The sequence below is a fragment of the Hordeum vulgare genome, chromosome 7H (assembly GCF_904849725.1).
Source record: "Hordeum vulgare subsp. vulgare chromosome 7H, MorexV3_pseudomolecules_assembly, whole genome shotgun sequence".
Lineage (NCBI taxonomy): Eukaryota > Viridiplantae > Streptophyta > Magnoliopsida > Poales > Poaceae > Hordeum > Hordeum vulgare.
The window spans coordinates 500,918,996-500,991,084 of record NC_058524.1 but is presented as its reverse complement, the minus strand read 5'-3'; the positions used below and the strand labels follow the sequence as shown (position 1 = coordinate 500,991,084).

The following is a 72,089-nucleotide window of genomic DNA, read 5'->3' as shown; positions in this document are numbered from 1 at the left end:
TGCATTGTTGTATGAGGGGTGCTGTCGTCCGTTTCGTATATGCCATGTTAGCTGCACGTTGTTTCCCTTTTGTCGTGCCCCCGACACATGGGAACCCGGTAACCGGGGTCGCCCCATTATCCCTTGGCATGACACGCACACGCTCCCAACTCCTTGGCACTGGTATCTTGTCGAGTTATCGGGACCAGAAGGTTGCCGTGTCATCGTTTCCATTTTGCTTCCATGGTTCCCTTTCTTTTGGCCAAGGCGACACATGCTTCATATCCTTCTTGCTGTGTCTTCAGATTTGGCCCAGTTCTTCTTTTTATCTACGCTAAGAATTTTGTTATTTCAGGATATAGGTATATTTTCAAACGCCCGTATATTCTATTCCGTGCGTTGGATTTCGACGAGTTAGATATGTAACTTGGCTAGAATTTTGCGTAGATTAATAATTTCCTACTTTCATGCATGATAAAATTACATAAACGTGTTGTTTTCTTTGGTTTGCGAGTCGATATGTTAGAAGCGGTTTAGGTCGTAGTTATTTAACCGTAGCTCCGTTGGAGATGTGCCATATATGTAAATGGGCCAGAACGACGAGTAGAATCACGTGAACCACTTTGTTTTGCCGTTTAACAAACATAAAATGTGATTTGGACAAATCTGGACAGAATTAGAATTTAACGCGTGGGGTCATTTCGGAGATGATGTAAGTTGTTTCCAGCCTCATTTAAAATGCCTAGATAGGTAGTTATATTTGTGCTTCACCCCTTGCCATGTTAACAACATTTTAATATTGCCGTGTTCCTAAACGGGAGTGAACTAAACAATTAAACGTGGAGTTTCGTCGATATGCAGCTCATTGCATATCGAGATTCACTTAATGTGTAGTGTTTGCGTGAGGTGAATTGCCATGCCATGCCTTGCATTATTGAACCGTTCATGCATCGTATGTGTTGTGCATCGTGTGGTGAATATCGTGTGTTGATTCTTGTTTCCTGTTTCCTTCGTCTCGAAAGAGTTCAGCAAGCGTGTCGGAAAGTGAGGACCGTTCGACTACGTCGGTTCTTCTGCTTCACGGCGTCATTCTTCTTCTCAGCGGGATCGCAGGCAAGATGACCATTTCCCCAGATACCATTACTATCATTGCCATGCTCGTATTATCGTTTCTGTTGCTATGTCTCGTTGCCTACCACATGTTAAATATCAGCCTCTCAACAATGCCATGAAAACCTTCAACCTGTTCACAACCTAGCAAACCACTGATTGGCTATGTTACCGCTTTCTTAACCATGTGTTAGAGTTGCTAGTTGCAGGTGCAGTTGCTTCCATTTGATAACATGGGTTCCTTGTTGTATCACCCTATTAAATGTTATTTATTTTAATGGACCTATATACTTGGTAAAAGGTGGAAGGCTCGGCCTTTCTAGCCTGGTGTTTTGTTCCACCTGTGCCCCCTTAGTTTCGGCTATCGGTGTTATGTTCCATATTTGAGCGCTCCTAACACGATCGGGGTTGTTACGAGGACCCCCTTGATAATTTGTTTTAGATTAAAGCTGGTGTGGCAAGGCCCAACTTTGGTACTACATTTGCCTAATAACTAAATAAATGCATAGGGACCCGTCGGCACCCGCAGAGTAATTAATCAACCCCGGGCCAGTGCTCCTCATGAGTGTTGGTCCAACCTAGAGCACTGTGCGGGGCCAACCCAGGGCAACTTGGGTGATTTCTATCAGGCCACCGTACGCGTGCTTATCCGTCGTGTCCTGAGAACGAGATACGCGGCTCCTATCGGGATCATCGACACGTCGAGCGGCCTTGCTGGATTAGTTTTACCTTTGACGAGATATCTTGTGCATCGGGATTCCGGTGATGCTTTGTCTAATCTCGGAGTTGAGGTTTTCCACTAAGGAGTCCGACGAGATCGCGAGCTTCGTGATCAAGTATTTCTATGCGGCTTGTGGTAATTTGTGATGGACTAGTTGGAGCACCCCTGCAGGGTTAAATCTTTCGGAAAGTCGTGCCCGCGGTTATGTGGCAACGTGGAAACTTTGTTTAACACTGGTTCTAGATAACTTGAAGTTAACTTATTTAAAACTTGCCAACTATGTGCGTAACCGTGATTGTCTCTTTCGTGAGTTCCTTCTTCGATCGAGGACACGGTGGGTTTATGTTTGACGTAAGTAGGTGTTCAGGATCATTCATTTGATCATCAGTAGTTCACGTCCGCTATGCGTAGATCTTCCCTCTCTTATTTCTTGTACTCGTAAGTTTAGCCACCAAATATATGCTTAGTCGCTGCTGCAAGCTCACCACTTAACCTTACCTCACCCATTAAGCTTTGCTAGTCTTGATACCTTTGGAAATGAGATTGCTGAGTCCCCTGTGGCTCACAGATTACTACAACACCAGTTGTAGGTACATGTAAAGGTTATTTGACACGAGCGCATTGATTGTTCATTTGGAGTTGCCTCTTCTTCCTCTTCATCGATCTAGGATGTGTTCCAGGCCGGCAGCCTGGGATAGCAAGGATGGACGTCGTTCTTCTTTTCTCGTTTGTTTTCGTCCGTAGTCGGACCCTGCTCTTCTTCATGATGATTATGTATTGTACCGATATGACTCTGATGTAGCTTGTGGCGAGTGTAAGCCAATTCTCTATATCTCTTCTTTTCAGTACATGTACTTGTAACGATATCCATTCTTGCGAAACGACGAGATGCGCTTCTATCCCTAACGAGGCCCCCGTGCCAAATTAAGGATAGGGTCGCATCTTGGGCGTTACAGTCTCATAGGAGAGTGGAATGAACTCCATTGTTCGCAGATGTGCCATTGTTCTATTGTGCAATTATGTCCGTTCTTGCTATATTCATGTGTAAGGAAATGTATTCATGAGATGAGTTATTGTGTTATGTAAACCTAAGAGATGTATTATGTGATGTTATATGATGGATGATTTTAAATCAACTTGGAGTATTCTTGATTTGAATATGAAATAGTGTTTGATTTAATATTGGACAAATAATTCGGTTGAAAAGGCCCAACAAATAGAAATGAAACCAAGTTCTGAAACAAAAAGGTGTTGAATTCAAAAATGAAAAAAGGCCAAAACTAAAACTGGACCAAATGTATTTGGGCACTAAAAGACCAGGGCCCAAATTATAATGATACAAAAAATTTGAAAAAAATAAATTAGAAGTGGCTGTAAATAGGCTAAGGCCCAAAAAGAAGCCCAATAAGAAAAATCCCAAAAAAATAAAACCAACCCATGTGATCAATTGAAATGGGTTGGGATGATTTCAACCATGACGTTTTGATTTCGTCCTAATTTTGCCACATAGGACTGCCATATAGGACTGGGTTAGATTGTCAATGACGATTTAGGATCGTCGTAAAGGTTACGATGATCCAAGAATCGTCGTAAAAGTTATGACGATTTCGATCAAAACATCGTTGCTGTCAGTTTTTTACGCTCCGATTTTTATGCTTGGTTTTTCGTCATAAGATCGTTGTAAATTAAAAACCGTAACGATGTAGCAACGAAAATATAGCGTCGTGTATTAGCATATTTCTTGTAGTGAATTAATCTCTCGACAGAAGGTTCGCGACCATGGATATTGTACGCAAACATTTGCCAGAAAGCTTCACATGCAGAAAGATACCTACCAGATATAAAATATAATTTAATTAATAAAATGAAAGAATGACACATACCAACACCACATACTTTTCGTGCTGATTCGTTTTAATTAGATGTATTAATTATACATACCTGCACCTAATATAATCATCAATTTCATTTCTGCCGGTAGGAAAAAGAACTGTAAAAATACTACGTGTCCTATTATCAACATCGATACGCATTCGAACTACATCATGACCCTTCATAAGATATTTAAATAAATACTTCAATGAGTTGGTCTTGTTGCACGACTCGACATTTATGTGAGCATCAAACTTCTTCAATAGCATCATATTATATGGGACAACCCATTGGTTTCCCAAACGAAGGGAATCTTTTTGCCTAAGCACATAACGTCCGTTGTCACGCCTTCGATAAAGTGGAAACCCAATGTGATCGACCACTATCTTAGCGTTGAATTCCTTAGGGAAACGCTTGGAACAATAATTGTTCTTCATGAAAGGACACTTATCATTATACACCCCACATGGCCCATGTACCATGAACTCATCAACAAGAGCATAACCCAAGGGATCAACCAAAGGATCTGGTAACTCTACGCAAATAAGGCTATCTATAAATGAAAGCGAAGGATCTTTAGTGTCAGCCTTCAACCACACCAATGTGTGTGTATGTGGAAGTCCTCTCTTGTGAAACTCCACAACATACAAATCTCTAAGAGGGAAATGTCTTAATTTAAAATCTGATGCATTAAGTTATATGAAAATATTAATTTATGATTAGAATAGAAGTCACCAAAACACACATGCTTGAATAGGACCAAAAAAGAACCATATTTCACCCCATCTAAAAATTCATCGTACTTCATACTAAACACCCGTGTAGTAATGTCTGGTCGATCAGCAACAGTTTGTCCAGGCTCAGCAACAAGAGCATTGCCATTTAGGGTTGCAAGTAAATGTAACAAATAAATCGGGTGCACCTTATTCACGACATATGGCCATTCCATCGTGGTAATTCAACAACATGTAGTGTCGACCACCAGTGAAACTGCCATGCAATATAAACTGGACACCAATATTCTTTCCCGTAGAATTACCTCCGCCCATCGCATCAGATATGCCCTGATAAGTCTCTAAACGTAGTTTATCTTGTTTCCGAAAATGGTACTCCAAACGATCAGATTCAATACACGAATATGCATTGACGACCACTGATAACCCACAAGTATAGGGGATCACAACAGTTTTTGAGGGTAGAGTATTCAACCCAAATTTGTTGATTCGACACAAGGGGAAGCGAAAGAATATTCTCGAGTATTAGCAGTTGAGTTTTCAATTCAACGACACCAGAAAGACTTAGTATCTGTAGCAAAGTTTAAGTAGCAAAGTAGTGTGATAGTAACGATAGCAGTAGTGACAGCAGTAGCGGTGATAGCAGCAGAGGTAAAGTAACTTAGCAAGGACCAGTAGGAAAAGCTTGTAGGCATTGGATCGGTGATGGATAATTATGCCGGATGACATTCATCATGTATCAGTTATAACATAGGGTGATATATAACTAGCTCAAGTTCGTCAATGTAATGTAGGCATGTATTCCATATTTAGTCATACGTGCTTATGGAAAAGAACTTGCATGACATCTATTGTCCATCCCTCCCGTGGCAGAGGGGTCCTAATGGAAACTAAGGGATATTAAGGTCTCCTTTTAATAGAGAACCGCAAGAAAGCATTAACACATAGTGAATACATGAACTCCTCATACTATGGTCATCTCCGGGAGTGGTTCCGGTTATTGTCACTCCGGGGTTGCCGGGTCATAACACATAGTAGGTGACTACAACTTGCAAGATAGGATCAAGAACACACATATATTGATGAAAACATAATAAGTTCAGATCTGAAATCATGGCACTCGGGCCCTAGTGACAATCATTAAGCATAGCAAAGTAGTAGCAACATCAATCTCAGAACATAGTGGATACTAGGGATCAAACCCCATCAAAACTAATTCGATTACATGATAGATCTCATCCAACCCATCACCGTCCAGCAAGCCTACGATGAGATTACTCATCAACGATGAAGAGCATCATGGAATTAGCGATGAAGGATGGTTGGTGATGACGACGGCGTCGATTTCCCCTCTCCGGAGCCCAGAACGGACTCCAGATCTGCCCTCCAGAGGAAGAACATGTGGTGGCGGCGGCTCCGTTTCGTGAAACACAATGAACTCTTCTCTCTTAATTTTTTCTTGGTGAAAGAGACTATATAGAGCTGGAGTTGGAGGCGGCGGAGCCACGAGGGCCTCACAAGCCTCCTAGACGCGGCCGGGGGGGGGGGGGGGCTCCTGGGCTTGTAGGCTCCTAGCTCCACGTCTCCAGGTGATTCTTGCGCCAGTATTTTTTATATATTCCACAAAAAATCATCGTAAATTTCCAGGTCATTCCGAGAACTTTTATTTCTGCGCAAAAACAACACCATGGCAATTCTGCTGAAAACAGCGTCAGTCCAGGTTAGTTCCATTCAAATCATGCAAATTAGAGTCCAAAACAAGGGCAAAAGAGTTAGGAAAAGTAGATACGATGGAGACGTATCAACTCCCCAATCTTAAAGCCTTGCTTGTCCTCAAGCAATTCAGTTGACAAACTGAAAGAGACAAAAGAAAAACTTTTACGAACTCTGTTTGATCTTGTTGTTGTAATTATGTCTAACTCATATTCGGATTTTCAGCAAGATCAAAAGATAACCACATAAGCAATAACATTTAGGTCTCATGGTGTACTTATATCAATGGCATAATCAACTAGCGAGCAATAATGATAAGTTTCAAACGTCAACACTTCAATCAAAACAAACATGAAGACAATATGAACACATGGTATCTCGCTAGCCTTTTCTGAGACCGCAAAACATAAATGCAGAGCACCTTCAAAGACCAAGGGTTGACTGAACATTGTAATTCATGGCAAAGAAGATCCAGTCATAGTCATACTCAATATCAATTAGTAGCAAAGCATAAAAATGACGGAGGTGCTCTCTAACTTGTGCCTTTTATAAGAATAGGATGACTCAACAGAAACGTAAATAGATAGGCCCTTTGCAGAGGGAAGCATTGATTTGCAGAGGTGCCAGAGCTCAAGCTTTTAAAACAGAGATAAATAATTTTGGGTGGTATGCTTTCATTGTCAACGCGATGACCAAGAGTTTTCACCATCTTCCATGCTACACAAATTATAGGCGGTTCCCAAACAGAAAAGTAAAGTTTTGACTCCCCCACCACCAATCAATCACACTCCACGACTAGCCGAATCCTTGGGTGCCGTCCATACCAACAACAATCCAGGGGGAGTTTTGTTTGCAATTATATTTTCGATTTGAGCATGGAACCGGGCATTCCGATTACCGGCACCTTCCTCGTGAGTGATAGTGAATAAACACATATTGAGGATAACATACCTAGCATGGAAGATACTGACCGCCCCTTGTCACCACATGAGCGGTTCGGGCATACAAAACAGATTTTTTCTTCAAGATTTAGAGAGTGGCACATGCAAATTTATTTGGAACGGCGGGTAGATACCGCATATAGGTAGGTATGGTGGACTCATATGGAACAACTTTGGGTTTATGGAAGTGGATGCACAAGCAGTATTCCCGCTTAGTACAAGTGAAGGCTAGCAAAAGACTGGGAGGCGACCAACTAGAGAACGACAACAGTCATCAATATGCATTGAAATTAACCAACATTGAGTGCAAGCATGAGTAGGATATAAATCACCATAAACATGAATATCATGGAGGCTATGTTGATTTTGTTTCAACTACATGTGTGAACATGTGCCAAGTCAAGCCACTTGAATCATTCAAAGGGAGATACCATCCTATCATACTACACCATAATCATCTTGAAATTCATGTTGGCATCCAAGGCAAACCATTATAAGGTCCTAGCTAATTAAGCATGGCATCAGAAACTATGATCTCTAAGTTGTCATTGCAAACATGTTTCTCTCATAACAATGCTGAATTAGGAACGATGAGCTATTCATATTTACAAAAACAAAATAGGTCGAGTTCATACCAGCCTTTACAGGTTCAGTCACTTCATCATATATCGTCATTATTGCCTTTCACTTGCACGACCGAATGATGTGAATAATAATGAGAGTGTTCGTGCATTGGACTAAGCTGGAATCTGCAAGCAAACTCAGAGGAGAAGACAAAGTAATATGGCTCTTTGACGGATAAACAATAATGCATACGAGAGCCACTAAACATTTTAACCATGGTCTTCTACCTCGACCCAAAGAAAAAGAAAACTATTTACACGGGAAAGCTCCCAACGAGCAAAAGAAGAACGGGAAATATTTTTGGGATTTCTTTTTAAAAACCACTAGACAAGATGTAAAGTAAACTTACAACTATTATTTTTTGTGTTTCTCAAATTTAAACAAACACACAAGAAGAAAGCGAGAAAAAGAAATAAACTAGCATGGATGATACAATGGCAAGGTGTGAACACCAACTATCAAAGTGAAAGTGTGAGCAAGAATGTAAAGTCGGTGAGAAACACGTACTCCCCCAAGCTTAGGCTTTTGGCCTAAGTTGGTCTACTCCCAACGAGCGAAGTAACCATCTCCGGGGTACTCCGGAGTGTACTGAGGGTGCCACTGCTGGGTGAGCTCCTCTGGCTCCCACTGATAAACTGGCGTCTGGTACTCGACTGGTAGCTCGGGCACGGGCGCCTGTGGTGGCGCTATGCCCCAATATGTGTAGATGTCTGAGGGCATAATAATGTACCTGCCTAGATGAAGATTGAACAAAGAAGGAGCAGGCAAAGTAATATCTTTGTCAAGAAAGTCATGGTGAACCATGCTATCATAATATAAATATCTCTCAGGAAGAATCATCTCTTCTTCCTCGTACAGTCTTATAGGTATCTCAAAATGTTTAGCAAGACGGGTAGCATAGATACCTCCATAAACAACGCCTTTAGTACGGTTCATGTTCAACTGTTGAGCCACTATAGCGCCCAAGCTATAAGTTTTATCATTATAAAGAGCTTCGCGCAAAACCGCAAGATCTGGGGAGCTAAGAACCCCAGCTTTCCCACGGCCAATCAAACATTTTCCCACAAATAATGAGAAATGCCGAAGCACGGGAAAATGTACGCTAGCAACTCTAGCGCAAGATACTCCTCTCTCCTCTCCTACAACAATAGTATCAATGAAAGCCTCCAAGTCCCATGGACGAGGTTCATGAATATCACCAACATAAGCTAAATTGCAAACATTGCAGAAATCCTGAAGTGACATGCGCTGGGGGATATCATATAACTTGAACTCAACCATAGGAGGACTCTTCCTTGGATAGAAATTAAAGCTTTCGACGAAAATATTAGTGAGGAGGAGGTATTGTGGACACTTATCTTCAATAAATGCGGTAAGGCCTGCGTTCTCCACCAAGTAATAAAAATCCTCATAAAGACCGGCGGCACGTAAGAACACATCGCTTGGCCACTCGCACGCCCGAACTTCTGCAACTCGGGGGACCGGATACTTGGGTTTCTTCTTCTCATTTTCATCTTCCTTGGGGTCACGGCTTGAAGAGCCTCTTAGGAACCTCCTCATCTTTTCCTTTTTCTTTCTCTAAAAATTTCTGAAATTTTTAGTGACTCAAAAGAAAAGTGAACAAGGCTCAACAAAACTCATATCAACTACTCCTACAAGTGCCTGGAGGCCATATCATGCATCAACACTACTTGGGACCAACTAAAATTAACATGCAAAGCTCAAGAACATGGTCACCAAGACAACAAAAATACGCAACGAATAAAGCACTAGAGCAAAAACTAATTGGACCAATGGAGGAGTCACATACCAAGGAACCATCCCCCAAAACAGTTTGGTGAATGGGGCTTTGCACAAGGAGATCGAAAAATGCAGCAAGAAGAGCAAGAACACGAGTTTGAGCTGTGGAATGATTATTTCTGGAGGTAGGAGAAGGAGATGGGACCTGGAATAAGTGGAGGGGGGCCACGTGGGGCCCACAAACCTGCCAGGCGCGGCTAGGGGGGTGCCCGCGCCTCCTGGGCTTGTGGCCCACTAGTGCATCCCCCTGACTAGCTCTCTATCTCAGAATTTTTCAAAAATTCCAGAAAAAATCATACTTGAATCTTAGGGCATTTGGAGAACTTTTATTTTTGGGACACTTTTCTAAGGGACGGAAAAAGCAGAAAACAGGAAAAACTAAAGCTAACTTTATCATTTTCTTCTAAACAACAGAAAGTAAAAGAATGGCAACAGAAGGTTGTGACTCCTAGGTTCATCCATCTCATGGTCATCAAAAGAAATCCATCAATGAGGTTGATCAAGTCTCCTTGACAAACCTTTTTTGAATCACATAAAATCGGAGAACTTCCGAATAATCACTAGGTTACCTCAATGGGGATGTGCATATCCCCAACAAGTAAATCATACTTCATCTTGACAGTAGGTATAGGGCATTCAAAGCTTCCAATAAGAATTGATGAAGTTTTTTCAATAGCATTGATACAATGAACTCGATATTGTTTCTTCGGAAAGTGCACCGTATGCTCATTACCATTAACATGGAAAGTGACATTGCCTTTGTTGCAATCAATAACAGCTCCTGCAGTGTTTAAAAAGGGTCTTCCAAGGATGACCGCCATGACATCATCCTCGGGAATATCCAGAATAACAAAGTCCGTTAAGATAGTAACGTTAGCAACTACAACAGGCACATCCTCACAAATGCCGATAGGAAAAGCAGTTGATTTGTTGGCCATTTGCAAAGACATTTCAGTAGGTGTCAACTTATCCAATTCAAGTCTATGGTATAAAGAGAGAGGCATAACACTAACACCAGCTCCAAGATCGCATATAGCAGTTCTAACGTAGTTTCCTTTAATGGAGCAAGGTATAGTGGGCACTCCGGGATCACCTAGTTTCTTAGGAGTTCCACCCTTGAAGGTGTAATTAGCGAGCATGGTGGAAATCTCAACCTCAGGTATCCTCCTTTTATTAGTCACAATATCTTTCATGTACTTAGCATAAGGAGACATTTTGATCATATCTGTCAAACACATTTGAAAAAAGATAGGTCTAATCATTTCAACAAAGCGCTCAAAATCCTCATCATCCTTTTTCTTGGATGATTTGGGAGGAAAGGGCATAGGTTTCTGAACCCATGGTTCTCTTTCTTTACCATGCTTCCTAGCAATAAAGTTGTTCTTATCATATCTCCTATTCTTAGGTTGTGGGTTATCAAGATTAACAGGTTCAATCTCCACATCCTTATCATTGCTAGGTTGAGCATCAACATGAACACCACTATCAATATTATCACTAGGATCATGTTCATCACCAGATTGTGTTTCGGCATCAGAAACAGAGACATCGTTTGGATTCTCGGGTGTAACAGCAACAGGTTTGCTAGCATGCAAGTGCCTATCATCTTTCTTTTTCTTCCTAACACCAGGATGACCAGGTGCATCAGTGCTAACTCCTTGAGAATCTTGTTTAATTCTCTTAGGATGGCCCTCAGGATACAAAGGTTCCTGAGTCATTCTACCACCTCTAGTGACAACTTTAACAGACTTGTCATTCAACTCATTGAGCAAGTCATTTCGAGCCTTAAGTACTTGTTCTACTTGAGTAGTGACCATAGAGGCATGTTTACTCAAAAGCTTAAGATCATTGACATTTCTATCCACACAAGTACTTATATGATCAATCATACGATCATTCTGCCTCAATTGTCTGCTAACATAATCATTGAAACTTTGTTGTTTGGCAACAAAGTTATCAAATTCATCTAAGCATAAGCTAGCAGGTTTATCATAAGGAATATCACTCTCATTGAATCTAATAAGAGAATTTACCTCTACTACCTGTGTCGGGTTATCAAGACCATGTATTTCTTCGATAGGTGGTGAATTCTTAACATCTTCAGATTTAATACCTTTCTCTTGCATAGATTTCTTGGCTTCTTGCATATCTTCAGGACTGAGGAATAGAATATCTCTTTTCTACGGAATTGATTTCAGAGGTGGTTCGGGAATAGTCCAAGCATTATCATTGCTCAAGATATTATTCAAATGAATTTCAGCTTTTTCCACAGTTCGTTCCCTGAAAAGACAACTATCACAACTATCCAGGTGGTCCCTAGAAGCATCGGTTAGTCCATTATAAAAGATATAAAGTATTTCATTCTTCTCAAGAGGGTGATCAGGCAAAGCATTCAGTAACTGGACAAGCCTCCCCCAAGGTTGTGGGAGACTCTCTTCTTCAACTTGCACAAAGTTATATATATCCTGCAAGGCAGCTTGTTTCTTATGGTCAGGAAAATATTTCTCAAAGAAGTAATCAATCATATCCTGGGGTCTACGCACACAACCAGGAGCAAGAGCAGTGAACCAAGTCTTAGCATCACCCTTCAGTGAGAAAGGAAACAACTTAAGGATATAGTAATGGCGGATCTTTTCCTCATTCGTGAATAGGGTGGCTATATCATGCAACTTAGTAAGATGTGCTACAACCATTTCAGACTCATAACCATGAAAAGGATCAAATTCGACCAAAGTGATTAACTCAGGGTCGACAGAGAATTCATAATCCTTATCAATAACAAAGATAGGCGAAGTAGCAAACTTAAGATCGTATTTCATTCTAGCGTTCACAGATTTTTCTTTCCACTGGCGCAATAAATTCTCAAGATCATAGCTATCCTTACAGGCAAGAAAGTCTTCAGCTACCTCTCCCTCCATAACATAACCCTTAGGTATATCAGACAATTCATATCTAGGAGAGCTAGGTCTAACAGGTGTAACAGCAGGTTCTACTTCAATAATTTCATCAATTTCAGAAGTATCATCACATTCAGCAGTAACTCTAGCAATTTGTGCATCGAGAAAAGCACCGAGTGGAAAATCATTATCAAGCAAAGCATCATCATAAGCATCATGGATAGCAGAAGTAGCATCATCAAGCACACGTGACAAATCAGAATTACCAATAGGTGGTGGTGTCGCAAATTTACTCATAACTGAAGGTGAATCAAGCGCAGAGCTAGATGACAGTTCCTTACCTGTCCTCGTAGTTGAGGGCAAGACTTTAGTTTTTGAATCTCTCGGATTCCTCGTAGTGATCAACAGACGTAAATCCCAAGTGACTCAGAGACTAGAGCTATGCTTCCCCGGCAACGACGCCAGAAAAAGGTCTTGATAACCCATAAGTATAGGGGATCGCAATAGTTTTCGAGGGTAGAGTATTCAATCCAAATTTGTTGATTAGACACAAGGGGAAGCCAAAGAATATTCTCAAGTATTAGCAGTTGAGTTGTCAATTCGACCAAACCTGAAAGACTTAGTATCTGCAGCAAAGTTTAAGGAACAAAGTAGTGTGATAGTAACGTAGCAGTAGTGACAGCAGTAGCGGTGACAGCAGCATCGGTAAATATCTTAGCAAGGACCAGTAGGAAAAGCTCGTAGGCATTGGATCGGTGATGGATAATTATGCCTGATGACATTCATCATGTATCAGTTATAACATAGGGTGATATGTAACTAGCTCCTGTTCGTCAATGTAATGTAGGCATGTATTCCGTATTTAGTCATACATGCTTATGAAAAAGAACTTGCATGACATCTATTGTCCATCCCTCCTGTGGCAGCGGGGTCCTAATGGAAACTAAGGGATATTAAGGTCTCATTTTAATAGAGAACCGGAACAAAGCATTAGCACATAATGAATACATGAACTCCTCATACTATGGTCATCTCCGGGAGTGGTTCTGGTTATTGTCACTCCGGGGTTGCCGGGTCATAACACATAGTAGGTGACTATAACTTGCAAGATAGAATCAAGAACACACATATATTGATGAAAACATAATAGGTTCAGATCTGAAATCATGGCACTCGGGCCCTTGTGACAAGCATTAAGCATAGCAAAGTAGTAGCAACATCAATCTAAGAACATAGTGGATACTAGGGATCAAACCCCATCAAAACTAACTAGATTACATGATAGATCTCATCCAACCCATCACCGTCCAGCAAGCCTACGATGAGATTACTCACGAACGATGAAGAGCATCATGGAATTGGCGATGAAGGATGGTTGGTGATGACGACGACGTCGATTTCCTCTCTCCGGAGCCCAGAACGGACTCCATATCTGCCCTCCAGAGGAAGAACAGGTGGTGGCGGCGGCTCCGTATCATGAAACGCGATGAACTCTTCTCTCTTAATTTTTTCTGGTCGAAAGATACTATATAGAGCTGGAGTTGGAGGCGGCGGAGCCACGAGGGCCTCACAAGCCTGCCAGGCGTGGTCGGGGGGGAGGGGGGCGCCTCCTGGGCTTGTGGGCTCCTGGCTCCACGTCTCCAGGTGATTCTTGTGCCAGTATTTTTTATATATTCCTCAAAAAATCCTCGTATATTTCCAGGTCATTCCGAGAACTTCTATTTCTGCGCAAAAACAACACCATGGCAATTCTGCTGAAAACAGCGTTAGTCCGGGTTAGTTACATTCAAATCATGCAAATTAGAGTCCAAAACAAGGGCAAAAGAGTTTGGAAAAGTAGATACGATGGAGACGTATGAACCACTTGCTGGCTTAGACGACCACAACTTGTATAAGGGTTCACCTCACCTTCACGATAGTGACAATAATAACGGTAGTATTCCAGCAAAGAAACTTTACCATGAGGAACACTCACCTCCTCACAATCAGCAATATTATTAGCTTCATCATCAACATCATCCAATGGATCACTAAATGGCGCACTTGGACCATCCATGGTACTATGACTATTAACATCAACATATTTAATCCCCAAATGATAGCTCTTATCACCATATGGAAAAAGAAAAGGATATTGGAGAGCCATGAGATTGCAGTTAAGAGAAGATATATGCTTCAAGACAACAAAACGTGTTTCGGCCACAACATCAAATTTTCTACACCGAGGAGTTCGCTCGCCCACTATAATTGCAGCAACCTCCAAAATTGTGGGACCAGAATATCGTGTGCCATGAACACCACCATCATCTCCCAAAAAATGTATAGACACCTTTGAAATGCCAGGACTGCACAAATTTTGCCGAGCAATTCTAAATTTACGAACCAAAGGATGATGTGTGTCCAACATTTGAATAAGAACAGAAACAATCTCAGGATTAGGCTCAAGAGAGCCATTTTCTTCTCTGTCAAATACATTAATTCTACTCCTAACCTCATCGGCAGAATCCACCATGTATAATTGTGCAAATTTTGGAGTAGAATCTTGTGACGCCCTCGGCTTAGTCGTACGCTAATCATACACGCAAATGCGTACGATCAAACCCAAGGACTCACGGGGAGATATCACAGCACAACTCTAGACACAAATAAAATAACATCAGCTTCATATTACAAGCCAGGGGCCTCGAGGGCTAGAATACGAAAGCTCGATAAGCACACGAGTCAGCGGAAGCAACAAATATCTGAGTACAGACATAAAACAACATGGGGTGCCTTAGAGAAGGCTAGCACAAAAGATACAACGATCAAACGAGGCGAGGCCTCCTGCCTGGGAACCTCCTAACTACTCCTGATCATCAGCGGCCTCCACGTAGTAGTAGGCACCGTCGGGGTAGCAGTCGTCGGCGGCGGGGACCTCCATCTCCTGGGCTCCATCATCTGGTCGCAGCAAACGGATCAAGGGAACAAGGGGGGAGCAAAGCAGCGGTGAGTACTCATCCAAAGTACTCGCAAGTCTTACATCAGAACTGTTCTAATTATGCACCAGTATCAAAGAAGGGGGTTATATGTGGACTGACTGCAGCAATGCGAGAATAGAGAGAGAAGGCCTAGTCCTATCGAAGACTAGCATCTTCAGGGTCTTGCAGCAATAGACGAGAGTAGAACAGGGGGTAAAACATTAATAGTCATATTGTTGCAGCAAAATTAAAGTGAGGTCACGCCTAAGGATCCTCCCTCGACTCCCTGCGAAGAAGCAATCCCGAGGCAAACTAAATCCAGTTAAGTAACAATTGTAGTTGTATAAGATCGGGGCACAACTCCAAGTCGTCCTGTAACCGTGGACACGGCTATCCGAATAGTTAATTTTCATCCCTGCAGGGGTGCACCACATGTCCCGTCACGCTCGATAACACTCTGGCCGGACATACTTTTCTGGGTCCTGCCCGGCCTCGGAATATCGACACGTCGCAGCCCCACCTAAGACTAATCAGAGAGGCCAGCCCGCCGGTCTAAATCCTAAGCACAAAGGGTTCGTGGGCCCAGTTCCCCTTCACGCTCCTGCACGTGGCGTGGGCGGCCGACGTCAGTCCTAGCATCCCTTAATCACAAGCGCGATGCATCTCGGGACCACTCGGGCGCGCGCCGCTACACTGCTGGCATCTGAAAAGCTTCGGCTGATACCGCGACGCCGAGTACCCATAATTCTTCCCGCGTAGCCGGTTAGTGCGAAAAGGTCTCCGACCAACCCAGATCAAATACCCAAATCCATTAACATTTTAATTAGGCCAGCAACACAGTCTCGCGGGAATCCACCCGTCTTACAACTAATCACCGAAGATCCCAGTAACATGGTCGAGTAACTGTGTGGTCGTAACATCGGGGGGAATCCGAGGTATCACCCTCGTTGGATTCCGAACGATGTACCCGTCAAGGTGGGCTTAGAGGAATCACCCTCGAGGGTCCCACACTTGAGGGGTTGCACGACAGGGGCATCGTCGGGAATGGTGAAAGAGGAATCACCCTCGATAACCACGACCGACTAGCTATACTACAGAGATATCATCAGGAGTACTTAGCGAGGTGTCACCCTCGGTACCCGATAGTATCTCTGTAGCGTCGTACAACAAGGGGGGGTGAATGTGCTGTGTCGGGTCTGGCTCGTCGATCAGAGATCGAGATTTGAAAACAAGCGGGGCAACTGATCTACGGGGTCAGAGGGGATGACTGCTCCACCTATACTATGCATATTAAAAGTACAGGACTGAAAGTAGCAGTTCATCAAAAACAGGCTATGCATCAGATATAGGAGCTAACTACAACAGTAGCAAAATACTAATGCAAGCAGTAGAAAGAAAGACATAGGCGATATAGGAATGATCAAGGGGAATTTGCTTGCCTTGCTGCTCTGCGGCAAAGGACTGATCGGCAGGGTCGTAGATGTACCCGGCAGCAGCGTCAGTCTCGGGGTCTACCGGTAAGAAGAGGGGGAAGAAACAATAAATAATAACACCGATGCAACACAAAGCATGACATGAAAAGATGCAGGCTAGACATGAGCTAACGCAGCAACATCCGTCATAGACGGGTCGGAAGAATATCTGACGATATTTTCCGGGTCTCGGGCTACTACCGGTTATACTGGAAACGATGGAAAAGTTCCATGTTTGCTATGCTAGGGACGTGTGACAGACGAACGGGCCGTGTATCCGGGTTCGTCTCGCTCTGCTGATCAACTTTCATGTTGAAATTATTTTGATCTGACTTACGGATTATTTAATATTAATTTTCAAAGTTTTATTAATTATTTAGGAATTAAAAAAAGATTTAAAAGATTTAATAAAATCCCATTACGACATCATCGCGATGTCAGGCTGACATCAACATTTGACCGGTCAACTGACCTGCGGGTCCCGAACGTCATAGGCACAAGTTTTTATTAAGATTAATTATTTATTAATCAGATTAATTTAGTGGGGGACCCGCGTGTCATACTCTAATTATTCTAATTACTTAATTTAACTAATATATCTATTTATTTATTTATTTTAAGAAAAACATTATTTTTATAATTTATATTAACTCTCGCGTGGGGCCTCCCTGTCATAGACAGCGGGTGCATTGGCCCCACCGGTAAGTGACCCTAGGCCATTTACTCATCTATTTTATTAGATACCTAACCGTGCAAATACCGTATTCCTCTAAATATCCATATACGCAAATACATACATCTCATCTCATACATACATACATACATACGCATCTAATACATCATTTGTTATTATTTCTTTTTTCTTTTCTCTCACAACACTCATCTCTCTCTCTCTGTTAACAGACACAGAACTCTCTCTCTGCTAACTCAACCTAGAGGAACCAAATATTGAAAACCTCCTACTGGAGTCTACCGTCGACGGATCGAGGCTCCGTTTGCCGGAACGGAACCGGGACGGCGAGAAGATTGACACGGTGGGAGGAGCCCGAGGAGGGGCTCACCGACGGTGACGTGACGGCCCGGTGAAGCCGGAGTTCGCACGAAGGTGATGGTGGAGACGGCGTGGTTCCGGTGGTGGAGGGAACGGTGATGATGGTGGTGACGCGCCGACGAGGGGGAACCGGCCGGATCCGGCGTGGTGGAGGTGTCTCCCTGCCCGGTCCCTCCTGGACCGAGCGGGAGGAGGGGGGGCGCGACGGGGAGGGGGGGCCCCCTCGGTGAGGAGAGGCGGGGGGGTTCGCCGGCGTGGTGAGGTGGCGCGCCGGCCGGGGAGGGGGCTCGCCGGGGGAGGAGGAGGCCGTGAGGTGGGGGGCCGCCGGGGGAGGAGGGTCGGTGGAGGGAGGAGGCCGGCGGGGGAGCTCGCCGGCGGGAGGCAGGGGAGGCCGTCGGCCGAGGTGGGATCTGGGGCGACGGGAAGAGAGGGCTCGGTCCCTGGGGGAGGCGAGCCAAGAGGAAGGGGGCGATGCGGGGAGGGATCTGGGGGGAGGAGGGGTCGTGGGGATGGGGCGGTCTCGTGGGGGGTAAGGGTGGGGGCTCTCGGTTGGTGGGGGGCCGAGAGAGAGAGTCACGGGATGGGGAGGGAGTGTCGGTGGGGGGTGGGGCCCCCCACGAGGGGGGTGGCTGGCGGCGGCGCTCAGGGGGGGAGGGAGCTGGCGTGGGAAGGGGCTGCTCGCCAGGGGGGATTAGGGTTTGGCCGGTTGGGCCGGTGGGTGGCCCAGCTGGGCCGGGGGAGTGGGGTTGCTTTCTTTTTTTTCCCTTTTTTTTGTTTGATTTGTTTTGTTTTGTTTTACCTTTTCCCTTTTCTTTTTATTTTTTCTTTCTTCCTAATTTCTTTTCACTAACTGATTTTTTCTTTTTAAATACTTTCTTTTAATATACTTTCTTTTACAATTTATTATACATACTTTTAATTCTCTCTTTCATATACATATTCTTTTAATACTTGTAATGAACCGATAAAGTACTTTCCTTTTGTTTCCAAATTTTGAATCCGGACAAAACTCGAATCAACGCGGGTCTGAGATGGGAATCCGATGACGTGGCATCATTAGCGGTTGATCACTGTAGCTTAATTACAATAATCACTGTAGCAAAAGTCGAGGATGTCACAATTCTCCCCTACTAACAAGAATTCTCGTCCCGAGAATTAAGAGGTAGAGGGAAAGAGCCCGGGGTATTCATCACGAAGATGATCCTCGCGTTCCCAAGTGGCTTCATCTTGAGAGTGATTTGACCACTTCACCTTAAGGAACTTAGTGACCTTGCGACGAGTCTTACGTTCAGCTTGGTCGAGAATGCGGACCGGATGCTCTTTATAAGAGAGGTCTTGTTGTAGCTCAAGCATATCGTGATCCACTGCTCGAATAGGGTCCTTGAAGCAGCGACGGAGCTGAGAAACATGGAAGACATTGTGAACCTGAGAAAGGTTCGCCGACAATTCCAATTGATAAGCCACTCTTCCACGCCTTTCGAGAACAGTGAAAGGACCAATATAACGAGGAGCTAACTTGCCCTTGATTCCGAAACGGTGTGCACCTCTCATTGGTGTGACACGAAGATAAGCCTTTTCGCTAGGTTGATAGACCATATCTTGATGATGACGGTCATACTGACTCTTCTGACGAGACTGAGCAGCCTTCAGATTCTCATGAATAATGCGGACTTGATCTTCGGCATGTTGAATAGTATCCGGACCGAAGAGTGATCATTCCCCAGTTTCTGACCAATTCAGAGGAGTTCGACATCTTCTCCCATACAATACTTCAAAAGGGGCCATCTTCAGACTAGCTTGATAGCTATTGTTGTAAGAGAACTCAGCATACGGGAGAGATTCCTCCCATTTCTTACCGAAAGAAATGACACAAGCTCGAAGCATGTCCTCGAGAATTTGGTTGACTCGTTCAACTTGTCCCTGGGATTGAGGATGAAAAGCCGTGCTGAAGGACAGATGAGTCCCCATAGCCTTCTGAAAACTTTCCCAGAATTTTGAAGTGAACAAGCTGCCACGGTCCGAACTGATTACCAACGGAATACCGTGAAGTGAAACAACTCTTGACATATAAAGATCTGCCAGCTGACTAGCATTAATCGTTTCTTTGACGGCCAGGAAATGTGCAACTTTGGACAGTCGATCAATGACGACAAGAATAGCATCATTACCTTTCTGAGATCTGGGAAAACCAGTGACAAAGTCCATTTCAACATGGTCCCATTTCCACTCAGGAATAGAGATAGGCTGCAGAGTTCCAGCAGGCTTTTGGTGTTCTGCTTTGATACGCCGGCATATATCACATTCTGCCACATAGCGTGCAATGTCTTGTTTCATATTGGGCCACCAGAATCTTTGCCGGATGTCTTGGTACATCTTGGTACTACCCGGGTGAATAGACAATGGTGTGTCATGAGCTTCTTCCATCACCTTCCCAGTCATCCTGAGATTTTCCTTCTTATTTGGGACGAATAGGCGACCCTTGAAATACAAGGCGCCACCTTTATCAACAGTGAAAAAGGAGAGTTTACCCTTTGCAATATAGCTCTTAATCCTGTCGACATCATCGTCAAAGTTCTGTATATTCTTTATGGAGCTTACAAGATCTGGTTCAACCACTAGGTTACTGAGGGAACCCTGATTAACAACACGGAGGTTCATCTTTTGATACTCTTCAGGAGGGGGAACAAGGTAACCCTGAGGAACAATGTGGAGGTTCAGCTTACGGAATTCCTCTTGCAAACGATCGTGAACCTGATGAACCTGGAGGTGGTTGCAGTATGACTTGCGACTTAAGGCATCAGCCATTACGTTAGCCTTGCCAGGGGTATATGATATACTACAGTCAAAATCTGCTATACGCTCCATCCATCTTTGTTGGCGCAGGTTCAACTCCGGTTGAGTGAACAAGTACTTCAGACTTTGATGGTCGGTGTAGATTTCACAGCGATTACCGACAAGGCATTGTCGCCATTCCTTCAATGCATGAATGACTGCGGCAAGCTCGAGATCATGAACTGGGTAGTTCTCTTCATGAGCACGCAGTTGACGTGAAGCATAAGCGATCACCTTGCGATCCTGCATTAGGACACAACCTATTCCTTGACGAGAAGCATCACAGTATATGACGAAATCCCTTTTCGTATATGGAGGAGCAAGTACTGGAGTGGACGTCAGTTTGTCCTTGAGCGCCTGGAAACTTTCCTGGCATTTATCAGTCCATTCATACTTAACACCTTTGTGAAGCAGGTTGGTTAAGGGCTTCGCAATCTTGGAGAAGTTCTCGACGAATCGACGGCAATAGCTGGCGAGTCCGAGAAAACTTCTGACTTGCTTGACATTCTTCGGGGGAGTCCAGTCAAGAATAGCTTGAATTCGTTCGGGGTTGACCGCAATACCATCCTTGGAAATCACATGACCAAGGTAAGTCACTTCGTCTAGCCAGAACTCACATTTGGAATACTTCGCATAGAGTTTATGCTCCCGAAGCTTATCCAGTACAAGACGAAGATGTTCAGCATGCTCTTCTTTGTTCTTTGAAAACACCAGAATATCATCCAGATATACCACGACAAATTTGTCGAGGTAGTCCATGAATATATAATTCATCAATCGAGAGAAAGTTGCCGGTGCATTGGTTAAGCCGAAGGACATGACGGTGTACTCGTATGATCCATATCGAGTAACAAAGGCGGTCTTTGGAATATCCTCCTTGCGAACACGGATCTGGTGGTACCCCAATCTCAGGTCGAGCTTAGAGAAAACGGTGGAACCAGCAAGTTGATCATACAAATCATTTATCCGCGGGAGAGGATATTTGTTCTGAATAGTGGCCTGGTTGATAGGACGATAGTCTTGAACCAATCGATTTGTCCCATCCTTCTTCTTAACAAAGAGAGAAGGTGCTCCCCAAGCAGAGGAACTCGGACGGATGAAACCCAAACGGAGCGAGTTGTCAATTTCTTGCTTAAGTTCAAGGAGTTCATGTGGAGGCATTTTATAAGGACGCTTGGCAATAGGAGTGGTACCGGGTACCAAGTCAATGACAAACTAGACAGCTCGAGCAGGGGGAATTCCTGGAAGTTCTTCTGGAAAGACATCTTGGAATTCTCGGACCACTGGTATGTTTTCAATCCCTTCAAGAGGCGACGCATTTAATGCATTCAAAGCATACAGCCGTGCCTCAGCATTACGGACGAGATGAGCATGGTAGCTTACTAGTTCATCTGAAGGGTGTAGGAGGTGGACGGTTTTGGTGGCACAAACGATCGATGCCGTATGAGCTTTCAACCAGTCCATCCCCAATATGAGATCAATGTTGGATGACTTTAGTAGGATGGGGTTGCAAGGAGTTCTAATCCTTCAATTTCAACTGGAACATGGGGGCAAACCACAGAGGTTCGGCATTCGCCCCAGGGGTGTTTACCACTATCGGGATATTCATCTCTTCGCTCTTAATGTCATGCATGTATGCAAAATTTTCCGACATAAAGGAATGCGATGCTCCTGTATCAAACAATACAGAAGCAGGTACTGAGTTAACGAGAAGTGTACCCATCACGGTAGCAGGCTGGTCTTGAGCTTGACCCATATCAATGTTGTTGGCCTGACCACGAACATAAGCAGGCTTAGCGTTGAAGTTGCGGTTCTGGTTGTTGCCACGGCCAGTTGCGGGAAGTGCCAGCTGATTCGGATTCTGCCTGCAGTCTCTAGCACGGTGACCTGGACGGCCACACTTGAAGCACAGCCCGTCCTCAGGACGAGAAGGAGGAACTCGAGGTGGTGGGGCTGGAAGCCTCGGCTGCCTAGGTGGTGGAGGAGGCAGGCGAGGTGCAGCATAGGACGGCCTCGGAGTAGGAGCAGGTGCATGGTACATGTTGTTGGGAATCCAGATCTTCCGCTTCTGTGCAGATGAGCCCGAAGATGAGCCCATGTCACGGTTGCGCTTGCTGCTATCCTTGTATTCCTGCAGACCAGTCTCAACCTGAATAGCCTTGTTCACGAGGGTGGCGAAATCAGCATAGTCCTGAACGAGGAGTGTCAGCTTGATATCAGGGTGGAGGCCTTCACGGAACTTCTCCTGCCTGCGTGCATCAGTCGCAATGTCTTCTTCAGCATAGCGAGATAATTCCAGAAATTCCCGCTGATAAGCATCCACAGTCTTGTTGCCCTGGACCAAGTTGCGGAACTCACGCTTCTTCCGGTCCATGATTCCCTGGGGAATGTATCGAGCACGGAAAGCAGCCTTGAACTCTGCCCAAGTGATGATAGTTCCATCGGGCTGAGAGCGCCTGTGGCTGTCCCACCATTGAGCAGCGGGACCCTTCAGAAAGTAGGTGGCAAAGTTGACATAGCTTGCCAGGGGCACATTGGCAGACTCTAGCTCATAGGAAATGTCACGGAGCCAGTCATCAGCATCTAGAGGCTGAGTTGAGCTGCGGTAGATCGCAGGGTTGAGACGGCAGAAGTCTTGCAGTGTCACGCCTTGTGGTTGGTTCATGTTCGGCCTTTGGAACTGATCCATGAGCCCTTGCATAAACTGGCGGTTCAGCTCAAACGGTTGGATCATCCCCGCCATATACTCAGGAGGCGGGGGTGGTGCATCGTTGGCAGGGCCACGCGGGCGGCCAACTGGTCTAACCATCCTGTTAAATATTTAGCAGGGGTAGTTTAGCTTAAAGTAATTGAAAGGCATCGCACGCATTCATGACGTAATCAAGCATAATGAAAGGGAAATGCGATAGATACTCCATAGTAGTTGAGTTCGACATACAGACCCATACATAAGTTCGATTACAGACTAACGATTAAAAACTCGAAATTTGGCGATAGCCCGGACGCATTTGACGATACCCTGGACTCACTAGGCGGCGCGCAGGCACGCGGTGGAAGAGTACCACAACGAGATGTAGCGATAAGGCTACATCAACGTCGGAGAGGACGATCGAATCCTGGTAGCTGGCGGTGATAGAAGGTAGGGACATGACCCTGTGTCCCGTTGTGACTCTGGTGAGGGTACCGCATCCAGTCGAGCAGCTGAGGTCCAAGTGCAGGGGTTCTACCCCCAACATCAGTCCACTCGAGAGCTGATGGTAGCTCTGTCCTGCTCGGCTCGCGGATGCGCATAGGTGGAACCCTCGGACAGTGTGATGGCTGCAGCTCTATCAACGCGTCGTAAAGACGAGCGCGCGTAGCATACAACTCCACAGTCAGAGCTCGGAAAGCACGATCCATTGCCTCAGTGTACTGCACCAGAATCCGCGCGTCGTAGCGACGCGTCACGTAGGGGGCGCAGACAGCGACGTAGGAACGGTCGCTGCGCTCCCGAACGTCAGAAGCGTAGGCAGTGAGATCAGACCCAGTCTCATCCCCAGCAGGAGCATGCGGGATGTATCTGAAAGGGCTCTCCTCCAGGTGAGGGTACGCTCCACGGAGACGGGTGATGGCGATGTAGGCCGCATCATGGACGGCCATCTCGACCGACACTCCAATACCATAGAACACGTGGCGCTCGAGCGTCTCGCCGCCCCTGTGGTCGAAGATGCGAACCTCATCCTGGTACTGGTACTGGTTGTACTCGCGGAAATCCTCGAACACAGTGTACTCGGGGTACCAGCGATATCCCAGCCTGGTCAGAAGATCGACCAAAATGGCCGGGAACCCAGTCGTCTCGGTGGCCTGTGTCAGGCGCACGTGCTGTCTTGCGGGACGCATCTGAAAATAAGATTTGACGGATGTCAATGACAGTGTGTGTAATACATATTCAGGAGAAAAAAAGTAGATAGTCCAGCGCTCCGGATCGATGTGATTCGAGAACCTAATGTTAGAGTTAGTAAAATCTTTGACCCGAAAGAGAAGAGAAGGTAGAGCCCAGAGTATAGGAAAGGAGTAAAAGATACTAATACCACCCAATTGAGATGTGGGCCCGTAAGCCACAACATCAGTGTTAGTAAAGTTTTTCCAAACACTAGACTCAACTTCGGCCAAGGAGTTGGAAAGGGGGCTACCTACAGGCAGTTGGCTCTGATACCAACTTGTGACGCCCTCGGCTTAATCGTACGCTAATCATACACGCAAATGCGTACGATCAAACCCAAGGACTCACGGGGAGATATCACAACACAACTCTAGACACAAATAAAATAACATCAGCTTCATATTACAAGCCAGGGGCCTCGAGGGCTAGAATACGAAAGCTCGATAAGCACACGAGTCAGCGGAAGCAACAAATATCTGAGTACAGACATAAAACAACATGGGGTGCCTTAGAGAAGGCTAGCACAAAAGATACAACGATCGAACGAGGCGAGGCCTCCTGCCTGGGAACCTCCTAACTACTCCTGATCATCAGCGGCCTCCACGTAGTAGTAGGCACCGTCGGGGTAGCAGTCGTCGGCGGCGGGGACCTCCATCTCCTGGGCTCCATCATCTGGTCGCAGCAAACGGATCAAGGGAACAAGGGGGGAGCAAAGCAGCGGTGAGTACTCATCCAAAGTACTCGCAAGTCTTACATCAGAACTGTTCTAATTATGCACCAGTATCAAAGAAGGGGGTTATATGTGGACTGACTGCAGCAATGCGAGAATAGAGAGAGAAGGCCTAGTCCTATCGAAGACTAGCATCTTCAGGGTCTTGCAGCAATAGACGAGAGTAGAACAGAGGGTAAAACATTAATAGTCATATTGTTGCAGCAAAATTAAAGTGAGGTCACGCCTAAGGATCCTCCCTCGACTCCCTGCGAAGAAGCAATCCCGAGGCAAACTAAATCCAGTTAAGTAACAATTGTAGTTGTATAAGATCGGGGCACAACTCCAAGTCGTCCTGTAACCGTGGACACGGCTATCCGAATAGTTAATTTTCATCCCTGCAGGGGTGCACCACATGTCCCGTCACGCTCGATAACACTCTGGCCGGACATACTTTTCTGGGTCCTGTCCGGCCTCGGAATATCGACACGTCGCAGCCCCACCTAAGACTAATTAGAGAGGCCAGCCCGCCGGTCTAAATCCTAAGCACAAAGGGTTCGTGGGCCCAGTTCCCCTTCACGCTCCTGCACGTGGCGTGGGCGGCCGACGTCAGTCCTAGCATCCCTTAATCACAAGCGCGATGCATCTCGGGACCACTCGGGCGCGCGCCGCTACACTGCTGGCATCTGAAAAGCTTCGGCTGATACCGCGACGCCGAGTACCCATAATTCTTCCCGCGTAGCCGGTTAGTGCGAAAAGGTCTCCGACCAACCCAGATCAAATACCCAAATCCATTAACATTTTAATTAGGCCAGCAACACAGTCTCGCGGGAATCCACCCGTCTTACAACTAATCACCGAAGATCCCAGTAACATGGTCGAGTAACTGTGTGGTCGTAACATCGGGGGGAATCCGAGGTATCACCCTCGTTGGATTCCGAACGATGTACCCGTCAAGGTGGGCTTAGAGGAATCACCCTCGAGGGTCCCACACTTGAGGGGTTGCACGACAGGGGCATCGTCGGGAATGGTGAAAGAGGAATCACCCTCGATAACCACGACCGACTAGCTATACTACAGAGATATCATCAGGAGTACTTAGCGAGGTGTCACCCTCGGTACCCGATAGTATCTCTGTAGCGTCGTACAACAAGGGGGGGTGAATGTGCTGTGTCGGGTCTGGCTCGTCGATCAGAGATCGAGATTTGAAAACAAGCGGGGCAACTGATCTACGGGGTCAGAGGGGATGACTGCTCCACCTATACTATGCATATTAAAAGTACAGGACTGAAAGTAGCAGTTCATCAAAAACAGGCTATGCATCAGATATAGGAGCTAACTACAACAGTAGCAAAATACTAATGCAAGCAGTAGAAAGAAAGACATAGGCGATATAGGAATGATCAAGGGGAATTTGCTTGCCTTGCTGCTCTGCGGCAAAGGACTGATCGGCAGGGTCGTAGATGTACCCGGCAGCAGCGTCAGTCTCGGGGTCTACCGGTAAGAAGAGGGGGAAGAAACAATAAATAATAACACCGATGCAACACAAAGCATGACATGAAAAGATGCAGGCTAGACATGAGCTAACGCAGCAACATCCGTCATAGACGGGTCGGAAGAATATCTGACGATATTTTCCGGGTCTCGGGCTACTACCGGTTATACTGGAAACGATGGAAAAGTTCCATGTTTGCTATGCTAGGGACGCGTGACAGACGAACGGGCCGTGTATCCGGGTTCGTCTCACTCTGCTGATCAACTTTCATGTTGAAATTATTTTGATCTGACTTACGGATTATTTAATATTAATTTTCAAAGTTTTATTAATTATTTAGGAATTAAAAAAAGATTTAAAAGATTTAATAAAATCCCATTACGACATCATCGCGATGTCAGGCTGACATCAACATTTGACCGGTCAACTGACCTCCGGGCCCCGAACGTCATAGGCACAAGTTTTTATTAAGATTAATTATTTATTAATCAGATTAATTTAGTGGGGGACCCGCGTGTCATACTCTAATTATTCTAATTACTTAATTTAACTAATATATCTATTTATTTATTTATTTTAAGAAAAACATTATTTTTATAATTTATATTAACTCTCGCGTGGGGCCTCCCTGTCATAGACAGCGGGTGCATTGGCCCCACCGGTAAGTGACCCTAGGCCATTTACTCATCTATTTTATTAGATACCTAACCGTGCAAATACCGTATTCCTCTAAATATCCATATACGCAAATACATACATCTCATCTCATACATACATACATACATACGCATCTAATACATCATTTGTTATTATTTCTTTTTTCTTTTCTCTCACAACACTCATCTCTCTCTCTCTGTTAACAGACACAGAACTCTCTCTCTGCTAACTCAACCTAGAGGAACCAAATATTCAAAACCTCCTACTGGAGTCTACCGTCGACGGATCAAGGCCCCGTTTGCCGGAACGGAACCGGGACGGCGAGAAGATCGACACGGTGGGAGGAGCCCGAGGAGGGGCTCACCGACGGTGACGTGACGGCCCGGTGAAGCCGGAGTTCGCACGAAGGTGATGGTGGAGACGGCGTGGTTCCGGTGGTGGAGGGAACGGTGATGATGGTGGTGACACGCCGGCGAGGGGGAACCGGCCGGATCCGGCGTGGTGGAGGTGTCTCCCTGCCCGGTCCCTCCTGGACCGAGCGGGAGGAGGGGGGGCGCGACGGGGAGGGGGGCCCCTCGGTGAGGAGAGGCGGGGGGGGGGGGGGGGGGGGGGTTCGCCGACGTGGTGAGGTGGCGCGCCGGCGGGGGAGGGGGCTCGCCGGGGGAGGAGGAGGCCGTGAGGTGGGGGGGCGCCGGGGGAGGAGGGTCGGTGGAGGGAGGAGGCCGGCGGGAGGCAGGGGAGGCCGCCGGCCGAGGTGGGATCTGGGGTGACGGGAAGAGAGGGCTCGGTCCCTGGGGGAGGCGAGCCAAGAGGAAGGGGGCGATGCGGGGAGGGATCTGGGGGGAGGAGGGGTCGTGGGGATGGGGCGGTCTCGTGGGGGGTAAGGGTGGGGGCTCTCGGTTGGTGGGGGGGCCGAGAGAGAGAGTCACGGGATGGGGAGGGAGTGTCGGTGGGGGGTGGGGCCCCCCACGAGGGGGGTGGCTGGCGGCGGCGCTCAGGGGGGGGAGGGAGCTGGCGTGGGAAGGGGCTGCTCGCCAGGGGGGATTAGGGTTTGGCCGGTTGGGCCGGTGGGTGACCCAGCTGGGCCGGGGGAGTGGGGTTGCTTTCTTTTTTTCCCTTTTTTTGTTTGATTTGTTTTGTTTTGTTTTACCTTTTCCCTTTTCTTTTTATTATTTCTTTCTTCCTAATTTCTTTTCACTAACTGATTTTTTCTTTTTAAATACTTTCTTTTAATATACTTTCTTTTACAATTTATTATACATACTTTTAATTCTCTCTTTCATATACATATTCTTTTAATACTTGTAATGAACCGATAAAGTACTTTCCTTTTGTTTCCAAATTTTGAATCCGGACAAAACTCGAATCAACGCGGGTCTGAGATGGGAATCCGATGACGTGGCATCATTAGCGGTTGATCACTGTAGCTTAATTACAATAATTACTGTAGCAAAAGTCGAGGATGTCACAAATCTTCAGCTGGCAAAATTGAACCAATACGATGGTACACTACTCCATTCATTTTGAACACCGTAGGGAGCACCGCCAGTATTGATACCATGGTCAATCTAAGCACCCCATGATGTAAAACAAAACATAGAATTATACTGCCCGATTAATTGCATGAACCGACTTGAAGTTGCATGTCCATCAAATCGCATTAAGCTATCTAATGGAGATGGCGTTACTTTGGACTTTGACAATTTGCCACTATTTAGATTGTAATTGATTTTATGCTACTCTTTAGTTTGCCATTCGTTCTTTGGGAAACTCTTTGCTTCCACCGGCTGATACATGTCAGGAATCCATCACATGCTCTACCGTTTGATCAAACGAGATTGCACAGTACTAGCTCAATTATTTTTTCATGGAATCACCTAGCACGACTGATCTCACATGTCTCAGCCATCCTTATCCTCACCTAGTCAGTCCCACCGCATCGCTCGATCCCATTCCCCAATCAACCATGGCTCTCTCTCCCTCTCTCTCTCAACTCCCGCAGCAGCCGGCTTCCTCACCATGAGACGAGGAGTCCTTCCCGAGGCAATGGCGTCCGCTGCTTCCTCGTCTCCTGCTGTGACATGCGCCTCCTCGTCGCTCCTCCCCCACGATCCCATTCCCCAGTCAGCCATGGCTCTCTCTCCCTCTCTCTCTCTCAACTCCTGCAGCAGCCGGCTTCCCCACCATGAGACGAGGAGTCCTTCCCAAGGCAATGGCTTCCGCTGCTTCCTCGTCTCCTGCTGTGACATGCGCCTCCTCGTTGCTCCTCCCCCACGCTGAGTCGTCGGTGGAAGGAGTTCGAGTGTACCTTTGGATTTTTGGATCCTGTCTCCTATCTCTCCCTCTCCATCTATTCCTTTTCAGTTTTCTACAACGCGGTCGTTGTTTCTGCAACCCATCCGTTGTTTCAGGTGTACCGGTTGGATTTTTGGATCTCGTCTCCTCCCTCTCCCTCTCCATTTATCCCTCTTCAGCTTTTCGCAACGCGGTCGTTCTTTCTGCAACGCATCCGTTGTTTTAGGAGCTGCATAAATTATTTTTGCAATGCGATCGTTGTTTCAGGAATTATTTTTGCAATATGGATGTTGTTTCTATAACATGGCCGTTGTTTCTGCAACTCGACCTTTGTTTCAGGAATTATTGGGTGCGGGGAGACGACCGAGCCGCGTAGATAGGAATGCTACACACGTACATCGAACGGTCCTCGAAGTGACGGATGTTTATTAAACATCCGCCCGTGGATGCGTAGCAGCTATCTATTCACACAAAAACAATACTTATAAATGATATATATAGTAATGCATAATACAGTGGACAAGTATACCCTGTTTGCCACGGACAGGACGAACTCGATCCCCATCTCTCGTCGCACGGCAGTCCACCCGCGCCGTACGTGGTCGCGCGCCGCGCCGAGGTCGCGCGCCTCGCCCCTGCCCGCGTCGTGACGCGCCCGACGCCTGGCCGCCGGCCGTGCGCCGCGCCTGCCCCCGCCCGCGTCGCGACGCGCCTGACCAGCGCCCTGAGCCCAGCCTCCGCGCCGCGCCTGCACCTGGCCGTGGCCGTGCCAGGCCGTGGCAGTGCCCGCGCCCGCGCCTGCACCTGGCCGTGGCAGTGCCCGCGCCCGCGCCGTGGTCTCACCGCTTCTGCGCCTGGCCCGTGGGCGTGCCAGTCCGTGGTCGCGCCCGCCCGACAGGCGCCCGGCGGCGCCGCGACTGTGGCCGCCCCTGGTTGCTGCCTCGTCGCGCTCGTGGCTGCCCGCTGGAGCGGCCGTGGCCGTGCCCGCTGGCTTGCCCGTGTGGTTGCCCGTGCTGCTGCTGCTTGCTTGCTTGCCCGTGCTGCTGTGCCGGCCCCTGCGTTGCCGGGAGTATCCGCCGCCGTCACCACTGTCTCTGGAAGTACGGGCGAGAGAGAGTTGGGGAACGGGGAGAGGACGCCGTGCGTGGTCAATGGTGTGGAGGCGTGGAGCAGGGACAATCTCGTATTTTCTCATGGGCAAGGGCAAAAAATCAAAGTGCAAAGTAAGATGTGGTAAAATATCAAATCCAATGTAAGCAGTGGCAAATTATCAAAGTGCAAAGTGGTAAAATCCAAGTCGAAAGAAAAGTTCATGTGCTGAACTTTTTTATTTGATATAGATTGAACCACAGTTTACATACACGACGAACATAGATTTACTTGTAAAATGGAAGACGATCCACGACATAACATTGATTTGTATCGAGAAAGAGTAAAGAATTATGTGAAGTAAACTAGTCTTAGGTCTTCCTGCAGCAGCAACATCTGAGCAATAGAAAACGAATGTACTTTTGTTCAACCCTGCAGTGCTGAAAATGCTTCTTTGATTGCGGTGATCTCAATGTAAACATCCTGCATCGAGGGACGATATTTAGGTGTCTCTGCAGCGCACATGAGGCCAATCTTAACGAGCTTGATGATGCAGCTCATTCCAGCCATTTGATGATGATTTTCTTGATCTACAGCCCTGCCTGCTTCTTCGTCTTGGTCCGCATAATAGGGAATGATTCTTGGATCTAGAATCTCACCAATCTTTTCAGGAAATGATTTCTCCACAAAATTGTAAAGGCTCAGGCCATCTTTAAACATCTCATCAGTTGGACGCTTTCCTGTGAGCATTTCTAAGATGATAACTCCATAGCTGTATACATCACCCTCAGTGGAGATTTTGCTCCCAAAGCCATATTCTGCAATATATATAGTATTGAAACCGCTAATTAACACAATAGAGCTGGAACTCAAGAATCAAAAGATTTCTAGGGAGACTAAAGTTAATTTTTCATAGAGCCTATAAGATATTTTCCAAATATGTATATCCTATATAAAGAAATTGTTACCTGGTGCAATGTATCCAACTGATCCTCTTGGTCCCACTAAGCTCGTAGAACCATCAATCCTGGAAGAAGTATAACTGTGTACGAACTTAGTCAACCCGAAGTCACCAACACATGCACCCATGACATCATCCAGAAGGACATTGCTTGGCTTCAGATCACAGTGTGTCATAGGAGGCATGCAATGGTTATGCAGGTAATCTAAAGCAGCTGCTATGTCCACTACTATTGCTATTCTTGAACTCAAAGACAAGGGCCTTTCCAAATGATGCTCGTGGAGTGTCGGATGGAGCCAACTTTCAAGGTTGCCATTAACCATATATTCAAGGACAAGAGCTTTGAACTCATGTCCTGTCAGATCACTTGTCGAGCATACAGTGATCACCCTTACAAGATTACGATGACGAGTGTTTTTGAGTGCTTGACATTCAGCAACGAAGCTTTTCGTAGCCCCAGGTTGATCAAGTTTGAAAACTTTGATAGCAACTGCGTGTTCTTCAGACTCAATTTTACCTTTGTATACGGACCCATACTTTCCCGAACCAACCAAGTTGGCTAAAGAGAAACCATTTGTTGCTTTCACTAAATCAGCATATGTGAACTTCTTTAACTCCTCAAACGATGGATGATCTTCTTGTTTAACTTTCTTTCCCTTCTTCAAGAAAATGACTCCAAAACATGATAACATGACCAAGGCAAGAGCAGATAATCCTATTATCTTCAGAATGTGGAATCTGTGTCCTTGTTGAGATGCAGCCGTGTGGCAAAGTGGCAATCTCAATAGTGGCGAGACAGCACACAACTCTTTGTTCCCCTGGACGAACACTTTGCTTGCATTTTGGAAGATCCCACCAGTTGGCATGGGTCCCTCCAGGTTGTTGAATGACAAATTGAGAAGTGACATGGAGTTGAAGGCCTCAAAGAAGTCTGGAACTTGACCGGACAAGTTGTTTCGAGAAAGATCCATGTCGCTGATGCCTTTCAATGCAGCGAAAGATTGAGGGATTCGCCCATCAAGTAGATTCCCTTCCAGGTGGAGGGACTCTAAATGGAGGCACTGGCCCAGAGTTGAGGGAATTTCTCCAGTCAACAGGTTGTTGGAAATATCGAGGGGGGAAAGGTTGATTAATTTGCCAATCTCCATCGGTATATGTCCAGAGAGTTTGTTGTGAGAGAGATCAAGACCTTCAGCAAGTGTGGAAATAGTGAACAGTTCTTTTGGTATTGTTCCATCAAATGAGTTGCAAGAGAGGTTTAGAGTGTGTAACTTATTGCACTGTGCTAAAGCTACTGGGATGGGCCTGCTCAAATTATTTTGCTGCAAATAGAGCTCACTTAATTGACCAAGGTTTTGAATTGAAAGTGGGATTTGACCAGATAGCTTGTTTTGTGATAAGCTTAGAACGAACAAGTTTGAAAGGTTTCCAAGTGAGCCCGGAATGGTTCCAGTAAGCAAATTGTGCTCCATGTAAAGAAGTTTGAGGCTACTAATGTTCCCTATCTCATGTGGTATGGTGCCAGATATTTTATTGGCTGACAAGTACAGAGATTCTAAGCTTTTTGGAAGATCACCTATGGACTTTGGCAGTTCACCTTGTAGGTTATTTTCATCTAAACGTAAACTTACCAGCTTTGTACAACTGGCGAGCGAGTGCAGGAAAGTCCAGTCTCCAGCTTCGAGTTGGTTCTTACATAGATTTAGTTCGATTAAGTTGGGCAAGGACCCAAAATAAGGAATAATACCATGGAATGCATTGTCACCGAGATTAATTTTCTGAAGATTTCTGGCCTTGGCCATTGTAGTGGGAATACGACCTCCGAATCTGTTTCCTTGAACAATGAATGTCTGGATTCTTGGAAGGGTGTGGCCAATATTTTCTGGAATATCTCCTGTTAGGCTGTTAGTGCCCATGCCAAGGTATGTGAGTGTCGATATATTGAATAGAGAGCCTGGAACGGTTCCTGACAAGTTGTTGTTAGTCAGGTCTAACATTTGCAAGTTTGGAATTTTACTTAAACTCCACGGGAGGCTTCCTTGCAAGTGATTTGCTGCAAGTAACAGCTCAATCAGGGAAGTGGAGTTTCCTAGAGAGGAAGGTATTTTTCCTGAGAGATTATTGTAGGATAGGAAAAGAGTTTGCAACATTGAGTTAGTTGAGAAAGGTGGAATAGACCCAAAGAAGTTATTTCCTTTCAAATTTAAGACTTCAAGAAACGAGCTGTTAAAGAGAGAAGGAGGTACCTCTCCATCGAGATAATTGCTTTCCAAGTTCAGCCAGATAGTTGATGAACTATTTGCTAGGAGAGATGGGATGCCCCCAGTTAGGCTGTTGTTTGCCAGGTAGACATAGTTGAGTGATGAGCTGCTTCCAAGTGTGTAAGGAATATTGCCTGTCAACTTGTTTCCAGGAACAGACAGAACTGAAAGATCAGGAAGCAGGCCGAGCCCATCCGGAATGCTTCCATGGAGGGAGTTGCTTTCAAGATCAATGATCTGAAGGCTAGAACAGTTAGATAAAGAGTTTGGTATTACACCAGTAAGATTGTTATATGGAAGGTAAAGCTCGACAAGGTGGCGCAGATGACCTACCTCAGGGGGGATCCCACCATTCAGCAGGTTCTCCTGTAGGTAGATTTTTGCGAGGAAAGTGAGATTACCGATGCAGGGTGGTATTTGGCCGTTCAGGCTTAGCGATTCAAGGTCAAGCACTGTGACGCGAGATGCGTGCTTCTTGCCACAGGTGACACCAGGCCAACTGCAATACTGAAGGGTATTGTTCCACGAGGCGAGGGCTTTGTTATTGTTAGAAAGGTGGTTCTTGAGACAAAGGAGTGCCTGGAAGTCCTTACCGGATTGGTCGTCCAGTGTGGTGCCATCTAGTGAAGAAGCAGGGGCAAAAGAGGTCAAGAAAGTGAGGAGGATGGTGACTCTGAAGAGTGATGAACTAAGAGTCCCTACAGGTACAGGAGCCATCTGTGTGCTACTGAGTTGTGCTAAGCGGTAGCCGTAGGCGTGCATTTTTATAGGGGTCTAGTTTGGAAGTCTGCCTTCTCTATACCTCTCATCCAAACATATGTAATTATTAAATATTCAAGAAGAAAAAAAAGAAAGAAATTATTAGGTGCTCTCCCTCCTTTCTTCCACGCGGGCTCTTCAAACGTGGACTGGTCTTCTCGTACAGCGATTCAGCGTCTCAACTCCATTTTGCCATCTGTCAAAGAAAAGATAAAACGCATCTATTGCCACTAAGGATTTTGTTGGTGAGCCCTCAAGTGTCACTTCTGTCGTTCAATCACACACGATGTGTTTTATTTTCCTATGTTCCTCTTCGTTTCCTGTTATCCTGCTACCGTCTTTGTAGTTTTCCTTTTATGAGGGTCCTGTAGATTCCAAACTGATAAGGGCGCGCTTGAAATGCGTGTAAGATTATACCTCCGGATTTAGTTACACTTGTATAATACCAGCCACAGTGTAACTTTTGCCTGGAAGAAAAACGACCTCCCAGGTGTGTATCATTTTACACGTGTATTCAGTGTTCGATAATCCAAACGGAGCCTAAGGCAGGCAAAATACTGGTTACCAAAAGAATAACAAGATTTGGAAAATCTCTATCTGACAGACAGGTCTTAGGTTTTTGATACTCGCTCTGTCAACAAATATAAGAGTGTTTAGATTATTAAAGTAGTGATTTAAACGTTTTTATATTAGTTGCCAGAGGGAGTAACTTCTAATGCAGCAATGTTAATGGAAAGCACATTTTCTTTAGCACAATAAATAGATCTGTTGGGTTTTTCGGGGGAAGAAATTATGTGTTGCATCTATTCTCAGAGCATGTACACTGATGACATATGGATACAGATGCTTCATGACAAAAAGTAGTTTGAGATATCTATATTGACTTTTTCTCTTCAATGCAAACTATCATTAAGATGCCTTATCAAAAAATAAAAAATAAAAACTTTAATGCATATGCATATGTACTGTTCACTCTAACTTTTTCATCTTTTTACACCGGACCACACATTTTTTCTTCAAGCATCCGCCTGCTGCAAAGGATCCCGTTTCCTTATCCGAACCTATTTTTTCTAACATCCGATCCTACGTGACATATGGGACCTCACCTTGAGGCTATGCATTGTACATGCCCTCATTTTTCTACCTGTTATAATTAATCGGGCATGTGTAGTTTGTGACAATTAAACACCTCTTCTTTCAATGCAAGTTTGTGCGTTTTACATGATCAGTCATCTAAATAGCGTCAAATTTATATTCAACAAGTGTTGCCAATATATATGGTCACTGATTTGATGGAATATCAAATACGTTTAGCATGCTAGTACGGATGAGAGTGTTTGTCTTACTATGGTGGCTTTGGCTATGTAAAAATGATTGTGTTTTAATGGCAAAATCTATTCTCCTACGCAGGTTAATTATTGATGTACACACTGGTTTCTGGTTTCATACATGGTCTATTATGCACCGAACGGAATATCAATCGATGTTCAAGGCGGTTTGTATGTGGTTGGAGCAGGTGGTCAGGGAGGTATTTACCCAACATGGATGGCAGTATAATCCTCGAATGGGACCACCTTCTTCGTCGACATAGACATAGTTTCGGTTTCATATGGTTTTACTGTTGTCACTTTGTCATTTTTATATTCTTTGTCAGACTATTCATGTGATGGGTGTGTGCATCTTACCTACAGAGCCCGGATGTTGCTCCTTATGATCTGCATAGGCTTGATGCTACATTTTGAGTTAATAAAAGCGTCTTTTATCGAAAAAATAAGCAAAGAACATTGACTAATCTAATTGGAACATGAAGAACATTTAGCTTTAATTTACAAGTACAACCTATGCTTTTATATATTTTCTAACTGAATATAATTGAAGTAAAAGAGAACTATTGAAAAGTTCTAATTATGCATGTTTTCTCAAAAAAATCTAGTTATTATATGGTAGGGTGCAGGAGAGCAAAAGTTTCAATCCGATCAACTTTTACTTGTTTAGTAGGGTGTATAGGCTCATCCGAGCTGTACATAAAAGGACCCTCCTCATGCCCATCTCATGCACCCCATACAAGGTGCATGGAGGAAGCCATGCTAGCCCTCACCCTCGTCCCCACCCATCTGACCAGATATGTTTAAATTTTCAAAAATGTTCATAATTTCAAATTTTATTTAAATTTGAGAAAAATTCAAAATTTCTTCCAATTTTTTTAAATCATATTTCAAAATGTTCAAAAAAATCAGAATTTTGTAAAAAAATAAAAAATGTTCAGAACTTCAAAAAAATAATTTTCAAAAAATGTTTACGATTTGACGTTTTGTTTACATTTTCAAAAAAATGCTTAGAATTTCAAATTTTGTTTTTTTACTTTCCATAAAATATTAAAATTTTCAAATTTTCAAAAAAATGAAAATTTCAAATATGTTCAATTTTTTTAAAATGTTCAGAATTTGAAATCTTCAAAAAAATGTTCAGCATGTCTAAACACATGCGTGTTGTGAAACAAAGTTTCAGCATATCTCAGCGCATACATTACTGTCAAACAAGAACAACTGCATGGACTCAGCATGTCTACACTTAAAGTATCTCCACTCGCACCCCCAAGGCGCTTTTTTGTCGACGATGCGAAAAAAATGGCCTAGTCGTGCCCTAGAAGCCTATTTTTCACCGGTTAGGGCCGATTTTGCCACCGGCGGACCCAGACTAAACCCAGTGTGCTGGGGCGCTCGAGGAAACGTTTTTGGCGCGAACTCTTTATGGACCCGTCGATCGAGCGACTAGGCGCTCGGTCGTCGCCTCATCGCCTCGTTTCCCCGCGAGGAATCAATGCGAAGGCTGCCGTCGGTCAGCCTTCCATTGATTCCTCACGTGTGGTGCAGTGAAGTCGCACCGACGCGCTTCCCACCCCCTCCCGCCACGCGTACGCACGGTTCTGGCCCATTCTCCGCCCACCCACGGCTATATAAGTCGTCCTTCCCTCGCCGGTGGCCGCACACCTCTTGCCACATACCTTCTCCCTCTCTCGTCGCCGATGCCCCTCTCCCCCTTTCGCCGCTGACGCCCTTCTCTCCATCGACGACCAATGTCGAGCGCTACCCCGGCTACGGAGCAACAGAAAACAGCTTCGGCCACCGCCACTTGCACGAGTCCGAGGCCTGCCTTCTCTACGAGGCGGAGTACCCGGCGCCAACGGATATGCGGGTGCCAGGCTCATGGAGGCTGAGCGCCGGTGGAGTCCCGGTGCCACCGCGACCATCTAAGCTGACCGACGCGTGGAGATCGCGCGCATTCTAGCGTTGCTGCCGGAGAGCTCGCGAAACTAATCGAGGTACGCCCCCGACAGCAACACGCTGTGGACTGCGTACTTCGAACGCCGTCACGCCGAACAGCTCGCCGCCACCAACGTCGCTGAACCCCACGGCCGCTTCACTAGTGGGGACAGGGCCTATAGTCCCGGCCCGTAAGGGGCTTTAGTCCCGGTTCACCAACCGGGACCAAAGGGGCGGGACTAAAGGCCTAACCTTTAGTCCCGGCCCTGTTCCAAGCCGAGACCAAAGGTGCTCCACGTGGGCGCCTCGGAGCGCCCTCAGGGGCAGGCCCTTTAGTCCCGGGTCTTTACACGGACCGGGACTAAAGAGTTTCAGATTTTGTTTATTTTTGGGTTTTAGGGTTTTAGGGTTTAGGTGTACGGGAGATTAACGTGATGCCTCGTTTGGTGTTCGGGAATTAGTTTTGATTCTAAATAGAAATAATTATGCATATATATATATATATATATATATATATATATATATATATATATATATATATATATATATATAAGATTAACTTATCTTACAAGCGAGCATATATACACAATTATATGGAGATCTGAATTATCGCGACTAGAGCCCGTCTATTCGATTACATGGACCAACATCAGTAATGGCCCCTAGCTACACTAAATCGTCCTTTGTCATCTATAGCTTCCGTCCTCAGAAAGGTCGCAAGCTCCTCTGCAACAGCAATCGCGCGTTGCTCTGGTAGGGACTTCTCCCTCATGGTCGTGTACTATATAAGAAGAGGAGATGAATATGAATATCAATCATGATAACAAAGAATGACGGGTAAAAATAGAGGTGTGAATGTTCATTGCTTACATCGAATCTGTGATCCTTGTGCTCAGAGGTAAACGTGCGAATGGTCTCGCAAACATAGTATCCGCATAGATGCGTCCCCCGTGGCTGCTAGTCGCACTTTACGAGAATAGAATATATATAATCAAAATAATAATCTAGCATCATAAATGTATTGAAAATAGAAGTATATCATACTACTACTTACCTGAGCCGCTCTAAAGGTCAGCTTCTCAGGCTCTATACCGGGAGTCACACACTTGAACCGCTTCCAAACCCTGCCCGACAAGGATAATGATTTGCTAAGTTTTTCATTAATTGATATATCAAAAAATCATCGAAAGAGACCGATAGAGCGCAAGAATGATTGAAATTACCCTTGGAGCATGTCCTGCAGGCTTTGGAACTGTTCCAAGGGTCTCGATAATGGGTCGAAGGCATCAACTCTTCCCTTATCAATTTGAATGTCCAACAGAATCCAATGGAAGCTGCACATGTATATATACACATATATATGTGTCAGTAACTTATCAATTACACTTATAAGTGAATGGACACAACAGAGTAAAGACCCTCACCTGCAGTTGTATGGAAACAGTATGTGGTCACAGAAATTTTGATCTGTTAGAAACCTTAGAAGGTTTTCCTCCGTCTCCTTGGGTTTATCAGTTAGCGTCGCTATATGTATTTTATTTGGGTCAATAAACCCAATATTTAGGATGTTCCTATTTTTACAATCCAGAATCTTCATTCTGCATAATAGAGTACAAGTTATATATAGACAATGAATTGAAATAACTAAACAAGTTATATGTAGACAACGAATTGAAAAACTTACAGACAATAGCAACTCATAAGCGATTTGTCGAGGGCGTCGGCATTGTACATCTGGAAGAGTTCATCAAAGTAGATATGGATTTCCTCGGGGTGGCCGTAGTACTCCCGTGGGACACTCACCACGATCATCGTTCTCCCATTCTTTGATTCACTTAAGTACCATGTATGCAAGTAACGCATATTTGTTGGGAGATCATCTTTGCTGACCAAAGGTGCTCCCATGACATATTGTGGCTTAGGGGCTACCACAGCCTTGGGTAACCTGTCGTCTTGGGAAGCCAGAATGTCTTCAACCGGGATACCCCATTCATTCGCCCACTTCTTTGCTAATTCCAAATCTTGCCCCTGCACCAGAGGGGGGACATTCTCGGGTAACACCCTGAGGGGTGGGATCGACTGTTTGGCCTGTTGTCCAAGCTGAGGAACGTCTGATCTTTGTTTGCTTGTAGTTGAACTTGATTTGCTCCCACTTGCACTTGCACGTGATCTGCTATTTTTCACTTCCTTCTGCAATGTGCGTGTATAGTCAACAGGCTTATGGTGTAAGTCATACTGTGATGGAAGGTTCGTGAAGTATTTTGCAAATGCTATTTGCTTCTCGGTGTATTCCGGGCGGGGCTCGGGTTCCTTCTTTTTCATCTGCGCATCATGATGTTCCTTTCCTATCCTGGCGTTTTCCTCGGGGGTACGATCATAAGGTCTGATAGGAAGATTAGCATGAGGTACCTTTGGAAGGGGCAACAGTTTGCGCTTTGGGGGGCTCCGTCGCTTAGAAATCATCGGCGGAGTGTTCTTGCTGGCACGCTTCCGCTTAGTATCCGGAGCGGGCGGCGGCGGAGACGGACGACCCAAGTCCGGCGGCGGTGATCGAGATGGACTCGTGTTGTGCTGGCCGACGTCATGTGGAGGGATTGGAGGTGATGGAGGTGTAGGTGACCTGCGACGACTCGGAGGCGGTGTTGTCCTTGGGGCCGAGCGTGGAAGCTTGATGTAGTTCTTGTCCCATAGGATGACTCCACCCAGTACTTCTCCGAGTGTCCTCTCATCTTCAGGTCCAGCTATGTCGAGCTCCATATCATGAAACCCCGCCATGATTTCATCCACCCCGACTTTAGCAAAGCCAGCTGGAATCTCACGGCCATGCCAGCGTGCATCACGGCCAGAAGGTAAAGCTTATCCGACGGCCACCTTCATGGATATGTTCTTGAATTTCTGATGGAGTTCACATGATGTTGACTCCTTGATTCCATCCGCGGGGTAGCCGGGACCGCCCTCTATCATTCTTCATGCATCGTCGGGCGGGGCCTCAGATTCAGCCACGCTGCTTTTCCGCTTAGATGGGGCGCCGGTAATATCGAGTGCAGGATCTTCCTGGCGCGCTACTCCTCTAAGCTCATCAATCTGCTTCTGTTGCTCGTTAATCCTGGCAAGCAACTGGTTGAACTTGTCATTCTCCTCATCCTGCTGCCGCTTCTTTGCTCTCGCTCGGGTTCTGTAAGTGTCTTGGTCTCTGGCAAACCCAAGCCACCACGGGTAAGAAGGACCGAAGCCTCGCGTTCGTCCTCCATGTTCGTCATTGCCGAGGACCAGTGTGAGCAAATCTTTCTCTCTATCTGCAGTGAACTTTCTTTTTACCTCCTTAATTTCTTTCACTATCTTTTTCCAATTCTCCCTGGGTATCCTAAGACCGTCACTGCAGATGAATTCCCCTGTTTCTTCGTCGTACGAACCACCATGCGCAAGGAACCAATTTCTTGCTCTCAATTCCCACTCATCACGGAGTGGTTCAGGTATGATTAAACCTGAGAATGGTTTTCATACTTGAACCATACCTGAACCATACCCATACATTTATCTCTCAAAACCATACTTAAACCATACCCGTTTGATGTCATTTTCAGCCCATTCAAAATTAAACCCATTATTTTTTTCACCCAAACCAACTTAAACCCAATACATAACCGTGGGTTTAAAACCAATACATAACTATGGGTTTGCTTTAATATACATATAATTGCACAAATTGACAAGTTAAGAAGAAAATGAGATAGAAAAGGCATAAGTGCATCTACAACGGTTTGAAAACAAAGTTATCCTTAAGATACAGTCAACACAGAGCAAAAGGCAAAAAAAAATGCCCACGTATGAATAGCTCACTAACAAGTGTATTAAAACAAAATTACTTAGCCAAAGCACAAGCAAACACTTCCGATTTTCATGTGGTGTTTCTCCATAATACATAATTACATAGTGCATTACAACATGCATGCGGATCAAAGATATTCGTTCTCGATCATCATTGGTTATTGCACATAACCAATGCCTAGAAACCGGTTTGGACCCATAGTTTATAACCGTTTATAACCAAACTGTTTAAGCCCATAACCAACTATATCCAAACTGATTTCTCCACATACCCAAATAAAAACCAAACTAAAAAAAGATCAACCCAATAAAACCTAAACCAATCAAACCCAAAGTAATAACCGAACCGTTACACCCAGTTTTCTAATAACCATTCTCAGGTTTAGGTATGATGCCTTTAGCTAGCAGATCTTGCTCTTTCTTATCCCACTTTGGGATGGCAGTCTCATAGCCCCCTGGCCCCAGCTTGTGGTGATATTTCTTCTTGTCGGCATTTTTCTTGTTCTTTTCTGATAATGCCTGGGCATCTTCTGACTCCTTGTACTCTTGAAATGCCTTCGAGTGATTCGCATGCTTGGCTAGATACCCCTAAAATACTGGCACTTTCTTTGTCTTCAGATAGTTTTTCCATAGCTTCTTCTTCCAGCTACGAAACAGTTCGGTCATCTTCTTTAGAGTCCACTGCTTGACTTTGGCCCTCAGTTTGTTTGCGGCGTCTTCATTCTCACATTCTGGCAGGTTGAAATGTGACATGAGATCATTCCAAAGATTATCTTTGTACCTTTCGGCGACCTAGTCACTATCGGCTGCCCCTTTGCGCTTGTTCCACTCCCGAACGCTGATCGGGACGTGATCCCTAACGAGAACTCTGCATTGCTTCTTGAATGTGTCAGCAGCATTCTTAGGAAGCTTGGGTTAGCCCGTAGGCAATATCACCTCAAAGGTGTAATGCGTCCGTGCATCCAACTTTCTAGTCGGGCCTCGTTTCGTAGCTTTGCTCGATGTGGAGGCCTAAGAGGGAGAAACATTCGTCAAATGAATGTATATGTATACAATATAGAGCTATCTCCAATATTTTTCACATATTACAAGTGATTGTCGAACTTCATATGTATACCTCGCCGGACTTTATTATTTCTCCACCGGCTTCTCCATCAGTGGAGCTATCACCTTCTCTGTCATTGGACCTATGTCCTGCCCCATCGGCTTCATCTTCGTGTCGGTCGACCTCCATTCCATATCCGGAGGGGTTTAGATATGACGACGGAGATTCAGCTGGTTCAACGTCGTGGCCGTCTTTGATTATATCTTCGAGAAATTCTTCCTCTTCGAGGTTCCTGATATGTGGATCCATAGTTCTGCAAAAAACGGACATTTGATTAACTAATAAACTAACAAACTATATAAGAGGGGTTGGAAACTTCGAAGTGTCGTTTTATATAGGAGGACCTTTAGTCGCGGGTCTTGGCTAGAACCTAAACTCTAAAATATGTCTAACGGATTCTCTTAACCTTTAAGGATTTAACAAAATGGCGACATTCTAGATGTGTAGAAAATGATCCTATTTTTCCTGATCTCATCTACCCTTCTATATGTCACATTGTCTAGTGTCAAAGGACTTTGTTGAACTTTGTACCAAAAAAGAATTATTCTATCAGGAACTCCGTTCCAAAACAACTTTAGTCCCGGGTCGTGGCTCCACCCGAGACTCCTAGATTTCTGCATAGTATTCAAAGTAGGAGTACTTTTCCAATTTGAGCATTCAATAAGCAAAACCAAATCGTAAAATAAAGTAGTATTCAAATTAGCATGCATTCAATTATAAGCAAAACTACATCATCTCTTTTGTCCGTACATCGTCGAATATTATCACTAATACTCCTCAAATATTATCACTAATACTCCTCGAATACTATCATACATATAGCATCACTGATACAGCTAGAACTGTAGCGCCCGACGGGTATCGTCGCGGGCGGTGGACACCCAAAGAGAAGGAACCATCACAGGATCATAGCTCCAGTGAGATCCCCGAAGAACCTGCCAGGTATGCTCGAACCTGCCCTCCAACGCAACCATGTAGCGACGGACGTGCTCATCCTCCTCGCTGACACGGTGACGTACCACCTCCGTGGTGTCTGGAAGCCTCGGCACTGTCACTGGCCTACGCGACCGCCACCAAACAAGGATCGGGTCAACAACGGGCTAGCTCCTCACCAACCTAAGCCCCCCGGAAGGTAGCACCTCCCAATACCAGCCGGGTGGAGCCCAGTCCCGGACATGGCCCCTCTGATCAAGCCCGTGTCCTCCGCCGAGTCGACGACGAGGATGCGGGATAGGCATCGTAAAATGAACTAAAAAAATAAACTAGTTCTATTAATTTTCTTGCTAAAAATAAACTAATTGTATATATAGTAAAATAAACTATTAACACTTAAGCATATACAATAGCAAAATTAAGCAATAATCTAAGAAACACTAATTAAGCATCTATATACGTAGAAATGTCTTCTTCTTCTTCTTCTTTCTTATTTTCTTCTCCGCTTCTTCTTCAACTTCTCTTCTTCTACTTCTCCTCTTCTTCTATTTTTCCTCTTCTTCTCCTCTCCTCCTCTTCTTATTCTCCTTTTTCTTCTTTTCTTCTCCTCCTCTTCTTATTTTCCTTTTTCCTAATATTATTTTCTTATTTTTGTTCTTTTCTAAATATTACTAACCCTAATAATCTACCACAAACCTAATAATCTACCACAAACCTAATTCTAAATATTACTAACCCGAATAATCTAACACAAACCTAATAACAATAGGAATTAAATGACAAAAAAATATTTTCTTCTTTTCTTCTCCTTTTTCTTCTTTTCTTCTCCTTTTTCTTCCTTTCTTCTCCTTTTTCTTCCTTTCTTCTTCTCCTTTTTCTTCTTTTCTTACCTTTTTCTTCTTTTCTTCTCCTTTTTCTTCCTTTCTTCTCCTTTTTCTTCCTTTCTTCTCCTTTTTCTTCCTTTCTTCCCTTTTTCTTGTGTTTCTTCTCCTTTTTCTTCTTTTGTTCTCCTTTTCCTTCTTTTGTTCTCCTTTTTCTTCTTTTCTTGTCCATTTTCTTCTTTTCTTCCCTTTTTCTTCTTTTCTTCTCCTTTTTCTTCTTTTCTTCTCCTTTTTCTTCTTTTCTTCTCCTTTTTCTTCTTTTCTTCTACCAGCCGGAGTGTTGGGGAGGAGGGGCGGGGGGCTTACCGGCCGGAGGCGTCGACGATGGCGAGGAGGACGGCAGGCGGCGGCGAGGAGGACGGCGGCGGCGAGGAGGACGGCAGGCGGCGGCGAGGAGGACGGCGGGCAGCCTCACGGCGTCGTCGAGTTCGTCGGTGCGCCACGCCGCGCAGGAGAACGAGGAAGAAGAGAGAACGAAATGCGATTTGGGATGGAAATTTTCTAACTCCCGCTTATATAGGTGGATCTTTAGTCCCGGTTCGGGGCTCGAACGGGGACTAAAGACACCCTTTAGTCCCGGGTGGAGCCACGACCCGGACTAAAGGCCCTTTTTTGGCAGACCAAAAGGCGGGAAGCAGGGGCCTTTAGTCCCGGGTCGGGGCTCGAGCCGGGACTAAAGACACCCTTTAGTCCCGGGTGGAGCCACGTCCCGGGACTAAAGCCCCTCCTCGGCTGCATGATAAGCTTAGTCCCACCTCGCCCAACGAGGGGGACTAACACTTGTTTATAAGCCCCATCGCAGCATCTCCATCGAGCTCCTCTCTAAAGCAGGCTTACGGGCCTAAACTGACTGTAAATTTAAAAATTGAAACTATATTTGAAATTATGGAGAAAATTAAACCTGAATTCAAAGTGAGGTCACTTTGAATTTAGGTTTAAGTTTCTCTATAAATTCTATAGTTTCAATTTTTTTCTATTTTCAAAATTAATTATTTTGTTATTTTCAATTAAAAACTATGTTTATTAAAATTCTTTTTGCATATTTGAGAATTTGACAAAACTATGATAATGAAAAGTGTTTGAAATTGAATAAATAATTCAAAACTATTTTCTATTTTCAAAATTAATTATTTTGACTATCCAAACTATTAACTATTTTGTTATTTTCAATGAAAAACTATGTTTATTAAAATTCTTTTTGCATATTTGAGAATTTGACAAAACTATGATAATGAAAAGTGTTTGAAATTGAATAAATAATTCAAAACTATTTTCTATTTTCAAAAGTAATTATTTTGACTATCCAAACTATTAACTATTTTGTTATTTTCAATTAAAAACTATGTTTATTAAAATTCTTTTTGCATATTTGAGAATTTGACAAAACTATGATAATGAAAAGTGTTTGAAATTGAATAAATAATTCAAAACTATTTTCTATTTTCAAAAGTAATTATTTTGACTATCCAAACTATTAACTATTTTGTTATTTTCAATTAAAAACTATGTTTATTAAAATTCTTTTTGCATATTTGAGAATTTGACAAAACTATGATAATGAAAAGTGTTTGAAATTGAATAAATAATTCAAAACTATTTTCTATTTTCAAAATTAATTATTTTGACTATCCAAACTATTAACTATTTTGTTATTTTCAATGAAAAACTATGTTTATTAAAATTCTTTTTGCATATTTGAGAATTTGACAAAACTATGATAATGAAAAGTGTTTTAAATTGAATAAATAATTTGAAACTATTTTCTATTTTCAAAAGTAATTATTTTGACTATCCAAACTATTAACTATTTTGTTATTTTCAATTAAAAACTATGTTTATTAAAATTCTTTTTGCATATTTCAGAATTTGACAAAACTATGATAATGAAAAGTGTTTGAAATTGAATAAATAATTCAAAACTATTTTCTATTTTCAAAAGTAATTATTTTGACTATCCAAACTATTAACTATTTTGTTATTTTCAATTGAAAACTATATTTATTAAAATTCTTTTTGCATATTTGAGAATTTGACAAAACTATGATAATGAAAAGTGTTTGAAATTGAATAAATAATTCAAAACTATTTTCTATTTTCAAAAGTAATTATTTTGACTATCCAAACTATTAACTATTTTGTTATTTTCAATTAAAAACTATGTTTATTAAAATTCTTTTTGCATATTTGAGAATTTGACAAAACTATGATAATGAAAAGTGTTTGAAATTGAATAAATAATTCAAAACTATTTTCTATTTTCAAAATTAATTATTTTGACAATCCAAACTATTAACTATTTTGTTATTTTCAATTAAAAACTATGTTTATTAAAATTCTTATTGCATATTTGAGAATTTGACAAAACTACGATAATGGAAAGTGTTTGAAATTGAATAAATAATTCAAAATGCACCATTCAAAGGCACATCACAAAATTTCAACAATTTCTGACTTCATTTGGTATTCTTCGTGCATTCACTTATTTTTTTGAGCTAGTTGACCCTGAAATTGAAAAGCACTACAAATGAACTCTGAAAATGTTGAAAGTTGGCATGCTATCATCATTTCACCCACATAGCATGTGTTAATAAGTTGCGAGGATTACAACAAAAACTGGATGCACTTCGTGTACAAAACGGACAATCTCTCTCGAAGTATCACGGTTTCGAACGAGAACTCATCTCTTACAAAGGGATTTCATTTTTTGAACTTATTTGAACTCCATAATTTTTGTGTGTTCAAAATGCACCATTCAAAGGCACATCACAAAATTTCAACAATTTCTAACTTCATTTGGAATTTTCGTGCATTTACTTATTTTTTTAGCTAGTTCACCCTGAAATTGAAAAGCACTACAAATGAACTCTGAAAATGTTGAAAGTTGGCATGCTATCATCATTTCACCCACATAGCATGTGTTAAAAAGTTGAGAGGGCTACGACAAAAACTGGATGCACTTCGTGTACAAAACGGACAATCTCTCTCGAAGTATGAGGGTTTCGAACGAGAACTCATCTCTTACAAAGGGATTTCATTTTTTTGAACTTATTTGAACTCCAGAATTTTTGTGTGTTCAAAATGCACCATTCAAAGGCACATCACAAAATTTCAACAATTTCTGACTTCATTTGGTATTCTTCGTGCATTTACTTTTTTTTAGCTAGTTGACCCTGAAATTGAAAAGCACTACAAATGAACTCTAAAAATGTTGAAAGTTGGCATGCTATCATCATTTCACCCACATAGCATGTGTTAAAAAGTTGAGGGGGCTACGACAAAAACTGGATGCACTTCGTGTACAAAACGGACAATCTCTCTCAAAGTATGAGGGTTTCGAACGAGAACTCATCTCTTACAAAGGGATTTCATTTTTTTGAACTTATTTGAACTCCATACTTTTTGTGTGTTCAAAATGCACCATTCAAAGGCACATCACAAAATTTCAACAATTTCTGACTTGATTTGGTATTCTTCGTGCATTTACTTTTTTTTTAGCTAGTTGACCCTGAAATTGAAAAGCACTACAAATGAACTCTGAAAATGTTGAAAGTTGGCATGCTATCATCATTTCACCCACATAGCATGTGTTAAAAAGTTGAGAGGGCTACAACAAAAACTGGATGCACTTCGTCTACAAAACGGACAATCTCTCTCGAAGTATCAGGGTTTCGAACGAGAACTCATCTCTTACATAGGGATTTCATTTTTTGAACTTATTTGAACTCCATACTTTTTGTGTGTTCAAAATGCACCATTCAAAGGCACATCACAAAATTTCAACAATTTCTGACTTCATTTGGTATTCTTCGTGCATTTACTTATTTTTTTTGAGCTAGTTGACCCTGAAATTTAAAAGCACTAGAAATGAACTCTGAAAATGTTGAAAGTTGGCATGCTATCATCATTTCACCCACATAGCATGTGTTAAAAAGTTGAGAGGGCTACGGCAAAAACTGGATGCACTTCGTGTACAAAACGGACAATCTCTCTCGAAGTATTAGGGTTTCGAACGAGAACTCATCCCTTACAAAGGGATTTCATTTTTTTGAACTTATTTGAACTCCATAATTCTTGTGTGTTAAAAATGCACCATTCGAAGGCACATCACAAAATTTCAACAATTTCTGACTTCATTTGGTATTCTTTGTGCATTTGCTTATTTTTTTTGAGCTAGTTGACCCTGAAATTTAAAAGCACTACAAATGAACTCTGAAAATGTTGAAAGTTGGCATGCTATCATAATTTCACCCACATAGCATGTGCTAAAAAATTCAGAGGGCTACGACAAAAACTGGATGCAGTTCGTGTACAAAACGGACACTCTCTCTCGAAGTATCAAAGTTTCGAACGAGAACTCATCTCTTACAAAGGGATTTCATTTTTTTGAACTTATTTGAACTCCATACTTTTTGTGTGTTCAAAATGCACCAATCAAAGGCATCACAAAATTTCAACAATTTCTGACTTCATTTCGTATTCTTCGTGCATTTACTTATTTTTTTTGAGCTAGTTGACCCTGAAATTGAAAAGCACTACAAATGAACTCTGAAAATGTTGAAAGTTGGCATTCTATCATCATTTCACCCACATAGCATGTGTTAAAAAGTTGAGAGGGCTACGGCAAAAACTGGATGCACTTCGTGTACAAAACGGACAATCTCTCTCGAAGTATCACGGTTTCGAACGATAACTCATCTCGTACAAAGGGATTTCATTTTTTTGAACTTATTTGAACTCCATACTTTTTGTGTGTTCAAAATCCACCATTCGGAGGCACATCACAAAATTTCAACAATTTTTGACTTGATTTGGTATTCTTCGTGCATTTACTTATTTTTTTTGAGCTAGTTGACCCTGAAATTTAAAAGCACTACAGATGAACTCTAAAAATGTTGAAAGTTGGCATGCTATCATCATTTCACCCACATAGCATGTGTTAAAAAGTTCAGAGGGCTACGACAAAAACTGGATGCACTTCGTGTACAAAACGGACAATCTTTCTCGAAGTATCAACGTTTCGAACGAGAACTCATCTGTTAGAAAGGGATCTCATTTTTTGAACTTATTTGAACTCCATAATTTTTGTGTGTTCAATGCACCATTCAAAGGCACATCACAAAATTTCAACAATTTCTCACTTCATTTGGTATTCTTCGTGCATTTACTTATTTTTTTTGAGCTAGTTGACCCTGAAATTGAAAAGCACTACAAATGAACTCTGAAAATGTTGAAAGTTGGCATGCTATCATCATTTCACCCACATGGCATGTGTTAAAAAGTAGAGAGGGCTACGACAAAAACTGGATGCACTTCGTGTACAAAACGGACAATCTCTCTCGAAGTATCACGGTTTCGAACAAGAACTCATGTCTTACAAAGGGATTTCATTTTTTGAACTTATTTGAACTCCATACTTCTTGTATGTTCAAAATGCACCATTCAAAGGCACATCACAAAATTTCAACAATTTCTGACTTCATTTGGTATTCTTCGTGCATTTGCTTATTTTTTTTGAGCTAGTTGACCCTGAAATTGAAAAGCACTACAAATGAACTCTGAAAATGTTGAAAGTTGGCATGCTATCATCATTTCACCCACATAGCATGTGTTAAAAAGTTGAGAGGGCTTCGACAAAAACTGGATGCACTTCGTGTACAAAACGGACAATCTCTCTCGAAGTATGAGGGTTTCGAACGAGAACTCATCTCTTACAAAGGGATTTCATTTTTTTGAACTTATTTGAACTCCATACTTTTTGTGTGTTCAAAATGCACCATTCAAAGGCACATCACAAAATTTCAACAATTTCTGACTTTATTTGGTATTCTTCGTACATTTACTTTTTTTTAGCTAGTTGACCCTGAAATTGAAAAGCACTACAAATGAACTCTGAAAATGTTGAAAGTTGGCATGCTATCATCATTTCACCCACATAGCATGTGTTAAAAAGTTGAGAGGGCTACGACAAAAACTGGATGCACTTCGTGTACAAAACGGACAATCTCTCTCAAAGTATGATGGTTTCGAACGAGAACTCATCTCTTACAAAGGGATTTATTTTTTTGAACTTATTTGAACTCCATACTTTTTGTGTGTTCAAAATGCACCATTCAAAGGCACATCACAAAATTTCAACAATTTCTGACTTCATTTGGTATTCTTCGTGCATTTACTTATTTTTTTTTAGCTAGTTGACCCTGAAATTGAAAAGCACTACAAATGAACTCTGAAAATGTTTAAAGTTGGCATGCTATCATCATTTCACCCACATAGCATGTGTTAAAAAGTTGAGAGGGCTACGACAAAAACTGGATGCACTTCGTGTATAAAACGGACAATCTCTCTCGAAGTATCAGGGTTTCGAACGAGAACTCATCTCCTACATAGGGATTTCATTTTTTTAAACTTATTTGAACTCCATAATTTTTGTGTGTTCAAAATGCACCATTCAAAGGCACATCACAAAATTTCAACAATTTCTGACTTCATTTGGTATTCTTCGTGCATTTACTTATTTTTTTTGAGCTAGTTGACCCTGAAATTTAAAAGCTCTACAAATGAACTCTAAAAATGTTGAAAGTTGGCATTCTATCATCATTTCACCCACATAGCATGTGTTAAAAAGTTGAGAGGGCTACGACAAAAACTGGATGCACTTCGTGTACAAAACGGACAATCTCTCTCGAAGTATCAGGGTTTCGAACGAGAACTCATCCCTTACAAAGGGATTTCATTTTTTTGAACTTATTTGAACTCCATACTTCTTGTGTGTTCAAAATGCACCATTCAAGGCACATCACAAAATTTCAACAATTTCTGACTTCATTTGGTATTCTTCGTGCATTTGCTTATTTTTTTTGAGCTAGTTGACCCTGAAATTTAAAAGCACTACAAATGAACTCTGAAAATGTTGAAAGTTGGCATGCTATCATCATTTCACCCACATAGCATGTGCTAAAAAATTCAGAGCGCTACGACAAAAACTGGATGCACTTCGTGTACAAAACGGACAATCTCTCTCGAAGTATCAACGTTTCGAACGAGAACTCATCTCTTACAAAGGGATTTCATTTTTTTGAACTTATTTGAACTCCATACTTTTTGTGTGTTCAAAATGCGCCAATCAAAGGCACATCACAAAATTTCAACAATTTCTGACTTCATTTGGTATTCTTCGTGCATTTACTTATTTTTTTTGAGCTAGTTGACCCTGAAATTGAAAAGCACTACAAATGAACTCTGAAAATGTTGAAAGTTGGCATTCTATCATCATTTCACCCACATAGCTTGTGTTAAAAAGTTGAGAGGGCTACGACAAAAACTGGATGCACTTCGTGTATAAAACGGACAATCTCTCTCGAAGTATCACGGTTTCGAACGATAACTCATCTCTTACAAAGGGATTTCATTTTTTTGAACTTATTTGAACTCCATACTTTTTGTGTGTTCAAAATCCACCATTCGGAGGCACATCACAAAATTTCAACAATTTTTGACTTGATTTGGTATTCTTCGTGCATTTACTTATTTTTTTTGAGCTAGTTGACCCTGAAATTTAAAAGCACTACAGATGAACTCTAAAAATGTTGAAAGTTGGCATGCTATCATCATTTCACCCACATAGCATGTGTTAAAAAGTTCAGAGGGCTACGACAAAAACTGGATGCACTTCGTGTACAAAACGGACAATCTTTCTCGAAGTATCAACGTTTCGAACGAGAACTCATCTGTTAGAAAGGGATCTCATTTTTTGAACTTATTTGAACTCCATACTTTTTGTGTGTTCAATGCACCATTCAAAGGCACATCACAAAATTTCAACAATTTCTCACTTCATTTGGTATTCTTCGTGCATTTACTTATTTTTTTTAGCTAGTTGACCCTGAAATTGAAAAGCACTACAAATGAACTCTGAAAATGTTGAAAGTTGGCATGCTATCATCATTTCACCCACATGGCATGTGTTAAAAAGTAGAGAGGGCTACGACAAAAATTGGATGCACTTCGTGTACAAAACGGACAATCTCTATCGAAGTATCATTGTTTCGAACAAGAACTCATCTCTTACAAAGGGATTTCATTTTTTGAACTTATTTGAACTCCATACTTCTTGTGTGTTCAAAATGCACCATTCAAAGGCACATCACAAAATTTCAACAATTTCTGACTTCATTTGGTATTCTTCGTGCATTTGCTTATTTTTTTTGAGCTAGTTGACCCTGAAATTGAAAAGCACTACAAATGAACTCTGAAAATGTTGAAAGTTGGCATGCTATCATCATTTCACCCACATAGAATGTGTTAAAAAGTTGAGAGGGCTTCGACAAAAACTGGATGCACTTCGTGTACAAAACGGACAATCTCTCTCGAAGTATGAGGGTTTCGAACGAGAACTCATCTCTTACAAAGGGATTTCATTTTTTTGAACTTATTTGAACTCCATACTTTTTGTGTGTTCAAAATGCACCATTCAAAGGCACATCACAAAATTTCAACAATTTCTGACTTCATTTGGTATTCTTCGTGCATTTACTTTGTTTTAGCTAGTTGACCCTGAAATTGAAAAGCACTACAAATGAACTCTGAAAATGTTGAAAGTTGGCATTCTATCATCATTTCACCCACATAGCACGTGTTAAAAAGTTGAGAGGGCTACGACAAAAACTGGATGCACTTCGTGTACAAAACGGACAATCTCTCTCAAAGTATGAGGGTTTCGAACGAGAACTCATCTCTTACAAAGGGATTTCATTTTTTTGAACTTATTTGAACTCCATACTTTTTGTGTGTTCAAAATGCACCATTCAAAGGCACATCACAAAATTTCAACAATTTCTGACTTCATTTGGTATTCTTCGTGCATTTACTTATTTTTTTTAGCTAGTTGACCCTGAAATTGAAAAGCACTACAAATGAACTCTGAAAATGTTTAAAGTTGGCATGCTATCATCATTTCACCCACATAGCATGTGTTAAAAAGTTGAGAGGGCTACGACAAAAACTGGATGCACTTCGTGTACAAAACGGACAATCTCTCTCGAAGTATCAGGGTTTCGAACGAGAACTCATCTCCTACATAGGGATTTCATTTTTTTGAACTTATTTGAACTCCATAATTTTTGTATGTTCAAAATGCACCATTCAAAGGCACATCACAAAATTTCAACAATTTCTGACTTCATTTGGTATTCTTCGTGCATTTACTTATTTTTTTTTGAGCTAGTTGACCCTGAAATTTAAAAGCACTACAAATGAACTCTAAAAATGTTGAAAGTTGGCATTCTATCATCATTTCACCCACATAGCATGTGTTAAAAAGTTGAGAGGGCTACGACAAAAACTGGATGCACTTCGTGTACAAAACGGACAATCTCTCTCGAAGTACCACGGTTTCGAACGAGAACTCATCCCTTACAAAGGGATTTCATTTTTTTGAACTTATTTGAACTCCATACTTCTTGTGTGTTCAAAATGCACCATTCATCGCACATCACCAAATTTCAACAATTTCTGACTTCATTTGGTATTCTTCGTGCATTTGCTTATTTTTTTTTGAGCTAGTTGACCCTGAAATTTAAAAGCACTACAAATGAACTCTGAAAATGTTGAAAGTTGGCATGCTATCATCATTTCACCCACATAGCATGTGCTCAAAAATTCAGAGCGCTACGACAAAAACTGGATGCACTTCGTGTACAAAACGGACAATCTCTCTCGAAGTATCAACGTTTCGAACGAGAACTCATCTCTTACAAAGGGATTTCATTTTTTTGAACTTATTTGAACTCCATACTTTTTGTGTGTTCAAAATGCGCCAATCAAAAGCACATCACAAAATTTCAACAATTTCTGACTTCATTTGGTATTCTTCGTGCATTTACTTATTTTTTTTGAGCTAGTTGACCCTGAAATTGAAAAGCACTACAAATGAACTCTGAAAATGTTGAAAGTTGGCATTCTATCATCATTTCACCCACATAGCTTGTGTTAAAAAGTTGAGAGGGCTACGACAAAAACTAGATGCACTTCGTGTATAAAACGGACAATCTCTCTCGAAGTATCACGGTTTCGAACGATAACTCATCTCTTACAAAGGGATTTCATTTTTTTGAACTTATTTGAACTCCATACTTTTTGTGTGTTCAAAATCCACCATTCGGAGGCACATCACAAAATTTCAACAATTTTTGACTTGATTTGGTATTCTTCGTGCATTTACTTATTTTTTTTGAGCTAGTTGACCCTGGAATTTAGAAGCACTACAGATGAACTCTAAAAATGTTGAAAGTTGGCATGCTATCATCATTTCACCCACATAGCATGTGTTAAAAATATTAGAGGGCTACGACAAAAACTGGAAGCACTTCGTGTACAAAACGGACAATCTCTCTCGAAGTATCACGGTTTCGAACAAGAACTCATCTGTTAGAAAGGGATTTCATTTTTTGAACTTATTTGAACTCCATACTTTTTGTGTGTTCAATGCACCATTCAAAGGCACATCACAAAATTTCAACAATTTCTCACTTCATTTGGTATTCTTCGTGCATTTACTTATTTTTTTTGAGCTAGTTGACCCTAAAATTGAAAAGCACTACAAATGAACTCTGAAAATGTTGAAAGTTGGCATGCTATCATCATTTCACCCACATGGCATGTGTTAAAAAGTAGAGAGGGCTACGACAAAAACTGGATGCACTTCGTGTACAAAACGGACAATCTCTCTCGAAGTATCACGGTTTCGAACAAGAACTCATCTCTTACAAAGGGATTTCATTTTTTGAACTTATTTGAACTCCATAATTCTTGTGTGTTCAAAATGCACCATTCAAAGGCACATCACAAAATTTCAACAATTTCTGACTTCATTTGGTATTCTTCGTGCATTTGCTTATTTTTTTGAGCTAGTTGACCCTGAAATTGAAAAGCACTACAAATGAACTCTGAAAATGTTGAAAGTTGGCATGCTATCATCATTTCACCCACATAGCATGTGTTAAAAAGTTGAGAGGGCTACGGCAAAAACTGGATGCACTTCATGTACAAAACGGAAAATCTCTCTCGAAGTATCAACGTTTCGAACGAGAACTCATCTCTTACAAAGGGATTTTATTTTTTTGAACTTATTTGAACTCCATACTTTTTGTGTGTTCAAAATGCACCATTCAAAGGCACATCACAAAATTTCAACAATTTTTGACTTCATTTGGTATTCTTCGTGCATTTACTTATTTTGTTTTGGAGCTAGTTGACCCTGAAATTTAAAAGCACTACAAATGAACTCTGAAAATGTTGAAAGTTGGCATTCTATCATCATTTCAACCACATAGCATGTGTTAAAAAGTTGAGAGGGCTACGACAAAAACTGGATGCACTTCGTGTACAAAACGGACAATCTCTCTCGAAGTATCAGGGTTTCGAACGAGAACTCATCTCTTACAAAGGGATTTCATTTTTTTGAACTTATTTGAACTCCATACTTTTTGTGTGTTCAAAATGCACCATTCAAAGGCACATCACAAAATTTCAACAATTTCTGACTTCATTTGGTATTCTTCGTGCATTTACTTATTTTTTTAGCTAGTTGACCCTGAAATTGAAAAGCACTACAAATGAACTCTGAAAATGTTGAAAGTTGGCATGCTATCATCATTTCACCCACATAGCATGTGTTAAAAAGTTGAGAGGGCTACGACAAAAACTGGATGCACTTCGTGTACAAAACGGACAATCTCTCTCGAAGTATCAGGGTTTCGAACGAGAACTCATCTCTTACATAGGGATTTCATTTTTTTGAACTTATTTGAACTCCATAATTTTTGTGTGTTCAAAATGCACCATTCAAAGGCACATCACAAAATTTCAACAATTTCTGACTTCATTTGGTATTCTTCGTGCATTTACTTATTTTTTTTGAGCTAGTTGACCCTGAAATTTAAAAGCGCTACAAATGAACTCTGAAAATGTTGAAAGTTGGCATGCTATCATCATTTCACCCACATAGCATGTGTTAAAAAGTTGAGAGGGCTACGACAAAAACTGGATGCACTTCGTGTACAAAACGGACAATCTCTCTAGAAGTATTAGGGTTTCGAACGAGAACTCATCCCTTACAAAGGGATTTCGTTTTTTTGAACTTATTTGAACTCCATAATTCTTGTGTGTTAAAAATGCACCATTCAAAGGCACATCACAAAATTTCAACAATTTCTGACTTCATTTGGTATTCTTCGTGCATTTGCTTATTTTTTTTGAGCTAGTTGACCCTGAAATTTAAAAGCACTACAAATGAACTCTGAAAATGTTGAAAGTTGGCATGCTATCATAATTTCACCCACATAGCATGTGCTAAAAAATTCAGAGGGCTACGACAAAAACTGGATGCAGTTCGTGTACAAAACGGACACTCTCTCTCGAAGTATCAAAGTTTTGAACGAGAACTCATCTTTTACAAAGGGATTTCATTTTTTTGAACTTATTTGAACTCCATAATTTTTGTGTGTTCAAAATGCACCAATCAAAGGCATCACAAAATTTCAACAATTTCTGACTTCATTTCGTATTCTTCGTGCATTTACTTATTTTTTTTGAGCTAGTTGACCCTGAAATTGAAAAGCACTACAAATGAACTCTGAAAATGTTGAAAGTTGGCATTCTATCATCATTTCACCCACATAGCATGTGTTGAAAAGTTGAGAGGGCTACGGGAAAAACTGGATGCACTTCGTGTACAAAACGGACAATCTCTCTCGAAGTATCACGGTTTCGAACGATAACTCATCTCTTACAAAGGGATTTCATTTTTTTGAACTTATTTGAACTCCATACTTTTTGTGTGTTCAAAATCCACCATTCGGAGGCACATCACAAAATTTCAACAATTTTTGACTTGATTTGGTATTCTTCGTGCATTTACTTATTTTTTTTGAGCTAGTTGACCCTGAAATTTAAAAGCACTACATATGAACTCTAAAAATGTTGAAAGTTGGCATGCTATCATCATTTCACCCACATAGCATGTGTTAAAAAGTTCAGAGGGCTACGACAAAAACTGGATGCACTTCGTGTACAAAACGGACAATCTTTCTCGAAGTATCAACGTTTCGAACGAGAACTCATCTGTTAGAAAGGGATCTCATTTTTTGAACTTATTTGAACTCCATACTTTTTGTCTGTTCAATGCACCATTCAAAGGCACATCACAAAATTTCAACAATTTCTCACTTCATTTGGTATTCTTCGTGCATTTACTTATTTTTTTTGAGCTAGTTGACCCTGAAATTGAAAAGCACTACAAATGAACTCTGAAAATGTTGAAAGTTGGCATGCTATCATCATTTCACCCACATGGCATGTGTTAAAAACTAGAGAGGGCTACGACAAAAACTGGATGCACTTCGTGTACAAAACGGACAATCTCTCTCGAAGTATCACGGTTTCGAACAAGAACTCATCTCTTACAAAGGGATTTCATTTTTTGAACTTATTTGAACTCCATACTTCTTGTGTGTTCAAAATGCACCATTCAAAGGCACATCACAAAATTTCAACAATTTCTGACTTCATTTGGTATTCTTCGTGCATTTGCTTATTTTTTTTGAGCTAGTTGACCCTGAAATTGAAAAGCACTACAAATGAACTCTGAAAATGTTGAAAGTTGGCATGCTATCATCATTTCACCCACATAGCATGTGTTAAAAAGTTGAGAGGGCTACGACAAAAACTGGATGCAGTTCGTGTACAAAACGGACAATCTCTCTCGAAGTATGAGGGTTTCGAACGAGAACTCATCTCTTACAAAGGGATTTCATTTTTTTGAACTTATTTGAACTCCATACTTTTTGTGTGTTCAAAATGCACCATTCAAAGGCACATCACAAAATTTCAACAATTTCTGACTTCATTTGGTATTCTTCGTGCATTTACTTTTTTTTTTAGCTAGTTGACCCTGAAATTGAAAAGCACTACAAATGAACTCTGAAAATGTTTAAAGTTGGCATGCTATCATCATTTCACCCACATAGCATGTGTTAAAAAGTTGAGAGGGCTACGACAAAAACTGGATGCACCTCGTGTACAAAACGGACAATCTCTCTCGAAGTATCAGGGTTTCGAACGAGAACTCATCTCCTACATAGGGATTTCATTTTTTTGAACTTATTTGAACTCCATAATTTTTGTGTGTTCAAAATGCACCATTCAAAGGCACATCACAAAATTTCAACAATTTCTGACTTCATTTGGTATTCTTCGTGCATTTACTTATTTGTTTTGAGCTAGTTGACCCTGAAATTTAAAAGCACTACAAATGAACTCTAAAAATGTTGAAAGTTGGCATTCTATCATCATTTCACCCACATAGCATGTGTTAAAAAGTTGAGAGGGCTACGACAAAAACTGGATGCACTTCGTGTACAAAACGGACAATCTCTCTCGAAGTATCAGGGTTTCGAACGAGAACTCATCCCTTACAAAGGGATTTCATTTTTTTGAACTTATTTGAACTCCATACTTCTTGTGTGTTCAAAATGCACCATTGAAGGCACATCACAAAATTTCAACAATTTCTGACTTCATTTGGTATTCTTCGTGCATTTGCTTATTTTTTTTGAGCTAGTTGACCCTGAAATTTAAAAGCACTACAAATGAACTCTGAAAATGTTGAAAGTTGGAATGCTATCATCATTTAACCCACATAGCATGTGCTAAAAAATTCAGAGCGCTACGACAAAAACTGGATGCACTTCGTGTACAAAACGGACAATCTCTCTCGAAGTATCAACGTTTCGAACGAGAACTCATCTCTTACAAAGGGATTTCATTTTTTTGAAATTATTTGAACTCCATACTTTTTGTGTGTTCAAAATGCGCCAATCAAAGGCACATCACAAAATTTCAACAATTTCTGACTTCATTTGGTATTCTTCGTGCATTTACTAATTTTTTTTGAGCTAGTTGACCCTGAAATTGAAAAGCACTACAAATGAACTCTGAAAATATTGAAAGTTGGCATTCTATCATCATTTCACCCACGTTGCTTGTGTTAAAAAGTTGAGAGGGCTACGACAAAAACTGGATGCACTTCGTGTATAAAACGGACAATCTCTCTCGAAGTATCACGGTTTCGAACGATAACTCATCTCTTACAAAGGGATTTCATTTTTTTGAACTTATTTGAACTCCATACTTTTTGTGTGTTCAAAATCCACCATTCGGAGGCACATCACAAAATTTCAACAATTTTTGACTTGATTTGGTATTCTTCGTGCATTTACTTATTTTTTTTGAGCTAGTTGACCCTGAAATTTAAAAGCACTACAGATGAACTCTAAAAATGTTGAAAGTTGGCATGCTATCATCATTTCACCCACATAGTATGTGTTAAAAATATTAGAGGGCTACGACAAAAACTGGATGCACTTCGTGTACAAAACGAACAATCTTTCTCGAAGTATCAACGTTTCGAACGAGAACTCATCTGTTAGAAAGGGATTTCATTTTTTGAACTTATTTGAACTCCATACTTTTTGTGTGTTCAATGCACCATTCAAAGGCACATCACAAAATTTCAACAATTTCTCACTTCATTTGGTATTCTTCGTGCATTTACTTATTTTTTTTGAGCTAGTTGACCCTAAAATTGAAAAGCACTACAAATGAACTCTGAAAATGTTGAAAGTTGGCATGCTATCATCATTTCACCCACATGGCATGTGTTAAAAAGTAGAGAGGGCTACGACAAAAACTGGATGCACTTCGTGTACAAAACGGACAATCTCTCTCGAAGTATCACGGTTTCGAACAAGAACTCATCTCTTACAAAGGGATTTCATTTTTTGAACTTATTTGAACTCCATACTTCTTGTGTGTTCAAAATGCACCATTCAAAGGCACATCACAAAATTTCAACAATTTCTGACTTCATTTGGTATTCTTCGTGCATTTGCTTATTTTTTTTGAGCTAGTTGACCCTGAAATTGAAAAGCACTACAAATGAACTCTGAAAATGTTGAAAGTTGGCATGCTATCATCATTTCACCCACATAGCATGTGTTAAAAAGTTGAGAGGGCTACGACAAAAACTGGATGCACTTCGTGTACAAAACGGACAATCTCTTTCGAAGTATGAGGGTTTCGAACGAGAACTCATCTCTTACAAAGGGATTTCATTTTTTTGAACTTATTTGAACTCCATACTTTTTGTGTGTTCAAAATGCACCATTCAAAGGCACATCACAAAATTTCAACAATTTCTGACTTCATTTGGTATTCTTCGTGCATTTACTTATTTTTTTTTAGCTAGTTGACCCTGAAATTGAAAAGCACTACAAATGAACTCTGAAAATGTTTAAAGTTGGCATGCTATCATCATTTCACCCACATAGCATGTGTTAAAAAGTTGAGAGGGCTACGACAAAAACTGGATGCACTTCGTGTACAAAACGGAAAATCTCTCTCGAAGTATCAGGGTTTCGAACGAGAACTCATCTCCTACATAGGGATTTCATTTTTTTGAACTTATTTGAACTCCATAATTTTTGTGTGTTCAAAATGCACCATTCAAAGGCACATCACAAAATTTCAACAATTTCTGACTTCATTTGGTATTCTTCGTGCATTTACTTATTTTTTTTGAGCTAGTTGACCCTGAAATTTAAAAGCACTACAAATGAACTCTAAAAATGTTGAAAGTTGGCATTCTATCATCATTTCACCCACATAGCATGTGTTAAAAAGTTGAGAGGGCTACGACAAAAACTGGATGCACTTCGTGTACAAAACGGACAATCTCTCTCGAAGTATCAGGGTTTCGAACGAGAACTCATCCCTTACAAAGGGATTTCATTTTTTTGAACTTATTTGAACTCCATACTTCTTGTGTGTTCAAAATGCACCATTCAAGGCACATCACAAAATTTCAACAATTTCTGACTTCATTTGGTATTCTTCGTGCATTTGCTTATTTTTTTTGAGCTAGTTGACCCTGAAATTTAAAAGCACTACAAATGAATTCTGAAAATGTTGAAAGTTGGAATGCTATCATCATTTCACCCACATAGCATGTGCTAAAAAATTCAGAGCGCTACGACAAAAACTGGATGCACTTTGTGTACAAAACGGACAATCTCTCTCGAAGTATCAACGTTTCGAACGAGAACTCATCTCTTACAAAGGGATTTCATTTTTTTGAACTTATTTGAACTCCATACTTTTTGTGTGTTCAAAATGCGCCAATCAAAGGCACATCACAAAATTTCAACAATTTCTGACTTCATTTGGTATTCTTCGTGCATTTACTTATTTTTTTTGAGCTAGTTGACCCTGAAATTGAAAAGCACTACAAATGAACTCTGAAAATGTTGAAAGTTGGCATTCTATCATCATTTCACCCCCCTTGCTTGTGTTAAAAAGTTGAGAGGGCTACGACAAAAACTGGATGCACTTCGTGTATAAAACGGACAATCTCTCTCGAAGTATCACGGTTTCGAACGATAACTCATCTCTTACAAAGGGATTTCATTTTTTTGAACTTATTTGAACTCCATACTTTTTGTGTGTTCAAAATCCACCATTCGGAGGCACATCACAAAATTTCAACAATTTTTGACTTGATTTGGTATTCTTCGTGCATTTACTTATTTTTTTTGAGCTAGTTGACCCTGAAATTTAAAAGCACTACAGATGAACTGTAAAAATGTTGAAAGTTGGCATGCTATCATCATTTCACCCACATAGCATGTGTTAAAAATATTAGAGGGCTACGACAAAAACTGGATGCACTTCGTGTACAAAACGAACAATCTTTCTCGAAGTATCAACGTTTCGAACGAGAACTCATCTGTTAGAAAGGGATTTCCTTTTTTGAACTTATTTTAACTCCATACTTTTTGTGTGTTCAATGCACCATTCAAAGGCACATCACAAAATTTCAACAATTTCTCACTTCATTTGGTATTCTTCGTGCATTTACTTATTTTTTTTGAGCTAGTTGACCCTAAAATTGAAAAGCACTACAAATGAACTCTGAAAATGTTGAAAGTTGGCATGCTATCATCATTTCACCCACATGGCATGTGTTAAAAAGTAGAGAGGGCTACGACAAAAACTGGATGCACTTCGTGTACAAAACGGACAATCTCTCTCGAAGTATCACGGTTTCGAACAAGAACTCATCTCTTACAAAGGGATTTCATTTTTTGAACTTATTTGAACTCCATACTTCTTGTGTGTTCAAAATGCACCATTCAAAGGCACATCACAAAATTTCAACAATTTCTGACTTCATTTGGTATTCTTCGTGCATTTGCTTATTTTTTTTGAGCTAGTTGACCCTGAAATTGAAAAGCACTACAAATGAACTCTGAAAATGTTGAAAGTTGGCATGCTATCATCATTTCACCCACATAGCATGTGTTAAAAAGTTGAGAGGGCTACGACAAAAACTGGATGCACTTCGTGTACAAAACGGACAATCTCTTTCGAAGTATGAGGGTTTCGAACGAGAACTCATCTCTTACAAAGGGATTTCATTTTTTTGAACTTATTTGAACTCCATACTTTTTGTGTGTTCAAAATGCACCATTCAAAGGCACATCACAAAATTTCAACAATTTCTGACTTCATTTGGTATTCTTCGTGCATTTACTTATTTTTTTTTAGCTAGTTGACCCTGAAATTGAAAAGCACTACAAATGAACTCTGAAAATGTTTAAAGTTGGCATGCTATCATCATTTCACCCACATAGCATGTGTTAAAAAGTTGAGAGGGCTACGACAAAAACTGGATGCACTTCGTGTACAAAACGGAAAATCTCTCTCGAAGTATCAGGGTTTCGAACGAGAACTCATCTCCTACATAGGGATTTCATTTTTTTGAACTTATTTGAACTCCATAATTTTTGTGTGTTCAAAATGCACCATTCAAAGGCACATCACAAAATTTCAACAATTTCTGACTTCATTTGGTATTCTTCGTGCATTTACTTATTTTTTTTGAGCTAGTTGACCCTGAAATTTAAAAGCACTACAAATGAACTCTAAAAATGTTGAAAGTTGGCATTCTATCATCATTTCACCCACATAGCATGTGTTAAAAAGTTGAGAGGGCTACGACAAAAACTGGATGCACTTCGTGTACAAAACGGACAATCTCTCTCGAAGTATCAGGGTTTCGAACGAGAACTCATCCCTTACAAAGGGATTTCATTTTTTTGAACTTATTTGAACTCCATACTTCTTGTGTGTTCAAAATGCACCATTCAAGGCACATCACAAAATTTCAACAATTTCTGACTTCATTTGGTATTCTTCGTGCATTTGCTTATTTTTTTTTGAGCTAGTTGACCCTGAAATTTAAAAGCACTACAAATGAATTCTGAAAATGTTGAAAGTTGGAATGCTATCATCATTTCACCCACATAGCATGTGCTAAAAAATTCAGAGCGCTACGACAAAAACTGGATGCACTTCGTGTACAAAACGGACAATCTCTCTCGAAGTATCAACGTTTCGAACGAGAACTCATCTCTTACAAAGGGATTTCATTTTTTTGAACTTATTTGAACTCCATACTTTTTGTGTGTTCAAAATGCGCCAATCAAAGGCACATCACAAAATTTCAACAATTTCTGACTTCATTTGGTATTCTTCGTGCATTTACTTATTTTTTTTTGAGCTAGTTGACCCTGAAATTGAAAAGCACTACAAATGAACTCTGAAAATGTTGAAAGTTGGCATTCTATCATCATTTCACCCACATTGCTTGTGTTAAAAAGTTGAGAGGGCTACGACAAAAACTGGATGCACTTCGTGTATAAAACGGACAATCTCTCTCGAAGTATCACGGTTTCGAACGATAACTCATCTCTTACAAAGGGATTTCATTTTTTTGAACTTATTTGAACTCCATAATTTTTGTGTGTTCAAAATCCACCATTCGGAGGCACATCACAAAATTTCAACAATTTTTGACTTGATTTGGTATTCTTCGTGCATTTACTTATTTTTTTTGAGCTAGTTGACCCTGAAATTTAAAAGCACTACAGATGAACTCTAAAAATGTTGAAAGTTGGCATGCTATCATCATTTCACCCACATAGCATGTGTTAAAAATATTAGAGGGCTACGACAAAAACTGGATGCACTTCGTGTACAAAACGAACAATCTTTCTCGAAGTATCAACGTTTCGAACGAGAACTCATCTGTTAGAAAGGGATTTCATTTTTTGAACTTATTCGAACTCCATACTTTTTGTGTGTTCAATGCACCATTCAAAGGCACATGACAAAATTTCAACAATTTCTCACTTCATTTGGTATTCTTCGTGCATTTACTTATTTTTTTTGAGCTAGTTGACCCTAAAATTGAAAAGCACTACAAATGAACTCTGAAAATGTTGAAAGTTGGCATGCTATCATCATTTCACCCACATGGCATGTGTTAAAAAGTAGAGAGGGCTACGACAAAAACTGGATGCACTTCGTGTACAAAACGGACAATCTCTCTCGAAGTATCACGGTTTCGAACAAGAACTCATCTCTTACAAAGGGATTTCATTTTTTGAACTTATTTGAACTACATACTTCTTGTGTGTTCAAAATGCACCATTCAAAGGCACATCACAAAATTTCAACAATTTCTGACTTGATTTGGTATTCTTCGTGCATTTGCTTATTTTTTTTGAGCTAGTTGACCCTGAAATTTAAAAGCACTACAGATGAACTCTAAAAATGTTGAAAGTTGGCATGCTATCATCATTTCACCCACATAGCATGTGTTAAAAAGTTGAGAGGGCTACGACAAAAACTGGATGCACTTCGTGTACAAAACGAACAATCTTTCTCGAAGTATCAACGTTTCGAACGAGAACTCATCTCTTACAAAGGGATTTCATTTTTTGAACTTATTTGAACTCCATACTTTTTGTGTGTTCAAAATGCACCATTCAAAGGCACATCACAAAATTTCAACAATTTCTGACTTCATTTGGTATTCTTCGTGCATTTACTTATTTTTTTTAGCTAGTTGACCCTGAAATTGAAAAGCACTACAAATGAACTCTGAAAATGTTGAAAGTTGTCATGCTATCATCATTTCACCGACATAGCATGTGTTAAAAAGTTGAGAGGGCTACGACAAAAACTGGATGCACTTCGTGTACAAAACGGACAATCTCTCTCGAAGTATCAGGGTTTCGAACGAGAACTCATCCCTTACAAAGGGATTTCATTTTTTTGAACTTATTTGAACTCCATACTTCTTGTGTGTTCAAAATGCACCATTCAAAGGCACATCACAAAATTTAAACAATTTCTAACTTCATTTGGTATTCTTCGTGCATTTGCTTATTTTTTTTGAGCTAGTTGACCCTGAAATTTAAAAGCACTACAAATGAACTCTGAAAATGTTGAAAGTTGGCATGCTATCATCATTTCACCCACATAGCATGTGCTAAAAAATTCAGAGGGCTACGACAAAAACTGGATGCACTTCGTGTACAAAACGGACAATCTCTCTCGAAGTATCAACGTTTCGAACGAGAAATCATCTCTTACAAAGGGATTTCATTTTTTTGAACTTATTTGAACTCCATACTTTTTGTCTGTTCAAAATGCGCCAATCAAAGGCACATCACAAAATTTCAACAATTTCTGACTTCATTTGGTATTCTTCGTGCATTTACTTATTTTTTTTGAGCTAGTTGACACTGAAATTGAAAAGCACTACGAATGAACTCTGAAAATGTTGAAAGTTGGCATTCTATCATCATTTCACCCACATAGCATGTGTTAAAAAGTTGAGAGGGCTACGACAAAAACTGGATGCACTTCGTGTACAAAACGGACAATCTCTCTCGAAGTATCACGGTTTCGAACGATAACTCATCTCTTACAAAGGGATTTCATTTTTTTGAACTTATTTGAACATCATACTTTTTGTGTGTTCAAAATCCACCATTCGGAGGCACATCACAAAATTTCAACAATTTTTGACTTGATTTGGTATTCTTCGTGCATTTACTTATTTTTTTTGAGCTAGTTGACCCTGAAATTTAAAAGCACTACAGATGAACTCTAAAAATGTTGAAAGTTGGCATGCTATCATCATTTCACCCACATAGCATGTGTTAAAAAGATCAGAGGGCTACGACAAAAACTGAATGCACTTCGTGTACAAAACGAACAATCTTTCTCGAAGTATCAATGTTTCGAACGAGAACTCATCTGTTAGAAAGGGATTTCATTTTTTGAACTTATTTGAACTCCATACTTTTTGTGTGTTCAATGCACCATTCAAAGGCACATCACGAAATTTCAACAATTTCTCACTTCATTTGGTATTCTTCGTGCATTTACTTATTTTTCTTGAGCTAGTTGACCCTGAAATTGAAAAGCACTACAAATGAACTCTGAAAATGTTGAAAGTTGGCATGCTATCATCATTTCACCCACATGGCATGTGTTAAAAAGTAGAGAGGGCTACGACAAAAACTGGATGCACTTCGTGTACAAAACGGACAATCTCTCTCGAAGTATCACGGTTTCGAACAAGAACTCATCTCTTACAAAGGGATTTCATTTTTTGAACTTATTTGAACTCCATACTTCTTGTGTGTTCAAAATGCACCATTCAAAGGCACATCACAAAATTTCAACAATTTCTGACTTCATTTGGTATTCTTCGTGCATTTGCTTATTTTTTTGAGCTAGTTGACCCTGAAATTTAAAAGCACTACAAATGAACTCTGAAAATGATGAAACTTGGCATGCTATCATCATTTCACCCACATAGCATGTGTTAAAAAGTTTAGAGGGCTACGGCAAAAACTGGATGCATTTCGTGTACAAAACGGACAATCTCTCTCGAAGTATCAACGTTTCGAACGAGAACTCATCTCTTACAAAGGGATTTCATTTTTTTGAACTTATTTGAACTCCATACTTTTTGTGTGTTCAAAATGCACCATTCAAAGGCACATCACAAAATTTCAACAATTTTTGACTTGATTTGGAATTCTTCGTGCATTTACTTATTTTGTTTTTGAGCTAGTTGACCCTGAAATTTAAAAGCACTACAAATGAACTCTGAAAATGTTGAAAGTTGGCATGCTATCATCATTTGACCCACATAGCATGTGCTAAAAAATTCAGAGGGCTACGACAAAAACTGTATGCACTTCGTGTACAAAACAGACAATCTCTCTCGAAGTATCAACGTTTCGAACGAGAACTCATCTCTTACAAAGGGATTTCATTTTTTTGAACTTATTTGAACTCCATACTTTTTGTGTGTTCAAAATTCACCAATCAAAGGCACATCACAAAATTTCAACAATTTCTGACTTCATTTGGTATTCTTCGTGCATTTACTTATTTGTTTTTGAGCTAGTTGACCCTGAAATTGAAAAGCACTACAAATGAACTCTGAAAATGTTGAAAGTTGGCATTCTATCATCATTTAACCCACATAGCATGTGTTAAAAAGTTGAGAGGGCTACGACAAAAACTGGATGCACTTCGTGTACAAAACGGACAATCTCTCTCGAAGTATCACGGTTTCGAACGATAACTCATCTCTTACAAAGGGATTTCATTTTTTTGAACTTATTTGAACTCCATACTTTTTGTGTGTTCAAAATCCACCATTCAGAGGCACATCACAAAATTTCAATAATTTCTGACTTCATTTGGTATTCTTCGTGCATTTACTTATTTTTTTGAGCTAGTTGACCCTGAAATTTAAAAGCACTACAAATGAACTCTGAAAATGTTGAAAGTTGGCATGCTATCATCATTTCACCCACATAGCATGTGTTAAAAAGTTGAGAGGGCTACGACAAAAACCTGATGCACTTCGTGTACAAAACGGACAATCTCTCTCGAAGTATCAGGGTTTCGAACGAGAACTCATCCCTTACAAAGGGATTTCATTTTTTTGAACTTATTTGAACTCCATACTTCTTGTGTGTTCCAAAATCACCATTCAAAGGCACATCACAAAATTTCAACAATTTCTGACTTCATTTGGTATTCTTCGTGCATTTGCTTATTTTTTTTGAGCTAGTTGACCGTGATATTTAAAAGCACTACAAATGAACTCTGAAAATGTTGAAAGTTGGCATGCTATCATCATTTCACCCACATAGCATGTGCTAAAAAATTCAGAGGGCTACGACAAAAACTGGATGCACTTCGTGTACAAAACGGACAATCTCTCTCGAAGTATCAACGTTTCGAACGAGAACTCATCTCTTACAAAGGGATTTCATTTTTTTGAACTTATTTGAACTCCATACTTTTTGTGTGTTCAAAATGCGCCAATCAAAGGCACATCATAAAATTTCAACAATTTCTGACTTCATTTGGTATTCTTCGTGCATTTACTTATTTTTTTGAGCTAGTTGACACTGAAATTGAAAAGCACTACAAATGAACTCTGAAAATGTTGAAAGTTGGCATTCTATCATCATTTCACCCACATAGCATGTGTTAAAAAGTTGAGAGGGCTACAACAAAAACTGGATGCACTTCGTGTACAAAACGGACAATCTCTCTCGAAGTATCACGGTTTCGAACGATAACTCATCTCTTACAAAGGGATTTCATTTTTTTGAACTTATTTGAACTCCATACTTTTTGTGTGTTCAAAATCCACCATTCGGAGGCACATCACAAAATTTCAACAATTTTTGACTTGATTTGGTATTCTTCGTGCATTTACTTATTTTTTTGAGCTAGTTGACCCTGAAATTTAAAAGCACTACAGATGAACTCTAAAAATGTTGAAAGTTGGCATGCTATCATCATTTCACCCACATAGCATGTGTTAAAAAGATCAGAGGACTACGACAAAAACTGGATGCACTTCGTGTACAAAACGAACAATCTTTCTCGAAGTATCAATGTTTCGAACGAGAACTCATCTGTTAGAAAGGGATTTCATTTTTTGAACTTATTTGAACTCCATACTTTTTGTGTATTCAATGCACCATTCAAAGGCACATCACAAAATTTCAACAATTTCTCACTTCATTTGGTATTCTTCGTGCATTTACTTATTTTTCTTGAGCTAGTTGACCCTGAAATTGAAAAGCACTACAAATGAACTCTGAAAATGTTGAAAGTTGGCATGCTATCATCATTTCACCCACATGGCATGTGTTAAAAAGTAGAGAGGGCTACGACAAAAACTGGATGCACTTCGTGTACAAAACGGACAATCTCTCTCGAAGTATCACGGTTTCGAACAAGAACTCATCTCTTACAAAGGGATTTCATTTTTTGAACTTATTTGAACTCCATACTTCTTGTGTGTTCAAAATGAACCATTCAAAGGCACATCACAAAATTTCAACAATTTCTGACTTGATTTGGTATTCTTCGTGCATTTGCTTATTTTTTTTGAGCTAGTTGACCCTGAAATTTAAAAGCACTACAGATGAACTCTAAAAATGTTGAAAGTTGGCATGCTATCATCATTTCACCCACATAGCATGTGTTAAAAAGTTGAGAGGGCTACGACAAAAACTGGATGCACTTCGTGTACAAAACGAACAATCTTTCTCGAAGTATCAACGTTTCGAACGAGAACTCATCTCTTACAAAGGGATTTCATTTTTTGAACTTATTTGAACTCCATACTTTTTGTGTGTTCAAAATGCACCATTCAAAGGCACATCACAAAATTTCAACAATTTCTGACTTCATTTGGTATTCTTCGTGCATTTACTTATTTTTTTTAGCTAGTTGACCCTGAAATTGAAAAGCACTACAAATGAACTCTGAAAATGTTGAAAGTTGTCATGCTATCATCATTTCACCGACATAGCATGTGTTAAAAAGTTGAGAGGGCTACGACAAAAACTGGATGCACTTCGTGTACAAAACGGACAATCTCTCTCGAAGTATCAGGGTTTCGAACGAGAACTCATCCCTTACAAAGGGATTTCATTTTTTTGAACTTATTTGAACTCCATACTTCTTGTGTGTTCAAAATGCACCATTCAAAGGCACATCACAAAATTTAAACAATTTCTAACTTCATTTGGTATTCTTCGTGCATTTGCTTATTTTTTTTGAGCTAGTTGACCCTGAAATTTAAAAGCACTACAAATGAACTCTGAAAATGTTGAAAGTTGGCATGCTATCATCATTTCACCCACATAGCATGTGCTAAAAAATTCAGAGGGCTACGACAAAAACTGGATGCACTTCGTGTACAAAACGGACAATCTCTCTCGAAGTATCAACGTTTCGAACGAGAACTCATCTCTTACAAAGGGATTTCATTTTTTTGAACTTATTTGAACTCCATACTTTTTGTCTGTTCAAAATGCGCCAATCAAAGGCACATCACAAAATTTCAACAATTTCTGACTTCATTTGGTATTCTTCGTGCATTTACTTATTTTTTTTGAGCTAGTTGACACTGAAATTGAAAAGCACTACGAATGAACTCTGAAAATGTTGAAAGTTGGCATTCTATCATCATTTCACCCACATAGCATGTGTTAAAAAGTTGAGAGGGCTACGACAAAAACTGGATGCACTTCGTGTACAAAACGGACAATCTCTCTCGAAGTATCACGGTTTCGAACGATAACTCATCTCTTACAAAGGGATTTCATTTTTTTGAACTTATTTGAACTCCATACTTTTTGTGTGTTCAAAATCCACCATTCGGAGGCACATCACAAAATTTCAACAATTTTTGACTTGATTTGGTATTCTTCGTGCATTTACTTATTTTTTTTGAGCTAGTTGACCCTGAAATTTAAAAGCACTACAGATGAACTCTAAAAATGTTGAAAGTTGGCATGCTATCATCATTTCACCCACATAGCATGTGTTAAAAAGATCAGAGAGCTACGACAAAAACTGAATGCACTTCGTCTACAAAACGAACAATCTTTCTCGAAGTATCAATGTTTCGAACGAGAACTCATCTGTTAGAAAGGGATTTCATTTTTTGAACTTATTTGAACTCCATACTTTTTGTGTGTTCAATGCACCATTCAAAGGCACATCACAAAATTTCAACAATTTCTCACTTCATTTGGTATTCTTCGTGCATTTACTTATTTTTCTTGAGCTAGTTGACCCTGAAATTGAAAAGCACTACAAATGAACTCTGAAAATGTTGAAAGTTGGCATGCTATCATCATTTCACCCACATGGCATGTGTTAAAAAGTAGAGAGGGCTACGACAAAAACTGGATGCACTTCGTG

At 41.3% G+C, this 72,089-nt stretch overlaps 1 protein-coding gene across 3 annotated transcripts; it reads right to left on the bottom strand.

Moving 5' to 3' along the window:
* Positions 1-31,081: 31,081 nt before the first annotated feature.
* Positions 31,082-34,859, bottom strand: LOC123412870 (probable LRR receptor-like serine/threonine-protein kinase At3g47570). Of its 3 annotated transcripts, none has more exons than XM_045105830.1 (3): positions 34,426-34,859; positions 31,839-34,329; positions 31,082-31,688 (listed from the first exon to the last, which is right to left on the bottom strand). In XM_045105830.1, the coding sequence occupies exons 1-3, from the start codon at positions 34,852-34,854 to the stop codon at positions 31,297-31,299; spliced, it is 3,312 nt and encodes a 1,103-aa protein (XP_044961765.1). In that variant the 5' UTR covers positions 34,855-34,859; the 3' UTR covers positions 31,082-31,296. The 3 variants fall into 3 exon arrangements, with proteins under 3 accessions (XP_044961765.1, XP_044961766.1, XP_044961764.1); XM_045105831.1 differs by having other exon boundaries at positions 31,839-34,599; positions 34,686-34,797; XM_045105829.1 differs by having other exon boundaries at positions 31,839-34,859.
* Between the last annotated feature and the right edge of the window lie 37,230 nt (positions 34,860-72,089).

Coding starts and splice junctions, on each gene's coding strand:
- LOC123412870 (XM_045105829.1), bottom strand. CDS start 34,854: ATGCACGCCTACGGCTACCGCTTAGCACAACTCAGTAGCACACAGATG. Junction 31,689..31,838: donor AGTTGGATACATTGCACCAG/GTAACAATTTCT, acceptor TATATATTGCAG/AATATGGCTTTGGGAGCAAA.